This window comes from Artibeus jamaicensis, unplaced genomic scaffold (genome assembly GCF_021234435.1).
Source record: "Artibeus jamaicensis isolate MK-2021 breed Jamaican fruit bat unplaced genomic scaffold, CSHL_Jam_final scaffold_286, whole genome shotgun sequence".
NCBI lineage: Eukaryota > Metazoa > Chordata > Mammalia > Chiroptera > Phyllostomidae > Artibeus > Artibeus jamaicensis.
The window spans coordinates 15,655,189-15,727,277 of record NW_026522034.1 but is presented as its reverse complement, the minus strand read 5'-3'; the positions used below and the strand labels follow the sequence as shown (position 1 = coordinate 15,727,277).

The following is a 72,089-nucleotide window of genomic DNA, read 5'->3' as shown; positions in this document are numbered from 1 at the left end:
AAAGTATGAGAAAAATTTCCTATCAAATAAAAACATCAATAAAAAGATAGAAATAATTTAAAAGAATCAAACAGAAATTCTGGAGTTGAATGTACAAGAAAAATTTTTAAACACTGTTAGAGAATAACAGCAGCTGATTTGAGCAGGCAGCATCAGTGAATGTAAAAATAGAGACTATTGAGATTGTCCAGTTTAAGGAACTGAGAAAAAAAGAGTGAAGAAAAGTGAGCAGAGCCTCAAAAATGTGTGGGACAGTATCAAGCTACTGACATACATATAATGAAAGCTTCTAAGGAGGGAAGAGAGAGAGAAGAAATATTTAAAGAAATACTGGCTGAAACCTTCCCAAATGTAATGAACAACATTAATCATCACACCTAGGATTCGTGAACTCCAAGTAGAAGAAACTCAAAGAGATGCATGTGAAAGTATATTGTATTCAAAGTTTTGAAAGGCAAGTAGGGAATTTTTTAAAGTAGCAAGAAAAAATGACTCATTACATACAAAGCATCTTCAATAACGCTGGCAGATGACTTCTCAGAAATCATAAAGGATAGAGGGAAGTGGGATAGTGTACTCACACTGTTGAAAGAAAAGAGATTGAAAATTCGAGAATTCTACATTCTGCAAAATTATTCTTCGAAACTTAAGGAGAAACTAAGACATTCCAAGATAAAAACTGACAATTAATTGCTAAGCAGACATGCCCTGAAAAGGAGTTCTTTAGGCTTTAAAGAAAGGAAAATAGATATTTACTTGAATCCACACAAAAGAATTTAGTGGTAAATATCACTGTATAGGAAAATCAGACATGATATAAATGTAGATTTGTTTGTAACTCTTGTGTTCTACTATCCAATTTAAAATATATCTTCAGAAAGCAATGTTCTAAAGTAGTATTAATGGGTTGTCAAGGAACATGTACAAAGGACCCATGGACAAAAGCCAAAAGGGTGTAGGATTGAGGGTGGGAGGTGGGGGGTGAAGGGGGCAGGTGGAAGTGGTTTTGGGAAAATAGAGACAAGTGTACGTGAACACCAATAAAAAATTGTATTAATGGGCTTACAGATGCATAAAGATATAATTTGTATAAAGAAGTAGGAGAGATGGAGCTATATTGGACCAATTTTTACATATATTATTTAAATAACTTGATATTCATATGATTTAAATTTCTTTGCATGAAGATGTGAACTGCAGTCTCTAGGGCAAGAGCAAAGAAAATGACTCAATACATATACTAAAAGAAAGAACTAGAGTATTAAAATATAAAATATAAAAACACAGCAATTTAAATAATCAGATTAGTAAAAACTGTTTTAAAAATTAACCAAAATTAACAAACCTGAAATAATTACTATGTTGGTGTTAACTTTTCTAATCTTGAAAAAATGTTTACATATGTTTGTACACACATACATATTTTAATTTAACATGATATCGTATGCCTTTTTAGACCTCATATTTGGATGTGACATGTACGGTAGCAAAATTAAAATATGTTTTGTATGTTGTAGAATGTACTTATGTACATGTAAACTGATATTTTATATTATATATAATGTTAAATATATATCAGTGCATGATATATTCATGTATTTTAAACATATAAAATATTTTTAAATAATTAATTATGATACATAGTTAAGCAGTAAAATTTAAAATCAAATCCATAGTCCTGAATATTTCCAAACTCACATGATTTAAAGGGTTACCAGTAATATATATGATGATACTCGCCTTCTCTCTAAATAGTTGTTCTTTAATCTGAAAACAGTTTAATAAATCTTATCCACATTTCGAGGACTACTGGCCAAGATGAAGGCATTTCAGGGACTACATTTCAGGGACTACTGGCCAAGATGTGTCTACATAGGTAGACACACTGCACCTCCTCGCACAACCAAAAGAAGTTCAACAACAAATTGAAAAATGAACCAGAACTAACAGAAAATCAAACTGTATGGAAGTCCGACAATCAAGGAGTAAAGGATAAACATTCATCCAGACCTGTAGGAGGGGAACAGATGTGCAGCTGGTGGAGAGGACTCACAGCAAGGCAGTGGATGGAGGACCAGGGCAGGCAAGGTTGTGGCTGTCAGACTGGATGACCCCACATTTGTGTGCAGATAAATTGGGAGGAACAATGAGGGAGAAAGACAGACAGTGCAACCCAGGTTTCCAGCACAGGGAAATAAAGCCTCAAAGCCTCTAACTGAAAACACCTGTGGGGGTTGAGGTGGCAACAGGAGAAACACCCAGCCTCACAAGAGAGTTCATTGGAGAGACCCCCAGGGTCCTATAATGCACACAAGCCCACCCACCCTGGAATAAGCACCAGAGGGCCCAATTTAATTGTGGGAAGCCAGAGAAGTGACTAAAAACCAGTATAAAGTAGAGCAAGCACCATCGTTCTTTCTCAGACCCCTTCTCCATATACAGTGTCACCAACCAGCAATGGGGGTTGCCCTGCCCTGATGAACACCTAGTGCTCCACCCCTCACTACATAACAAGCATGTCAAGGGGAAAAAAGGCACAAGTGCAAGAACAGATGAAAGTTCCAGAAAAAATACTGCTAAGCAACAAAGAGGTAGCCAACCTATCAGATGCACAGTTCAAAACACTGGTAATTGGGATGCTCACAGAAATGATTGAATTTGTTCGAAAATCAGGTTGTTCCAGGAACTCACTGGGTACTTCAAGAGCATAAAAAAGACCAAAGCAGCAATGAAGGTTGTCACATTATGTAAAATAAAAAGGAAAATGTATAGGGAACCAACAGTGAAAGGAAGGAAACCAAAACTCAAATCAATGGTTTGGAGCAGAAGGAAGAAAGAAACATTCAACCAGAACAGAATGAAGCAACAAGAATTTAAAAATATGATGAGAGGCTTAGGAACCTCCAGGACATCTTTAAACATTCCAACATCCTAATCACAGGGGTTCCAGTAGAAGAGAAAGAAAAAGAAATTGAAAACTTATTTGAACAAATAATTAGGGAAAACTTCCCCAATCTGGCAAAGAAGATAGACTTTCAGCAAGTCCAGGAAACTCAGAGAGTCTTAAAGAAGTTGGACCCAAGGAAGAACACACCAAAGCACATCATAATTATATTACCCAAAGTTAAAGATAAGGAGAGAATCTTAAAAGCAGCAAGAGAAAAGGAGACAGTTAACCTACAAAGGAGTTCCCATTAGACTGTCAACTGATTTCTCAAAAGAAACTTTGCAGGCAAGAAGAGGCTGGAAAGAAGTATTTGAAGTCCTGAAAGTCAAGGACCTACATCCAAGATTACTCTATTCAGCAAAGCTATAATTTAGAATGGAAGGGCAGATAAAGTGCTTCCCAGGTAAGGTCAAGTTCAAGGAGTTCATCATCACCAAGTCCATATTATATGAAATGTTAAAGGGACAGATTCTAAGAAAAAAAAGATTAAAAATATCAACAATGAAATGACAACAAACTCACAGCTATTAACAACTGAACCTAAAAAAAAGCAATAGAAAAGCAAAATCAAACTAAGGAAACAACTAGAACAGGAACAGAATCACAAAAATGGAGGTTCCATGGAGGGTTATCAGCTGGGAAGTGGGAGGAGGAGAGAGCGGGGAAAGTTACAAAGAATAAGTAGCGTAAATGGTAGGTAGAAAATAGACAGGGGGAGGTTAAGAACAGTATAGGAAATGTAGAAGCCAAAGTAGTTATGTGTACGACCCATGGACATGAACTAAAGGGAGGGAATATGGGTGGGAGGGGGTGTGTGCATGTTGGAGGGGAATAAAGTGGGGAAAATGGGACAACTGTAATAACATAATTAATAAAATACATTTAAAAATAAATAAATGAATCTTTAACCATAAAGTTTTACAAATTGTACTAATAAGCAAAAATTGACACAATTTAAAACAAATTAAGCACACAGTCAAATGCTTTGATTTGTGGCCATATGCAAATTTTCTTGGAGCAGTTATTCTCTCAGCAGTCTCTTCACGGAGGGATTTGTGTGATGTTTGTTTTCACTAAGAAAGGGAAAATTGAAAAGCTATTTCAGAACTTATTTGAGCTTTGAAAACAAACAAAAAGTGGTTTTTTTTCTTGTGGCTTTGAGCTAATTGCTCTTCCCTTCAAATTCCTGGTTTTGGGGGGGGGCATCTTTTTTTTTCAAGGTAGATTTAATGGCTTATGGTGAAAAATTGTTTAATTTACTTGTTTAATTTACTTCTTTCTCATGAAATTTTTTCTTCCCTATCTTTTTTCATCTTACTCTCTGAAGTTTCATTTTATTCTTAACATGTTTAGGAATTAATAATGCATGTGACTAATTTTTTAAAATATTTTTCAAATTTAAGAGGTTGTTCCTAACAATCTGGTCCCAGAAATTATATATCCTCATTTCAATCCTGCCTCTGAGGAAAACTATTATCTCCAGAAAGCCATGATATAACCTTAGCCATTTGTTATCAATTGTTATTTATACAATAGAAAGGGGGAAAAGTGTGTTTTAGGTGAAAACACTTGGAGTTTTTTAAAAAGTTAAATTTACATAATTAATTTTAATAATGTGAAAATATAATGTAAATATGTTTATTCCCCCATTGCTGACTATAATTACAATACTTGCTCTTGAAATATTTGTATCCAAGTGACATGTATATTTTTTCCACAAAAATAATAGTTAACATTAGTTGAACATGTATGCACTAATACTATTCTAGATCCTTCACAGGTGTCCATTAAGAATCATAACAATCTATTAAGTAAATATTATTATTAATGTACTTTATTTTATTTATTTTTTAATTTTATTCATTTCTTTTTAGAGAGAAGGGAAGGGAGGGAGATGAAAGGGGAAACATTGTTGTGAGAAACATCAATCGTTTGCCTCTCGCACATGTCCTGACCAGAGTCCAAACCTGCAACCCAGGCATGTGCTGGAATTGAACTGGTGACCTTTTGCTTTGTCAATGATACCCGACCAAGTGAACCCCACTGATCAGGGCTATTAGTGCATTTTCTAGCAGAAGATACTGAGGTAGAGGGGGGTTAAATAACCTACCTTAGGATTTGACTTCAAGTAACCTCTGTAGAGCCTGGAATATTAACCTCTACTTATTGTTAACTATGAAAATGTCATGGAAGCATTTAATACAGGATCAAAAATAGCCAATATTTTTCCTAGTGAAACAAAGATAGACATATGTGGTATTATAAATAACAGTAAAGATATATACATTTACCTAGAATAATAAGATTAGCAGGTGGCAGAGTTCCTCTAATGATTAAAGCTCAAATCACCATAAAATAGTTAATTGGGATAAAATTTGAAAGTAGACATTTATCAAAATTATTATTGGGCTAGGTTACCTAAAGTACATTCCAGATATCTAAATCTGGATTTTGAAAGTTATTTCCTTGCTGATTCAACAGTGTGCAAGGAAATATAGTCTTAAACAAGCAATAATGCTTTTAAAGACTTCAAGAAAATAGTAGTATTTACTTTCATATTTTCATGAAAGAAGAAAGTCATAGTTCTTTCAGATATATAATAAAATAACATTTTGGTATGTCAGAGACCTACCTGAATAAAATATTAATTTGTAAACTTAGAATAAATTGATAATTCTCCTTAAAGTCTGATTGAATTAAAGCAACAATAAAACAAAGGATAAACATTTGGATTGTCCTAATAGTTTTGTTGAAATTTTAATGTATTTGTACATTAAGCATTTATATTACACCAGGTGCTATTGTATGTGCTCTACACATACTGCTTCATTTCATCTTTCTACCAACTGTGTGCAATGGTCATTTTCATCTGAATTTTACAGATGAAGAAACTCAGAAGTTAAGAAGTTTGGGCCACTGGTTGCCCAAAGCAAGATATGGCAGTCCGGATAAATAAAACTTCGGATCTGGCTCCTAAACTTGGGATCATAAACACTATCTTATATTGTGTCTTAGGCTTTTAAAATTAATTGTGACAAGATCTCTCTCTCTTCCTCATCACATGCACACAACACACAGCTCAGAGATTGTTAGAGATGGTGGTCCTGCAAGTTAGCTTGGATTACCTATTTAGCTACACTACTCCTAAGAAAATCACATCTATTCCTTGATGAGCATTCAAATGTTTTTATTACTAAAATTATCTTTGGTAGCTTTCTTTGTATTAATTGTTAATGAGATTTTAAAGTCATGGTTAACAATGGAGAAGTAACTATTCCTTTTCATTCTACCATTCCAAGTAGACATTCCTTGTACATTTTGGATGGAATAGCAAAGAAAAATAGTGATCTCTTGAAAACACTGGGATTGGACTTTCTTTACTGTACATTCAGGGCTTACCATTGGAACATTTCAAAACAGAAATTATACATAAAGATATACATAATAATCAGCAACTTATCTTGGAAGTGAGAGGCCAAGAACTAACACTTTTATTTCATTTTATAATTACAACTTATTTTCACACACATTAACTTCAAGAACCTTAAGTTACATAGGGAGGTATTATTTATTTTCCCTATATTTCTGAGTAAATCTGATTTTATTTTAATTCATAGGGCACTGTGATTGCTGCTAATTAACTGGTTAACTTTAGAAAATAATTGTTCCAGACCTCAATTTTTAACCTATAGAACAGGGCTGGTAATACACACTTTTCTCACTTCCAGGTTTCCTATGAAAACCAAGACAAGGCAGGAGAAAAATAACTACATACTGCAAAGAGCTTTTCTTGGTCTCAGTTTTCCCATATGTACAATAGTAGCTAATGTTAAGGTTGTAGATTATTACAAAAGTTCTTTCTGTAACAAAAATTCTATTTGTATAAATGTAAGATGTTACTAGTTTCTATGACCAGGTTCTCAACCTAGTTTAAAAAGACATTAGGTTATAATTCCTGTAGTGTTATTTTTTTTCTTTCTCTCAACATTGTAGAGAGGAAAATTGTGGGATTAAAATTTTAAGGCATTCTGTGTTTCTGACTTGGATTCATACAAGGTTAAATTTGTCATGATTTCCTCTTCTTTCTTCTTATCCTTAATGAGGATTAAGAGGCTTCCTGGATGATCAGAGTTTTAAGGAGAAGCAGAAATAACAACAGCAGCAAATTTACTTTTAACAAAAAGTACTTTCATGCCCTTCAGATAGACAACTTCTCATTTTTAAGACAAATAAGTGTTATCTAAAAATGGAATATTAGCCAATATACATTGATGTTATAGAATTTATACCACACTATAAATATATTACTAGTAAAATAATACTTTATGGTTCTAGAAATTGAAACCCCTTTAAAGACACAATTTAATTAAACCATATCCTCATTTAAGGGGCACTTATAAAAAAACTGTGTCACCATTTACTACAAATTTTTCACTCAAAAGAAAATGTGCAGAGGAAAAGAACTGACCAGTATTTGTGTAATGCAATAGCTCCCCCATCTTACAAACTAAAGAATATGAACTGGAATTCCTCTCGATATAATATTAACAACATCTGTATTTTATTTTATTAATTTTATTTTCTTTCTTTAACTCTGGGAAAAGAAAGCTTCTCATTGATATAACTGTTCCAAAAGCATTCATTATTTCTACATGACTCTGAGCACAGAAAATTCTTATAAATCACTAAAAATATTTCAGAGACAAAGATACTAAAAAGTCATCTTGTAAAGATGAATAAATACTATGGGTATCCTATGCTTTTGTGACATATTCTGGAAAAATAAAATTTTCATTGCTCTGCTTATACATTGTAAAAGTGATGTTTCCATTGCCAAAAGTTTTTTCTCTCCAAATCAGTTTGACTAATTATTTAAACAAATATTTTTTTTACAATCTTGCAAAATAGCTTTCAAAATTCCTAAATAACTTACTCCATCTCTTTAATAATGATTACACAGTAATTAAATTTAAAAAACCCTAAAAATTAATTCCTCAAAACAACTTAGGTGAAAAGAAATTCCTGAAAAATTGCCTGCAAATATATAAATTAGTATTTGTAAACTTACATTACATGTTACATATATGAATTGACACTTCTCAATTTTTAAAGTTTCATTGGACCCCATCTATGTACTATTCTATATTAATTAGTATGAAACCAACACATATTTTATGAGATCCAGCTGTAAAAAAAACAGGGCAATCACATAAAATCATAACAATGAATAGCATAAAGAAGAATGCCATAAATTTTTCATTTTATAAAGTAGGTATTCAATATACTACTAAAGATAAAGCATATTCATTTTTCAAATTATTCTATAATATTACATCAAAGACACAGTTCCATTTGGGAAAGATTACCCGCCACACATACCACCATTCAGATTTCTTGACAGCAGCCCTTGCAGGGAATGCATCGGTTAAAGCTATTGAATGTGTAATAATGGAAACATGCGAGGACACTTTAATTTTTTTATTATTATTGTAATTTTCCATTACCATTTAAATCCCTTATACTCCCTCCTCTTTGCAATCACCACACTGTTGTCCATATCTACAAGTACTTTTTCTTTTATGCTCAATCCCACTACCCCCTAAGTACTCCCCACCAAAGCTGTCATCTGCTCTCCATCTGAGTCTGTATCTAGTTTGCTTGTTAGTTCAGTTTGTTCATTAGATTCCACATATGAGTGAAATTATGTGGTATTTGTCTTTCTTATGACTGGCTTATTTCAGTTAGCATAATGTTCTCCAGGGTCATTCATGCTGTCACAAATTTTTTTTTCTTTTACACCCAAGTTGTATTCCATTGTGTAAATGTACCATAGTTGTTTTATTCCCTCAGAACTTACAAAAGTCAACACCCAAAATATAAACAATGCAATTAAAAAATGAGCAAAGGACATGAATAGACACTTCTCCAAAGAAGACATACAGGTGGCCAATAGACATATGAAAAGATGCCCAAAGCAATAATAGTCCTGTAACAGGGTGCAGCCACGGGGGTCCCCAAATAGGGATTTGTAATGGAGTGCAGAACTCAGTGTGTCTAGGAAATATTATAAAATATATGTATATAGGATGTCCCCACTCCCACAAGTCTGAGCTGGGGGATAAGACACATAGAGCAGGGACGCTGAGAGCTGTTTTGCATAGCAACAGTCTTGCAGCTAACTTCTGGCACAGTCATTTAACATATCTATAACTTTTTAAATTTTAATGTAATTTTATTTATTTTAAGTTATTTTATTCACATTCTTTTTTAATTACTTTATTGTTGTTCTATTACAGTTGTCTGCATTTTCTCCCCACCACTCCTCCCCACCCCAGCTAAACCAACCTCCCTCCCTTGCTTCCACCCTCCCCCTTGGTTTTGTACATGTGTCCTTTATAGTAGTTCCTGAAAACCCTTCTCCAAACTGTTCCTTCCTCCCTTCCCTCTGGCTATTGTCAGATTGTTCTTAATATCAATGTCTCTGGTTATATTTTGCTTATTTTTTCTTTTGTTGATTATGTTCTAGTTAAAGGTGAGATCATATTTCACAGATTTAGAACAAACATTTCAGAAATTTATATGGAACCATAAATGACCCTGAATAGCTGCAGCAATTTTGAGAAAGAACAAAGCAGGAGGGATCACAATACCTGATATCAAACTGTATTACAAGGCCAATGTAATCAAAACAGCCTGGTACTGGTATTAAAACAAGACACATAGACCAATGGAATAGAACAGAGAGCCCAGAAATAAACTCAAGTCTATTAAGTTTATTTTATGGTCAATTAATATTTGACAAAGGGAGAAGCAGCATAAAATGGAGTAAAAACAGCCTCTTCAACAAATGATGTTGGGAGATCTGGACAGCTACATGCAAAAAAAAAAAAAAGAAAGAAAGAAACTCGATCACTAACTTACACCATACAGGAAAATAAATTTAAGGTGATTAAAAGACTTAAATGTAAGTCATGACACCATAAAAGTGTTAGAGGAAAACATCAGCAGGAAAATCTCAGACATTCCACACAGCAACATCTTCATGGAAACATTCCCTAAAGCAAGGGACATAAAGAAAAAAAATAAACAAATGGGACTTTATCAAATTTAAAAGCTTCTGCATGGCTAAAGAAAAGAGCATTAAAATGAAAAGAGAACCAACTATATGGTAAAACATATTTGCCAATGATACCTTGGACAAGGGTTTGATCTCCAAAATATATAACAAACTCACATTATTCTACTACAGGAAGACAACAAAACAATTAGAAAATAGGCAAAAAACTTGAACAGACACTTCTCCAAGGTCCAAGAGACATGAAAAGATGCTCATCATCACTAGCCATCAGAGAGATGCAAATTAAAACCATAGTGAGATACCACTTCACACTGCTGTGAATGGCCATCATAAACAAATCAACAAATAAGTGTTGGGGAAGATGCAGAAAAAAGGGAACCCTAGTGCACTGTTGGTGGGAATGCAGACTGGTGCAGCCACTGTGGAAAACAGTATGGAAGTTCCTCAGAAAACTAAAAATGGAACTGCCATATCTATAACTTTTAACTGTTTTCATGGACATGTTAAATAGTTGTAGCCATGTTTTGAGCCAGGGGATGGAAGTGACTTCAACCCAGGTTGTAATTGGGAAGCAACTCCCCCAGGTGAGAGCTCCCCCTGGGGCTCTTACAGCACCAGTGTGAGAGCTTGGAGTTGATTGTCTCCATACCATGGGGTCATGCCTACGTGGACTTATATGGCAGCCCAGTAAAGCTGGAAGAATATGGGAATGCTGGCAGGTGTAACTGTTGGAGGAGTCAAAAATGGGGCTGCAGAGGAAGATTGGCACTGGGATTTAAACCCAGGTGCAGCACCTATGCTGGTTTTTTTTGGGGGGGACCACACAGCTTTGTGGAGCTCCCCTTTGCCACATGGCCTAGGAAGCAGGAGAGACCTTGCTGGGAAGGAAAAAGGTGAAAGGACTCTTGCTGGTGGGCCATAAGAGGGTGCCACAGGGTTTAGAATTAACTGGAGATCTCAGCAGTGACACAGTTGATGGTACCAGGAACCAAGGACTACCTGAGCCATGGACTTCTACTTCTTTTCCTGAGATACGGTACCCTGGACTGGGCAGAGAGAAGGAAGAACTGTGTGCATTTGTGGGTATTCTAAAGGACTTTAGTATTTTAATGAAGACATTAAGTCATTACTCTAAGTCTGTATAACACTTTTAATAAATAATTCCTTTCCTTTTCGCCAATGTCTGGCATTGAGAGACATCTTTCCCTGGCAGCAAGCAAGCAAGGTGAACCTAGTACCAGGCAGGGGGCACCCCAGGAGCAAAAAGTGAGGGTCCACTCAGTAATAGTGTATTATTTACCAACCCCCAGGTCTGTTCTGTAGTGATCAGAGAAAGCAAATTAAAACCACAATGTGATACCATCTCACACGTGTCAGAATGGCTATCATCCATAAATCAACAAACACGTGCTGGCAAAGATGTGGAGAATGGGGAATTCTTTTGCACTGTTGAGAGGAAGACTGGTGTAGACACTGTGGAGAGCAATATGGGAAGACCTCAAAAAAATGGATCTGCCTTCAGACCCAGCAATTCCACTTCTGGGGATATATACAAAGAAACCCAAAACACTAATTTGAAAGAACATAAACACCTCTATGTTCAGTGCAGTTATTTACAATTGTGAAGGCACTTTTAAACCCTGTAGCCACTTCTGTGCTTGGACCAGTTTGTTGTTCGGCTGAAGCCAACTGTGAATCTTTCTCCAAATCTGTGTTTACCAACCTCAGAGAGTAGCTTGAAATAAACCAAGGAGACTGGCAAATTTTATACATCAAAACCTTCCCTCTCCCCTCCCCAAAACCTTTCTACAAAATTGGTTTTTAAACCTTTACCCAGTACACTACAGCCAGTAGCAATACTAAACATATCAAATACCATCTGGCATCAAGATTTGTTTTTTCTGTGCACTCTGCAACATTTCTCAAACTGCTGAAATTCCTCTTACTGGTAATTTTCTGGCTCTATTATGTGAATACAGAAATCTAGAACTTCTATTTTTATGCGTATACTCAGAGTCTAATATGTTATAGAATCACATTGGGTAAATGACAACTTTTACCTAGTATGTGAATTCTAATCTGAAAATTCCATGATTTTTATCTTCTATACAATTAAACACTACTCTGTGTAATTTATTCCATAGATTCTGTGATCTTATAAAATTAGTTACTAAAGAAAAATGAGAAGCATTTATTTAATGTAATAATTTACTTAAAGCTATATCAATTTTATTTTTGAAGCAAATGTATATTTGTGAAAAATACAGTGTATGAGAACTGTCTGCATACTTTCAGCAAGTTTCTTAAAAATTAACAATTTAAGAGAAAGCACAAGTACAGACATAAAAAAAGAATCAAAGACAATAAAATTAAATCTTACTAAAATATAAGTTCATAAAAGTGCTTTCCTTGTGCTCTTTTAAATTGAAATATGTAGTGAAATAATCGATGTACTTCAGTATTTACATAAAATCGGTCTTACCACTTAAATAGAATTAATAAAAACTTTTAATACTTATATGAAGTTAATATAAAATTAGAATATCTTTTTTACAACAATTGCCCCTGTAATATTTACTATGAATCATTATTAACCTTAGAAACAACAGTGCTCACAATACAAATAACAGCGAATCACCCGGAGAGCTTGTTAGATGATACCTGCGCCCCAACCCAGAGTTTATGTTTCAGGAGATTAGGGGTCAACCTGAAAATTTGCGTTTCTAACAAGATGCTGGGCCATGGACCACATAATGAGAATTACTGCTCTAAAAGTGCAAGTCTTTTAAATGCTGACTTCATCAAGGCTAACTACCCTGAGAGGGACACTTTACCCAAATCTTTGACATACGAATTGAGCTGTTGTCTAATAAGTCAGTCCCTTTGCTTTTAGAAGTATACTGAAAGCCCTTCTGAGCTTCATATCCTGTCGCTTGGTAAACTGGCCCCCATATGCAGGGAAAGATGGAAGAGACAGGCCACTTCAGATGGGTAAGCGGCAAATTTAAAAAGAAAAGGAACTTATACACAAGGCTTGATTTGGGTGGCCTCAAGATGAATATGTCTCCCTGCCTGCCTGACAGATTTTAGAAGTTTATATAACATCCTTAACTGAAGTCAGTCATGTATTCCATTCAAATGTTTTCAACAACATATCGGTCTCTCAAGGCCATGTTTTTGAAAAACTTTCCCACTGTGGAGACGGTGAGCGGAATGTACATCTCAAGGACAGAGGTGAGAGTGAAGAGACTCTGTCCAGGTGGACACTCGTCAACCAGCAGTCAAGGCCTTTCAATAACCTCCTCCAATATACCGATTCATTAGCCTACATTTAAAAAAATTGAAAAGCTTAGATTTCTCTTAAGAACAAATTGTATATTTTCTGAAATTCAGTAACCCAAACATCCATTCTGAATTCACTATTTTTTCTATTATAAAATAATTTCCCCATTTTCCCCTGTCTGGGTGGATCATTTGGTTGGAGCATTGTCTCGTACACCAAAAGGTTTTGGGTTCAATCCCCAATCAGGACATATATCTAGGTTGTGAGTTCAACTTCTTGTCAGAGGCAACTGATCTATGTTTCTCTCTCTCTTCCTCCCTTCCTCACTCTCTGAAATTAATAAACATATCCTTGGGTGAGTATTAATACAATAATAATAATAATTTTCTCATTTTTTAAATTTTTCGTAATGTATTTGTCCTTCAAAAATCAGAATGTTCGTGTGTGTTGTTAGAAAAAAGAAAAGACTGCCCTGGCTGGTGTAGCTCAGTGGGTTGAGCACGGGCCTGGGAACCAAACAACCATGGTTTGATTCCCAGTCAGGGCACATGCCTGGGTTGCAGGCCAGGTCCCCATTTGAGGGCATATGAGAAGCAACCACACATTGATGTTTCTCTCACTCTCTTTCTCTCTCCATTCCTTCTCTCTAAAAATAAATAAAATCTTTTAGAAATAGCATCTTTTAAAAAGATTTCTTTTTTAGAAAAAGAAAAAAGAAAAAAACAGTATCTAAATTCTAGTAAAAGTTGTGATAATTGGTGGCAGAAAAACCAAGGTGTCTTTGAACTGTTTTGTCTTTTTGTTTGCTTGTTTAAAATTTTGTGTTGTCTTTGCTAATTTATTTAGTTTTAAAAATATCAGTGAAATACTAATTTGTTTACACATTTTTGCACAGCCTTTTAAAATACTACATCTCCCATAGAACCTTTGCACCTTAAAAGACAGATATGTAAATAATTTGGTGACATCAGGGGAATGATGACATGAGGGATCCCCTTGGTCTCTCCCCTTGAAGTTTCAAAAATTTAAACAGCTATGGAAATGGGAGGGAGGAGGGGAGCAAGGGGCGGGGGAGGCTGGGAAGGGAAAAATAGACAAAAAACTGTACTTGAAAATACTAATAAAATTATTTTAAAAAAAGATTTTTCAGCTAATTCAACATAGAATTCCCTGCTTAAAGCACAAACACGTTTGAGGCATCTGCATTTTGAAACATCTGAAGATGGGTAAGTGGCAGTAAACCAGGAAGGTGAGAAGGGAGAAGAGATCAAAGGAGCCACCTTCATACCCCTGCAGCCCAGAGCTCACCTTGAGACTCAACCCAGAGAGGGGAAAGGAGAGGTTGTGGATGGCATTCCCTTCAGCTAGGAGGAAAAAAGGTATTTAGCGAGCATTCCTGCAGGAGTGGACGGTACCAGGTGCAGGTGAGCCCAGTGACCTGCGCAGGGATGAAGCACAGAGTTTCAGCCACAGTTGTCTTACAATCAGCATTCCAGAGAGAGAAACAAAGCCATGGAGCCTGACCATGTTTCCTTGTCCTCCCAGAGCTCACTTCCCCTCACTCTTCCTCTTGGGTTACATAGCACATTACCTATAGATCCAAGATCTGGTACTATAAAAACACGTTTCATATATCTGTTCTCAAGATTATTGTGGCTATTTGCGGTCTTTTTTGTTCCATATAAATTTTTGATTTGTTCCAGAGCTGTAAAATATGCCATTGGTATTTTAATAGTTATTGTTTTGAATCTAAATATAGCTTTGAGTAGCAGGAACTTTTTAACGATGTCAGTTCTTCTAATCCATGAACATACTATATGCTTCCATTTATTTGTATCTTCCTCAATTTCTTCCTTCATTGTTCTACAGTTTTCTGAGTACAGGACTTTTACCTCCTTGGATAAATTTACTCCTAGACAAGGGCTTAATGGCCTGAACAGACACTTCTCCAAGGAGGACATACAGAGGGCCCAGAGACATATGAAAGGATGCTCAGCATCACTAGCCATACACAGATAAAAATTAAAACCACAATGAGATATCACCTCACACCTGTCAGAGTGGCTATCATTAGAAATCAATAAACAAGTGCTGGTGAGAACGTGGGGAAAAGGGACCCCTAGTGCACTGTTGGTGGGAATGTAGGCTGGTACAGCCACTGTAGAAAATAATATGAAATTTCCCCACAAAAATGGAACTGACTTTTGACTCAGCAATTCCACTGCTGGCATTATACCCTAAGAATCCTGAAACATCAATTCAAAAGGACTTATGCACCCTTATGTTCATAGCATCACTATTTATAATAGACAAGTACTAGCAACAGACTAAGTACCCATCAGTAGTTGTGGATCAAACTGGTATCTTTGGATGGTGGCATTGTTCACTTATAATTGGAATCTAATAAACAAAGTAAACTAATGAGCAAAAGAGAACCAGAGGCATGGGAACGTGGAACAGACTTACAGTGGACACAGGGGAGAGAGGAGGGGGATAATGGTGGAAAGAAGGGGAAAGAAGGGATTGGTCAAGGAACATGTATGAAATATCCATGGACATGGGCAAAGGTGTGGGGACTGACTTTCAGAGTGGGAGGTGGGCTGGGTGGAGGAGGACAAAGGGGTGGAACAGGGACAACTTAATAGAAAAACAATAAAAAATTTAAAACACAAAAATAAATTTTAAACTTTGGTACATTTACACAATGGAATATTATGCGGCAGAAAGAGAGAAAGACCTCCTACCTTTTACGACAGCATTGATAGAATTGGAGACTATTATGTGAAGTGAAATAAGCCAGTTGATGAAATACAAATACCATGTGATGTCACTTATGGGAAGAATCTAATGAACAAAATAAACTAAAAGTGCAAAACAACCATAGACATCAAAACAGGGAACAGACTGACAGCTCCCAGAGGAAAGGGGGCTGGGAGGAAATGGTGAAAAGAAGGGGAAGGGATGACCAAAAGACATGGACCATGGTGTGGGGATGGATTGTGGGAGCAGGCAGTGGGCTGGATGGAGGCAGGAAAAGGGGAAAAAATGGAACAGCTATTATAGAATAAACAAGAATAAAGAAAATTTAAAAAATGTAAAATTCAGAAGAAAAAATATACTTACAAAATCTACACACAGATTTGGTGTAGTATTTATTCCTGAGAAGATCTTACATCACTAACCTCGTAGAAGGAGTGTTCCCACTACTACTTTCAAGTTACTGATAGCTTTCCTTCTGCCAATAAGTCTTATGGTGGCCAGAAAGGGGAGGGCTTTCAGGGGAGGAACTGCTTATTAACTGAGAGAAGACTGAGCCCATGCACCAGAACTAACATTGCTAGTAGCCTGGATATTTCTTGAGGCCATTCATGCAAGGCACTGGCTTCCCCGAGGGGCTGGGGCCTTCCCCTGCCTCACTGGGCAACTTCACTCAAGTGACTGGTGAATAGTGGAAACCTGAGGAAAGAGCTGTTGCTGGGCTGTTCTCCTTGGTCCCACTTCTTGACTCAGACTTTCAGTTCAGCTGAAGGAGTGTGAGATTCTTCTGTGTTGTTAATTCTGTGAAATGCCCCTTGATGTCTTTGAGAACGATGACTCTTTGTGGGCACTAGGAAGTTCCAAAATGGAACAAATCAAGGCCTTGATTAGAGAACTGGCAAGTGAACATTGTAGGCTATTAATCTCCTGCTTGAAACCCTTCAGTGAGCCCCTGTGAAACTGAGGAGCAAGTCTGAGCTCCTTATTAGTATGGCACATGACCCTGATCTGACCCCACCCCTCTTCATCGTGGCTTGGAGTCCATTTTCAGTAGGATGTTCTCACTCATACATTCTGCTTCAATCCTATGGTTTTAATTGTCATCTATCAGCTGATGACTTCTACTTGTATCGCCATCCCAGATTGCTCCTCTGAACTCAAATTATATATCCGATACCTCTTAAGAATCTTTCTTCCAACCATCTTAAATGACATATAAAAGCTAAATTACTCTCACCCAAATTAGTTTTCTTTCCACATCCATATAAACAAAAAACCCCAATATGTTCTTTCTTGGCTTCAGATCCACTTAAAAAAACTCACTGTAATCTTAGAGTCTGCCTCCTGTGGTCATTTGCTGAGTAGGTACCAGGTCACATTACTCTACACCCTGAGTACACCTGGGCCAATCTGATCTCTCCTCTGGGGGCTGAAGTTGAGAAACAGATTAAATGTGGTGTTACTAGCGTGTGAGATGACCATATCTGGGCCATGTTCTGTCTCAAGCTGGAAGAAAAAAGCTGGTATGAGAGAAAGGCCAATAAAAATCCCATATACAAACAGCATAGCCCTGGCTGGTATAGCTCAGTGGATTGAGCACGGGCCTGCGAAGCAGACAATCGCGGTTCGATTCCCAGTCAGGGCACATGCCTGGGTTGCAGACCAGTTCCCTGCAGGCCAATTCCCAGCAGGGGACGCATGAAAAGAAACCATACATTGATGTTTCTCTCCCTCTCTCCTTCCCTTCCCCTCTAAAGATAAATAAATAAAATCTTTAAAAAAATTAGAGGCTGAAATAGCTGATGTATAAATTTCCTTATAGTTTTAAGTTTATGCTCTTGGAAAATGAAAACAATTATAAATATTAATAAAGAGAATATTTTGAAAAGCAATCATCAATCAGTAGCAGCATACATACGTTAACACTTAAAGGCAAATATTGTTTGTATGAACATGAATTGAAATATATTAATGACTTTCCCCCTTCTTAAGTGCAAATATCACAGCACATTTTGATTATAGTGACATACATGTAAAAGTAAAAGGGTTATATGTTGAATTGATGTGAATGCCAATTACTTGATTTTAATTTTGGGTAAATCAGGGAATATATCACAACAAAATGCCAGATTACACAGAAACATTACTTAATCATTTGGGGGTAATCTCTAACAGATTGTATCATTATCAATTTGTTAGCAGCAGTGTTAGACCTTGGTTCTTGAGTTTGGTGAATAAAAAATTCAGACCCAAGAGCTCTAACACAAGTTTATTTAGTTTTTAAAATATACCATTTATTCATTTTTAGGGAGAGGTGAAAGGAGGGAGAAAAAGAGGGAGAGAAACATCATTGTGAGAGAACATCAACTGGTTGCCTCTCACGTGTGCCCAGACCAGGGACATAACCATCAACCCAAGTGTGTCCTGACCAGGTATCAAACCAGCAACCCTTCCATTTGTGAGATGATCCCCACTCAGCTGAGTTACTTACACTGGTCACAGCTATCTAGTTTTTTAGAAAGAGAGTCAAAGAAGCAAAATATGTGAGCCAGCTGGGAAACGAGTTACAGAGGCTAAAGAGGGCCCTTGTAACCTAGGAGAATAAAAGAAAACAATACACACTTAAGGAAAGGAGGGGGAAAAGGCACAGACATGAACATGAGTGCACACTGGGCCCTCTGCCTTAAGAGATTTTCTCTGTATTCTAAAGGCATAACTTTTAAGGCAAGTCTCAGGGGGAGGATCTCAGCAGAATATTCATCAGCTTTCTAGGGGTGCCCTTTCAGAGTCATAGTCTCTACTGATTGGTTGGCACTAGGGTACAGGGTCCTCAGTCATTTTATCTGGTGCTGATGTCAGCAGTGGCATCACTTTGTCTGGTTTCACTGCTTTTCTGGGCCTGGAGCTGCAGCATACTGAGGCCTAGATGTTACCTCCAGTTTGACCAAAGCTCTGACTCTGTGCTCAATGGACATGAGGCTTTGTTCCTAAGATTATTTAATGTTGATCAGAACCTTGTCCTGAGGGCTTCATGCTTAAGGGAGTGTGGTGTACAAGGGAGGAGGCAGATGGTCAGGGTGCTGGGTGGGGCCAGTTTGCATTAGCCGTCTGTCTCAGTTGCCCCATTCCACTTGCCAAGGAATTTTCCTAGCTTCTCACTATCACACCTCAAGTTCATGCGGTTAAAACCTGAAAAAAAAACTCTCAGCTTAACAATAATCCACAACCTTCGGACCAACTTAAAAAAAGACAGTCAGAAACACAAAATAAAAGTGTCTCTTGCTTTTTTAAATCAGGACTATTAAATATAAATGGCTTCTTATTTTCATGGACAGCAGTTTGTGAAAATTCGGTATTCAGTTTCACTCATTACACATTTACTGGTTTAGAAAAAAACAAAAATACATTTTAAAAATAAATTTAATACTTTAATTGAATAGACTATTCTATGTAAATTTTATGTATATGGCTCATTTCAACTTAACAGAGGAGAAATTGAGCTGTTTTAAATCACAAAATAAACGGTTTTTATAAAGCCTGACACCTTATCTTATGCATATTCACAGTATCTTGCTGCAACACTGATGAGATACAGGAATAAGTATTAACTTTGAAAATACAAATGACTGAGTTTAAGGAAGTCTTTGCCATTCATTACATTTAAAAAATGGAGTTATCACCTTGTGTAAATGTAATCTACATAGAAACAGAAACACAGGACTCACTGACTAGATCATAGTTGAAACTGAAGGCATATTTGGATACATTGTGGGTGAGGCCCGGTCACATTCCCTTTCAAAACTTCACAACTTTGTTCAAACCAGGAATTTACTTTCTTGGGCTACTCAGTACTGTTGCCTTTCAGTTCCAGCACTTGTTTCTTAGAGCAGACCATTGCACTAAAGCAAAAACTAGCAAATGAACTCCAGTTGGAGAGATTTTTATACCTAAAAGATAAAGCAAAACACAGTAAAGTGACTATTCATGTGTTTATATATTTCAAAAAGCAGGAGAAAGTTTCAAAGTAAAGTCAAATTAGGTTCAGAAAATATCTGCCACTTGAACTGGACATTTGCTATATTACTGTAAAATTACTTTGCATATTTACAAAGATGAGTGTTTTCACATTTACAGACAATAATCTAGGTAAGGCCATTCTACATATATTGTTTTTTTCTTCTTTAATATTTCACTGTAAGTTCTCATTGGGTCATTTTCTGCACTATTTTCCAGAAGCCTCTTTCATAATTATTTGAAGAAGTACTCTTCTAATTCTCCAGTTCTGAGCAGAATCATTCATGTGTTGCTTGGTGTTGGGAAACAAGCGTACGTTTCACTTATAAAATAGTATCTCTTGCCACAGATTAATCAGGAATGATTAAATAACAAAAACAAGAAAGAGAAGCTGGTTGTATAGTGCAAAAGCAGACACAATACTTAGAAATCAATTCAGGACATCCAGGAATTCATCTCATAGTTCACTGGGATTCTCTAAATGCATAGGTGAAGTACTGCTGAATCCAAGCAAGGTCTCCCAGAAAGAGGCAGAAGAAGAAACTGCTTCCTTCTAGCTTACTGCCTCAAACAAGTGTCTGTCTTTCAAAATTAATATTTTTGTTATGAGAATTTTCACATTTAAAACAAAGCTCAGATTAAAAACATTTTGAATTCTTAGTCAACAAGTAGAAAATTAAGACCTTTAATGTGTTCTAAAAATCCATTATATATGACTAGGGATAAATGCATGTTTTATACAATTCTACTTGTCTTTTTTTAATCAGTCTTCCATTTATCCCTATCTTATTAAAAATGTGTAAAATAAATGTCTAATTGAAAGAGTAAGAAAATACTTTGTAGAGAATTGACATTTGAAGTGAAAAAAAAACAGAATTGTTTTATAGTTCTAAATAATTATTAACCTTACCACCTGTCCTCCTTTTTTGCTTCTCTCTTTTTTTTCCTCCTCTCAAGATATATCACCAAAATTAGTATGAATGAAACTGGAGAACATTACCATCTTAGTAAATGTAGTCAAGGGCCTAATCCTGAAGCATAAAGTGTATGAAAATGAATGAATGAATGAATGATAAACTCAATGCCACTGTTTGTATCCTTTTGGCTATGCTCATTAGTACACTGGAAACCCAGATAGTCTTGAAAAATTTCCACCAGGAAATGTAGCAAATCCTCAAATTTGTAAAACTATAAAAGCTAACTATAATCATGCTGACTATATTTGAAAACCATGTAGAAGGACTGCAATCTCATCTATTGTTTCACAGTGATTAACCACCTAACTTCGTTAGTTCCTAACTCCTGGTGTTAATAAAACCAACATAAAATACCTGACCTGTCTCTGAAATGAGTAAGTTCATTGCTTAACAATGTAATTTTTGGTTCATGATATCATGTTACTAAAGAGTTAAAACATGCCAAACTAACGCAAAATGAGACAACATTTTATGTTTTTGGCATACGCATTCAGAAACAATTGATCCAAAAATGGATAGTAGTTAAATTAATGTTACAGATATACAAACTCACTTTAGAGAAACTGAGAAAATACTATTGGAACATAATGCAATAAAAAGAAAAAGGGGTTAAAATAATTACATTTTCTACAAATATAAATGTTAATGAGGATATTAATAAATTGAAGGGCAAATAATTTAAAATACATATTTTATCTTTATTTTAATATTGCTCAATTTTTATTTTTAGCATATTTCTTAACTTTTATAACTAATATAGTAATTTTTCTCCTCTGATGAATTGTAGATAACTCAATAATGATCAAGAGACATTTTATATTATATATATATATATATATTCTAACTAGCCTAAGAGAGCCAGGGTTAAGCAAGATAAAATTGAAGAAAGCTGCTTGGATCATATTCTTGTAAGGGTAGCTCTCTTAAAGGGGAGGGTATTTTGAAAACTAGTACTAAACTTATACATTTTGGGGGTAACTAGTACATGAAAAAAGCACTTAAGTATATCAAGATTTTACTAGGCAATGTGTCAGCAAAATTACAGAATATTTAATGTGAAGGGAAATAAAATTATTAGAAAGCTTTATGCATCTTCCTGAGAATTTTTATCTATATTTATGAGTGATTATTCTTGATTAAAATAAATTATTTTGAGAAATTAGATTATTTTTAATGTCCTTGCAGTGAAACTAATCATTCATTACAAACTCGAAGTAGTCTAATGGCAAGGAATAGAAATGAAATGTCTGCGGAACCTCCTTGGACTGAGTGGCTTACACAGGCAAAGTCCTTAAAGCTTCTCAACCAACCCCAAATCTAAGTCCTGTGACTTCCATTTACATACAAGAGAGTTAAAGATTCAGGCTACAGTGAGATAATTTCCACAAGCAATGCAGTAAATGTTACAGCCAAGATTCAATTTCTGGTGTGTAGTATCCCAGCACTTTAAGGAATATGTTGTGTTGGACCTCGTACTTTGATATAGGACTATATTTGGATATTTCACATTCTATCTCCCAAGACAAACGTGGGGAAAACAATCTAGAAATAAAGAGCAATAGAGAAACGATTACTGGTGTCAATAGGAGGTGATCCAGAGATCTAACGGAAGAAGATTTGGGCTTTGTAGCAAAGTGTAGTTGGTGCGATAGAAGCAAGATCATATTGTAATGACCTGCTTGTTAGCTGTAATCTCCACTAGATGAGAAGCCCTATTGTGCCATTGACCGAGAGAATTTTCTTCCCAGTGCTTAGTGCTGGACACTGGCTAAAACAAGGCACTGGGTGAATTTCCATGGAATTATCAAAAATGCAAGCAAAGAAAGAAAGGTAATTGTCTAGAGAATGAAGTTTGATAATAAACCAACATGGAGAGGATTTGCGTTCATTCCAGAATCACTGTCCCTATAACTGAAAAATAAATCCAAAGGAACTTTACACCATTCTGGCTGACAGAGAACTTGGGAGTCAGTGAAAGGACCAGGGCAACTGGGTATGTAAAATATGAGTAGAAGAATGAGGAGAAATCCCCTTTCCTAAGGCCCACATTAGAGAAGAGAACTAGTGAAGAGAGTAGGAGAAAATCACCTAATGTTACACTTTAGGAATTTGTGTTAAGAAACAGATCTTCTAAAAGAAATTATCTGCTTTTATGTAGGTAAAACTTATCCAACGTGATTTGTTTCGATAAAAATGCATCTGTCACAGAAAAATAGAATTCAATTCTTAATTCTACACGTTGGTGGTTCGCCAGAGAGGTAAACCCTGTGACCTGATCCACGTGAGTGTGTCACATTACTGCCCACTTGTGGCCACAAGGCTGAAATTCAGTGGCAGATTCGGGAGAACGATAAGAATTAGGAAAAGGAATCTCTGTAAAACTAAAGACTAAAAACAAATGCTTTGTTACGTAGTTAATCGTCGTGTTTCTTAAGGAAGTTAAGTGTATAGAATTTCAACAGCTTATTTCTTCCATCTAATATAACTGGGCATGCCTACCAGTACCCATAAATCAAATCATAAGGACAGTAGTGCAGGCTTTTGTTTTTCAGATAATTATGTGATGACTGGCTCCAAAATCTCAGGATCAAGTGGAAATATTTCTGAAATGCTATACAAATATATAAATATAAAACTTTCTAAGTGTTTCCTTCAAAGTTAAAATATAGGTTTTAGGAATTGTTCAATGGAACAGTCAAAAATACAAAAATTAAAATACACAAAAAGGTACCATCGTTAACATTCAAACCTGTATGCAAATTTAAGAATGACTTTAGGTGACTTTGCTTCCTATCTTTGTATCGAACTGCCAGAAATTCTGCTTTTTAGACATTAACTTGGCTTCATATCACCGAAGTGGGTAAACTGCTAGTCACTGACACTTTTGTTCGAATTAGCATGATATGATTGTTTTCTTCTTAAGAATTTAATTAGATACATCTAACATGACTAGATGGACGTTTTGACTAAAATTGGAAAATAAATCGCAATACTGTATTACTCTTCTCTGGGTTAGATATTCCTAGATAGGATGTTGTTCTTTGGGGCTTGGGGGTTACTTAATGGAGGCACCAGACTAATTCAAGGGACTTGATACCAGGATGTAAGCAAATAAGAAAGAAAAAATGATGGGCGCATACTAAAGATAAAATTGATTTTTTACTTTCAATATTGCCTAAAAACTGCCATTTTTGTCCAGTGATGTTTATCTATGAAATAACCCCTTCTCTTTGTGCTCTCTCAAAAAGTTTTTCCTGGGACACTATCTTTAAAATTCATTACACTTATGTTTAAAAAATTAAGGTTCAAAAAACACTTTTCTTATTTAAAGAAAGGGCCACTTTCAATTAAGAATTTATGTAGTTCTTATTGCTAGTTTCAGTGTTCATAAAGTAGACCTTAAATCATGAAGTACCCCATTATCAGGATCTATAAAGATTTTTAAAATATCACAAAGAGAGAGGAAAAAAGGAAAGTAAATGTATGTTCTGCACACACGCAAGTAAAGACGTCTTCAAACAATAAAATTTTTATTTAAAAATAAAACAAAGGGAAAATATCTTCTGTATCTCAGAAGAATGCTAAGCAGGAAATAAATTTGATTTTGAGGGGGATGTCCAGAATAGATCAATAAAAATCTGTCTCCTTATGGCTGAAATATCCTGGATTTTCAAGTCTAGCTGCCAACACAAATTGTACCTGAGGACTTTACAGTCAGGTACAACCTCAGAAACATGTTTCTAAGATAAGTAGATCTCTTTTTGTGTTCCAAAATTATGTAGAACGCAACTGGGGTCGTCATTAAACAAACAAACAAACAACAACAACAACAACAACAACGATGTTTGGATTTCTATTTTAACTATGTTTGTTCCTAAATGTTATTTTTTCAATTCAGAAACTTGTATTTCCCTGTTGGTTCTTCATATCATTTTCCAGTCTTGAATTAATGGAGAACTTTATATTTGTAAAAAGAATCAAAAGTTCTTTACAATAGTAGTTAGTTGCCCAAGAAATCTTGAAATAATTCCATTGAAAATAAGTTTTCTAAAGTACACATTAAACAAAAAGTGAACTAAAGTTCCAATTTATCACACACTTCAATCCACAAAAATAAGAGAATACATGGAGTAAGCAAACAAACAACAATTTTAAAATACTGTAGATCATGCCTTTTTCATTGCCTTAGAAGAAACCTAAGTGCTAAATAATAATATAACCAGAAATTTATGTTATTGTTTGGTATTTACCATTTTAACTACAAAATATTCATATTTCCATTTGTTGTCTGAAGTCAACAAAACATTCAAAATTTTTTTCCAAATTCTGGATTATTATGGGAAAACAGCCCAACATTTATGACCATAAACAATCTGGGATAGAGAAGCTTGACATAATGTTAAAGGTGTTTTGGCATAAACATTGGATTGAGGGATAAATTAAGAAGGTCTAGGCAGATATATTGAGAAAAATAAAAACTAAATTGCTGAAAAAAATTTAGTACTTTTTAGAGGTTATGTGTAAAGAGACCCTATGTACAAGGAATTCGTTTAGACTCTTGAAAGCATACAGTTTCAGAGTCAGTTAATTGTAATAATAACTATATAGACAAACTAGAAATTGCCATTGTCTTCATAGGCTATTTTTCCCCTTTGAAGGAAATAAAAATAAAGATTACCCTTTGTTAATTTCAGGAAAGATCCTTTGGGAAAGACTATCCTAGCCTTGACATCTTCTGCTGACAAGTATGTACAACAAAGCTCTCTCCTTCCTCTCAACTGGCAAACTCTCAGGAGCTTGTACAGGAGGGAATGGACCTGGGAATGAAAGGTACATGGCTTTACCAGGGTGCTTTCTAGGGATTAGATGAAATGTGAAGTTAGACGAAAACGCTTTCAAATACTACAATTAATAATGCATGGGAAGACTAAACAACGAAGACAGCATGTTTTTATGAACTTAGTATGGCTTACAACATAAAAGAACTCTTAAAAGTCACACGTTATTACCCTGTCCAGTAAGGAGCCCTGGGTTTCATCCTTCTTAAGCAAACAACACAGGTCCAGAAAGATGGTGGAACTTTGCCCTGTTCCCAGCTCTGAACTTCTTACAACTGAACTAGTTCATTGTCCCCCTCCTCACCTCGATCCAGGCACTGGGTGGAGGAAATAAAATAAAACAAAAAAAGCAAAGTTACTTAGTGCAGCCAGGCAAAGTCTTCGGGTTTCTCATTAAACACCTCTCTATACTTTGTTCCCCAGGGGAACTGCAACCCTTTACCTCCTGGACTTCAGCGGTTCCTATCAGCCTAGCAGAGAAGGGGGAAAGTGGGACAATCCTGAAGGAAAAAGGAGTCACCCCCGCGTCCTAAAGTATTTGGAAGTGCTCTCTCGCGTCTGCCAGTCCGAGCTGGTGCAACTCCGCTGCCCTCCAGTGAAGTCCCAGAGCCGCTAAGTTTCAAGTGCAACGCAGATGGAAACTCTCTCGCTCCGGGTTCCTCCGGGAGCCCCCGGACTCAGTTCGCTGCGGGTTCTTACCGTGGACTTAATGGAAAGCACGTTTTCACTTCGGGAGACTTAAAGCCACAGGGACATCGCCAGAGGTTGCATTCTCCCCAGGACTGCAGCGGTGTCCCTTTGGTTCCTTTTTGTTAGGCATCGCCGCACAGCCCCCCTGATGAGCGAATAGGACCCCCCAGCTCTGGAACTCGGCTCCGCCAGGGCCCCGCAGACCTCCACCGAGGGCTCCGGACGCTGGGCCTCTGCCTCCTTGGAGCGAAGAGGTGCGGTGGCAACTGCAGCCCCAGAACCGCGCTTCTTCGGAACGACGCGGCCCGGAGGGTTGCGGGGATGCCTGAACCCCGCACTGGACCCGGAGCCCAGCGGGCGTAGAGGAGAAGCAGACCAGAGGAAAGAGATAGGAGAAGTAGCGCCCCTCGGCTCGGGTTTCTTCCCGAAGGAGGCGACTGTGTGTGGCTCCTGCTTACGGGTGGTTGCACGTGTAAGCACTTGGGTGAGCTGGTGGGTGTGCAGAACACACCTAAAGCCGGGAGAGCCCTACTGGTAGCAAAATGTGAGGGCGCCCGGTCCGAGGAGACCGCTAGCACGTGGCTTTACCTAGTCGGCCGGGAAGAGGCCCTCATTAGCCAGCTTCCCTCTGCAACCCCCAACTTTTCCGTCCTCTCTGGATTCAGGCTGGTGTCTGGGCGTTCGGGCCGGATGGGAGCCGAGAGGGGTGGCGCTCTCCGGGGACGAAGACCACGTGTCGGTTAGTGAGAGGGTTTCTGGCTGCAGCGGAAAGGAGCGGCGAGATTTCACTCGGGATTCCGGGAAGCACTTTTCCTGCTGAAGGGAGTGAGACTAGGATCGTGGAGAGTTGTGGCGGACGCAAAAAAAAAAAAAAAAAAAAGCTGACCCCTCCGGGTGGGGCCTTGGGCAGCTATGTCCCCACCCCCCTTCTCGTTGCTGATTCAGGCCCGTTTCCTGTCCCAGTGACCTTACAATGGTCAGGCCTGGCCTATGATGGCAATTGGGCTTGCTCTCTGCCCTTAATATACTAAAATGTGGCCAATTGCAGCATTTGCACTCTCTGAAGCTGAGCTCTGTTGATTCACAAATACAAATGTTATTTTTTAGCTTCCCCATCCAACTTATTTGTAAGCAAACCTACTAAAGGGACACTGGAAGCCAGTCGCTGGTGACTAGGATCTCAAGTCAACAGCCCTCGGTCTCAGATTTTTCCGGCGTGTTATAACTAATGGCTTTTTCCCACCGCCATCAGTGGCTGCCTGCCCCGGAGCCAATCCCTTTATACCGTAGCCATGGGACAGTGAGAGGTCAGCAAGTGCCCCCTTGGAAGTTCGCCTTCTTGCTCCAGGTTTTGCGTCTTCTCCCCTCCCCCCTGTCTGCAACGCCCCCGCACATCCCAGCCCAGGGTTGTGGCGGAGCTGCGCCGGCCCTCTACGAAATCCGGGGCAAATCGCTCTGAACCTTCCCGGGTTCGAGAGGCGAGGATGGCGCGGCTGCCCTGGCGCAGGTCTCGCCTGACTCCCAGTGTCTGGGCCGCGCTGCAGCTCCAGTCACTGTGGTGAGGGCCGGGCCCACGGCCACGCGCCCGCCACCGCCTCCATGCTGCAGCGCAGGGCTCAATTTCTCTGGACTGGGCGGTAGCTGTTACCGAAACGCCGCGGCGCAGAGCCAGGGATCCGGACCCACCCTGGCCGGGGCTGCAGCCGGAACTGAGCTGACAGCCCAGTGCCTGAGCCACGGACTCCCACCGGTGCCGCGTGCATCGGGCGCGGCGCTGTGTGCAGTGGCGGGCAGGGAGGTGCTGAGCGTGTGCAGAGCGGCCCGAATCCAGGACTCTGTGTGTGCGTGCGCGCGAGTGTGCATGCGTTGCTCGTGTCTTTCCTTCTTACCTCAAGATGTGAAGGGTTTCGCAACTGGCTGTTACCCTAGGATTCCTTACTTTTTGGCGATCTGGGTTTTGAGCACAACCTACCCACATAATCCATTTTGCTCGAACGGTTTATAGCAGGAGAAAAAAAAAGAGTAACTGGACGGGGACGGGGCAGACAAACGAAATTTTCTGGAAACACACACACACACGCACACGCGCGCACGCGAAAGGAACAATGAAAGACCAGGGAAGATTTTCATAACCTTGCTGCTGGCCTTTCCATTTACCGGAACAATTCTGGAGATCTCTTCTTCATTTCACAGTCTTCTTGGCATTTTTAAAATAAGCTGCTCTCCAGCAATCTGCTTGTGTGTGTGTGTGCGTGTACACGCACACCTATCTGGTGCGTTTGACTGTCTTTTATCCAACTGCCCAGAAGCAAATGTGTTAACTCGGCGGTGCCCCTCCGTGCATAGGTTCTGGAAGAGGGCGGAGGACGCTCAAACCCCTGTTCCCGGCTGGATTCGGAGCCGCTGCCTGGCTGTAAACCCATGCGTGTGGATCACTTTACCCACAGGCTTGGACAGCGCCAACATTAACCTGCTTTCAGGTACATTACAAGGTCAGCAGAGGGTCCTGCAGCCGTCTTGTTTCGGTGCATCCAGACCTTCCTGTCTTGGCGAGAAGGATATTTACATTTCGGTGCACATCGTTTGAGGCCAAAAGTTCAGACTTTCGAGCTTGTGCTGGTTTCTGCACAAACAAGGTGAAAAGGATTGCTTTCAAAACTGCTTAACAAAATCCCTGACTCTTCCTCAGCCTTTCCTCGGAGGCTCTTTCCTCCCCATCGAAATGTCACCAGCTCTTTGAATTACTTCAATTTGGGTCGGAGGAGAACTTGAAAGAAACGTGATCTACCGGCGATGCCAGACCACTTCGTCTGCTGCCCGTGGTCCGGTGGGCATCCCAGCCGATCGTGAGAAGGACCCGTCCCCTCCTTGTTGCCCCCTCCCCGTGTTGTGCTGGATGTGCGTGTGCAAGTGTGAATGTGAATGCGAGTGCGCGCGCGCCTTGGTGCGAGTGTGTGTGTGTGCTTGAGTGTGCGCGTGCGGCCGCCCTGTCTCTGCCCGCTCCCCGGGCGCAGAAACGCGGGTTTCATGGGGCGATCTCCACGGATTCCCCACCCAACGCGACCTGCAGGAAGCGGCGGCAGTGGCAGAAGCCGCCTCTCGGACTCCCTAGGATGCAGGTGCTGAGCTATGGCAAAGGGCAGCGAAGTGAGGAGCCAGACCCGCTTAAGACTGTGAAAGCCACCTGGAGCCACCTTGCCGGGATTGTACCTGCGGGCAGAAAGTCCTCCTACGACCGTCTTTTCCTTCAGAGGCACCAGGTAACAAGCAAACGAGTACCCGCCTCACCCAGTTTCCTTATGATCTTGTTTCTAGTGTCTTATCTGCATTGCAGGCGACTTTACTTATTAATGTGTAGAAAATCATTAAGAGCTAAGTATCCAAGGGCGTTCTGTGATGTTGCAATATAATTCTAGTAGGTGGAATATAAATCTATACCTGAGCACTTAATCTAGCAGTGAAAGCTAAGGGAATATGGATACGCTCCACCCTAACTGATGCTTTTGGAAAGTGAGGCATGTTGAACCTATCTAAAGATGCCAGAGATTAAAATCCCGTATTTCCTTCAGGTTATGGTTGTCATGGACCATTTGGTATCCAACCCTCCCCAGATTGTGGCGTGCAAGAGGGTGTTTGGTTTCCACCCATCATTTCAGGCAAGGATCGTTTTTGACCCTTCTCTACCTGTGATGCCAGGTTGTTTTCTTTTCCTTATTGTAGCTGAGCTTGCCAGATTCTTTAGTAGTTGTAAATTGCACATCTGGAGACTTCATTCCCAAATGGAGTTTTTTTTTTAACTTGCTTTGCATGGAATGGAACTCATTGTCATGGGTGTGTGTGTGTGTGTGTGTGTGTGTTGAGATATGGGTTTGACTGCTTTTATGTAGCAAAATAGATCCACTAAAGAAGTGTTTGTATATCTAGAGGACCCAGACTAAAGCCATAACCAACACCCAAGCACCCTCCCCAGCTGTGTTGTTTCAGTGGTGGAGAGGGGCTTGTGTGCAGTGTTGTGTTTTTTTTTTAATAATATGTATTTTTGAAAATTCTTGATCTATAAGGAGGAGGTGGATTTGTGACTGCCAAATTAACATATTCGGTCTCATGTTAAAATGGAGATTCCCATGGCAGGCTGAGGCAGAACAAATTTTGTGAACTTCCAAAGCCCCTCACTGTCACACCTTATTTCTCATTTCTTTTTCCAATCACCTCTATGTCCCCTACAGAAAATTTCACTCCTTTCTGGAGGGCATTAGGGTTAACAAGAGAGAGCACTTCCAAAGTGGTCTCATCAATGTTTTATTCCATAGTGAAGGTGGTCTGAATAATTCAGCTGAGGAGTGCTCGCTTGTCTCCCGCCATCCAGAGCTGCCTGATGGCTGCACCCAGGGGAGGGTTTGGCCAGGCCCAGCACAGGACGCCCTGCTCTTAGGATACTGGCTGGGACTGCTCCCAGGGTTTCTCTCTGCTGAATCTGCTTAGCGAAGTGTAAGGGCGCTGCCTGCTTTTTCTCCTCTCGCTGTGTTTCAATAGATATCAGTATGATGGCATTTGCAAACTGCAAGCTGGCCACTATCTTGCTGCTCTCCTTGGTGTGCCTGACTCCTCTGGAGTCTGGTTTTGGCTGCTACTGCAGCCCTCGCAGGCTGGTGGTGCTACAAGGCCATGTTTGCAGCGGGCTTGGGGGCTGGGCTTCTCCACTGCAGCTGCCAGGCCCTCGTTGACACTTTGTTGGGGCGGGGCTGGCGGAGCTCAGCGGGCCCCCTGGCAGACCACCGGCGCGTGGTGGCTGAGGTGGCCCCCTGGTTATTCGGGGAAGGAGGTAAAGGGAAATGCATGGAGATCAGTAATGTTCTGGGCTTGCAGCTTCCCCCGACACTTATAAATAAGTATTCAAGAACGTAAAAGGAAAGCTTGCGGCCCAAAGCTGTTGATATTCAAATATTGTAGGATTTCTCAGGATTCAAAACCTGAAACTATGTGCGCTTTTCCTAGATTTCCATCTGTCCCTTTCTTCTCTTTCCTCGTGCTCTCCTGGATTCAACCAGCTCATTTATACTTCGCCTTTACCCTCAGTTGGAATGCCAGTGAAAAGACAACCACACCACCTCCTTCACCCAGTGCCTAGTAAACATTAAAAAGATAGGGTTACTCTAAAGACAGATTTGCACTGTCTTTGAGTTGTCTAGGGACAACCCCAAAACGGATATACAGGGTAACTCAGCTTTAACAGAAAATCAGGTCCCCACTCTACCTTCTGAAGCTTCAAAAAGGAAAGGGCACTACTGCTTGCACGAAATTAAAATAGCTGGGGATTAGGAAAAAACTAGGTGATAATTTTATTTTATTTTTTTTCTCTTTTAATGAATTGACTGATATTTCTCCCATCACTCAGAAAATCCTAGACAAAAAATCTGACCTGTGCATGGTAAAAATCTGACAAGGACACATCTTTGTCCCCCAAATTTATCCGGATAATTATCACAACAAAAACTATACCATGGGTAATATTTGTTAACAAATAGGGCATACCTGTTCAGAGAGTGCCCAAGAAACAAGGAGTGCTGGTGGAGAATGTAAGTAGTTGGGAAAATAATGTTTTCCCTGTCTCCCTCCTCACCTCACTTCCTTTTCTCTTTTCTTCCTTTTTTGGCCTTTTCTCAGCAAAGATTTAGTGTTTTTGCAGTGTAAGTCTTGTCCTGGTACCCTGGTTTTCAGGGGGTTAGGTGAAATGCCCTTACCAAAAAAGATCTGCTAGAATTGAGTTTCATGTATAGAAGTTCCTTCAACAAATGGCCATTTCTGACCCTGTTCTTCTCCCCCGCATGGAGACACAGAGGTGTGCCAAACAGTTTGTTACTGAATCCACAGTGTTTGTCAAGCATTGTACTCAGAGGTGGTCTGGCTCATTAGTGGGTTAAAACTGTCAGTTATTGATAGGAAATTTCCTAGCAAAATCTTCCTCCCTCATGAGCCCTCTTATGTCACTATTAAGAGGGACAGAATAATAAAGCCAGGACATCCATAGGAACAGATGTGAGCATAGATGCAGGTGAAAAGAAGTTGTCACTTGACTCCTATCCATAGAGCATTTCTCATAGTCATTTCCCCCCTTTCTTTTTCAAGAAGGGAATGACCTTGAGCAACACTCGTCTGCAGTTTTTTGTGCTTCACAAACGTCTTTTCCTCCCTCAATCATGTGATGTATACATATATGAACACACACACCCCCCTCATTTATGAAATACGAGATTGCTGTGCTTGTGTGTTTTGTGGGGGGTTTATCAAGCTGTAGCTGGCAGATACCAGCCAGAGGTGATTTTCTTTCCTTTTTCTCTAGAGGGGATAGCAACAGCTGTGATTACTTGAGGGAAGATAGCCCCACCCTTCCTTACCCTCTCTTCTGTTAATTTTGTCTCCTCTTGTCATTAAATGTATTCTTAGTGTTGAAGCAGTACCTTGGTATGGCATTGTGGTTTTAATGACCATCATATGTTATATCTGCCCTTTATCTTTTCATTAATGACCATTAGTTCCCTTGGCTCATTTAAACCAGTGTTCTGTTTCCTCCTGCTGCTGGAAGCACTTTTGGCTTCTTAGTTTTGCTGAGTTTACTAGCTGGTGAAATTAGAATCTTGCTTTCTGCTGATACTGTTGCTGCGTTGTTATATGGTTGGGGTGAGATGTGTGCAGATACCTAACAACGTCTCTGCTTCTACATGAAACTACTTCATAATAGCTCATAACTACTCTGCTATTTCAAGATATATTTATAATAAATAAATATTTGTAATAAGTTTTCTGGGCCAGTTTTGGAGTTAGAGGAAAAGGCTAGTTGAAACTTTCTAAAGGCTTAACTGGCTAATCTATTAACTAATTTCAGTGATTTCTATTTCCTCTTTATCCAGAAATGTAACATATGGGCATTACTTTCAGAGTTTTGTGTTTAAGGCAGTCTGTTCTAACTTTTGTGTTTCATTGAAATACAAAGATATACATTTAAGCTTTTAAATAGATGTTATTGTGACCTCATAGAATATATGACTAATGGAGAATTTTGCTAAATCATTCCTTTGACACTTGTGCATAGCTTTGCCTTGTTCAGTAAATCTGGAGAGTAAGACTATGCATTATGTTTCTACAGCCCACATTCTTATTCCTGTGGCATCCTTTAATCACTGAGGGCTATTTAAAGGCTAAGGCAGGATAATTTGTCCATTACATGGTGTGTTCATGGTGAAATTAAGAAATATTATGTTTATAAGTATTGAAGCTATTCTGGTTAGAGGTGAACCATCTTTATTATATTCCATCAACATAAATTGTATGTAATTATAAAAACCTAGATTTTATGTAAGTATAAGAAATAAAAAAATATATAAGAATTTAATTTGGAGATAGGATAGTTAATGCTATATTTAAGCTTTTATATCATAGTTTTCTGAGAGACACTATTCTGATTGATAGAGTGCTATTTACTGAACTATGACATAATTTAATATTAGTAATTAAGGCAGTTAATTAACCTGAGGTAGAATATTACAATGGAGTTGCATGGTTACATAAATGCACTATCATTTTACTGATACCAAGTAAACTGCATGGACAGACTTTGTTATTCAAAATACAAACTATTTTTGTAAGATTTCTCAGAAATTGTTTTTGACTCTTAAGTTACAAACTGGGTCACACTGGGAGGAAAATGCCATTTGACTAATTTGAGTCTTTCTTGAAAAATATATTTCTAATAGAAAAAAATCCATTTAATTTGAAATCTCATGTCTTGGTTTTTTTTGTGGCACCATATATGTAGTTCATTGCTTTAAAAAAAACCTCCCAATGAAATATATTGAAATTGGTGTTATTAGAATCATGGTGAAGAACAGTTGTAGAATTGCCATTGAATAATGGATCTATTTTAGATTTTATAAGAAAAAGTCTCTAAAAGAAGTACAGTAATAAAATACAGAAAGTTATAGAATTTTTTCCCCAACTCTGGGAACAATTATCGTAGTAAAAGAATGAAAGAAACCACTAATTAGATCAATATATACACTCAATTAGAACCAGTATATTTTACCAGGGACAGAAGCCAGAACTGCATTGTTTAAATTACCACACACACATTTTTACTCTGCCTTGACTGTTTCTTTTGAGGAAATGATCAAGAGCCATAAAGGACACACTCCAGTTGCTCCCTGGATTCCATTCTCCATGTTGGCTTCTCATTTCCTGTCTTAAAGGAGGTTTTTCATGAATCTCGGCAGTGTCACTTCCAAAGTTATGGGATGTTTGCCTTACAGTGATTTCCTAGTGAAAACATGTCAACTCTGTCACCACAAAAACTAACTTCCTCTATTCTCTTTAGAAGTACAGGCTGCAGTATATTTCTCAGTAATTAATTATTTCTGTTACTTTTCCCATGGTATAAAAGAATAGGTTATGAAACGATTTATGTGCACTTGTTTTATCACTGCTAAGGCATTTGCATAGCAACATCAAAGGGCATGCAGTTCATGGCAACACTGAACACAGCACTGAGTGACATGGATGCTTTGTGCCACATGGACAGAGGTCGTCATGTCACTAAGATTTACAGATACTTTAGTTTGAAATGCCTCGTGTAGTAGAAATGTGCCTACCTAGACTTTGAAAATTTGGGTTATTTATAGGAATCATGGAGGGTACTTGCCACATATTGATTGTTCTAATGTTAGGCACTTTAACAGCATATAAGTAGACATTGGATTCTGACCTGAAGGAATTTGTTTTCTTAGTGACATGAAACATATACACAAATTCATAAGCTTGAAAGTAACTGATACATTTAATTCTCTGTTGGTATTTTGTTCTTTTTAGTAGGAGAGAAAGAAGAAATGAGGAAATCATAGTCGTGTGTTGTGGAAGATGATAGTGCAGTGGTTAGAAGCTCAAAGTTGGGGATTTCACAGACTTGTGTCTCAGGGCTGTATAACTTTGAGCAAGTCTAAGAACCTCTTTGAGACTTAGTGTTCTCACCTCTGAAATGAAGCTAATGATAAAAGATACTTAGCTGCCATCATCATCCTCCTCCTCTCAGCATCAGCTATCATGAAAGTAAAGGGGGAAACTAAAGAGTGTAGTAAGTGGATGACTTAAAGGTCTATCCTTGGAGGGTCGTAGACTCTCAGGGTTCCGGGGAATGCTAAAGCCAAATCCAAGGTCACGTTGTGCAGTAGCTTCAGACACGAAGCAGAAGGTGTAAAGCTGGAACTCTAACTGGGTTTGAGAAATTGTAGGCTCTAGAATCCCTGGTACACTGGAGAGAGCAAGACTTACCCAAGACATTATATTTTAAATTCATTTTAATCCTTGTTGGGTCTGGTGTTGTGCAACTTTGGTGTTATTCTGATATATATTCACTTCAAAATTTTCTCTAAAGCATTCCTGACAATTGATCATCTGGATAAAGTTTTAGTACCTTCAGTGATTCTAAGATCACTCCACCTAGAATAGAATATTACATTTTTGAGTAGGTATATTATACAATTTCTTTTTGGTGTTGAACGTAAAATCTGGCATCCTGTGGCCTGTAATTAATTTTAATATGGAAAGAGGGGCACAACAGTAAGTCTAATCTCTAATGACAGTATCTCAGATATTTAAACTGAGGTACTTGAGATCACCAGCCCATAATTGCTCCGCCTTTGATTAACATAACTCTGGACCCAAAGTGGCCATGATTTCAAACCCTTATTACCTTTTACACGCAATAAATTTTAGCTATGTTGTCTTCATCTATACCCTCTTCCAGATGGACTTCAGGTTTTTGCCTCACTTCTCACTGAGGTGTGGTGCCTGTCCCAACAAACTTCATGGGATGACTAGTGTAGAGGTGAGCGCGGCCATTATTTCCTTGTTTTTGCAACAGAGAAAGCAGGTACATGCTGTAACTCTCCATCCGCAGTCATGTCAATATTACCACTTAATCAATTACTATTTACCATCCGAGACTGGACAAGACCTTGGAGTCCTTAACATGTATTTGGGATGCTGCAACTCGTCAATCCAAGCTTGGTGACAAGATTAAGGATATATTCCATTCTGAGTCTAAACACTAGTAAAGATATTGTGTAAACCAAAAATAATTTTAGACTATAATACAGAACAAAAGGCATTTATTTGGTTAAAAAGGACACACAGCCCAGGAGACACAGATTCAGGTAACAACCTACATTAGGGAGGTCATCTTTTGTAGCAGAAGTTCCTGCCCAGGTTCTCAATTAGTTTCATTTTATGTAAATGAAGTTTCTCAATTTTGCAGTTCTGATTGGACACAGAAGGCTTCAGTCTGTTGGTATAAAAACAAAATGAGTGCTTTCCTGCAATGGTTGACTCAAACATTGTAAACAAGTGAGGCGTATTGCAGGAAGCTGAGAGTTCAGGCTGAGGTTCTTCCTGGTGTATGGGTGGAACCCCTGCCAGCGAATCACTGCTAGACTCTTATTATTCATAAAAGTTGGGCTTCTGGTTGACCATGGAGAGTCCATCTTAACAGATAAATTCTTCTCAGGGTTCATATCTGTGGCTACTTTCTCAGTATTCACATCATGATTTGCTCATATGATGAAATTACTTAAATCTTCTCTACTCAATACTGAAAGAAAACTAACATGAATTGTAATAATGTCGTTCCTAATAAATATGAAAGTGAAATAGAACAAGGTAAGATTAGTGGATTTTACCTCATCCTAAGGTGATGGGGTGGCTGCCTCATGGGCTCTCTGATCTAGATAATAATGACTCAGGCCTTTTCTTTGATTCCTTTAATAAACATTTATTCAGAATTTAATGCCTGCTGAGATTCTGCTCACCATTTTTCCTTTGAGGCACAAATGCCAAAAGGCTTAGATGCCACTCTGAGGAAGCTGCAGCCGAAAACAGATATTCGTTCAGAAGGGCAACCCTAGGCCTCAGTCAGAATTGATAACATTCTCATATCTTTGCCTTTTAATTTACTCTTAAGGCTGTTATGTCCTCCACTTTTGAATAAAATTGACAATAACACTCTTAGCAGCTTCTCCAGCCTCCATATGAGGTTGCCTCATTACTCCCAAGGGGAAAGATAATTTGAGTACAGAAGGAAGTGACAATAAAACTGTCTTTATAGGGTATACTTGCAGACTGAGTCTTCTAGTTATCAACATTCTTCATAATCCTGACTATTCTTCTTTCTAGGCATTACATTTAAAACGTTTTTTTAGTTTTACTTTTAATGTAAGTGCTGTGTTATTAAAATTGACACACTGATTCTAAACATAGTTATTCTTTTAATGACTTCAGGTCTTTATTGTATGTCAATGATGACAAAATGATCCCAGAGACCAGCCTGTGACGTGTTTAAGACAGTTGGTACTGAAACCAAATTTTCCCCAACTTATTTTCCCCATCTATCTTCCATGTGTGAGTTTTCTTTGATTTATTCTTGTTCTGTTTGACCTAATTTTTCTTAATGGGCCTGTTTTCCTTTTTAACTCACTGATAGGAACTTGCTAACAAAATAACAAGATAGTTAGATAGCTTGTGAAAAGTAAGAGCCTGAGGATGAATAAAGTTCTACGACCTCTTCTACTGGGGAAGGCACGTGAGTCTTCCACCACGTACTTTATGTGGAAAGCACTGAAGATGCTGATAAGCGTTAATTGAATGATATAGAATAGATGAGGATCAGCAGCAGCAGAATCTTCTTCATTTCCTGAGACTGTATCCTGTGCTGGGCAGGTGCTGATGGTTTTTACTGCCGCGAATCCATGGAATAACTGTGTAGCTCAGGCACGCTTTTCGATATTTTTAGAGGAACAAGTTGGTGCTGAGGGCAGTTAAGTTACTTGTCCATGATTATATGACTAATAGATGATAGGGCTAAAATTCAAATCCAAATTTTCTGATTCTAAAAAAGATGCTGTGACTACTATACTTAGATTTCCCCCTTTTCCTGTGCCTTCTGGCTGCTTTTTGTTGATTATTTCAAATGTGTTTTTAATCTCCTTCAAAGTGGATGGCCATCCTCTGAATATGTACCTCATTCTTAATTTCTTTCCTCTTATGGTACTTTATGAATTCCATATTTTATATTTAGAAGTTTACAAAAGACTTTATTGTTATCCGTTGGAGGATTCTATAGCTGCATGAGAAGGGAATGTTGAAGCCTGATTCTGGAATATAAGAATATACTGGCTTCTGGTTGTTTTGTTTTGTTCTTGTTTTTTTGTTTTTTGTTTTTCTAAACTAGACTGTGTGATGTAGGGTGATTTACTCTAATTACCAATTCTTCTCTGCAAAAGGGGCTTTCAAGCCATTGTAAACTGGCTGATAGGTCTTAGGTGATTAATAAATAAATGTTCCCTTGAGCACTTTTTCTAGTGCTTAAGGATCAGAGAACTCTTTGAATGGTAAGATTGGATGGAACTTGGAGAGCACACTATCATTAAAACATGTGCATTTATCTGATTGTGCTCTTCATTCCACTCCCCTCCCACTCCTTTTACCGTGGGGTTTATGCAGGCTGATGTTGCAGTCCTTACAGAGAGTTTCAGGCTTTACCCCCAATCACCTCCTCCCTCTGGGACATGGCCAGAAAAAAAGTCAAATAAAAACTCATTTGGTCACTTCTATTTCAGATTTCTCTGCTATTACCTTAATGACAGAGAGGCCTGACAGCCAAAATCTCATGGCTAATTCTAGAAATATCTTTGCCAGAACAGAGTACTTCTAGATTAATCCATGTGGTGTGTTACCAGCTGTTATTTACTTTTCTTCCCTCCACTGGAACATTCAAAATGCCCACAGATTCACTGCATGTCTTCTCATCAAGTGTAGGTATCTGTTCCCCTTCTCCTTGAGTCAGGACTGGCTTTCTGCTTGCTTTGAACAATAGGTGTGGCAAGAGTAATGTGGTGTAACATCTAAGCCGAGACCACATATCCTCTGCTCTTGCCCTCCTGGAATCATGTGAAGAAGCCCAGCTTTTGCTGCTGGAGACAGTGGCCCAGCTGACAACCTGCACCAATGGCAGGACATGCGCATGAGGCCACCTGATACCATTCAGACACAGTTGAGCTTCCAGTAATTATGGTCACATGGGTAACCCCAGATTGGACCAGCAGAAGGACCACCTTAAACTGATCACCCACAAATCATGAAGATATAAAATAGTTGTTACTTTAAGCCATTAATTTATAAGGTAGGAATAAATAAATGAGATACCTCTCTTGGATAATGGGACATAGCCACTCACTGTGCCTATTTTGGAAGACAACCCTGCCTCCATTTTAAAATATTTACATCAAATATAAGTTAAATATTTATTGTATTTAGACATGCTGCCTGTACATCCATGGATACATGGGTTTCTGAAGAAGAATGTATTATTCTTCTTCAAAATATATTATTCTTCTTCAAAAAGTATTATTCTTAAACCTTTGGGAGTATTTGCTAATTCCTCAAATGTCTCCAATTTCCTCAAAATGCTTTCTCCTAAGATATTCCCTAATATATCTGAATGTAATTTTGATTTGCCTGTTTTCTTCTCTGCCTACTTATTACTGCATTATAGAAGCTTCCCTGAAAGAGTTATTCTCTTATCCAAAGGATCATGTTATTCATCTAAAACCCAATGAAGAATTTGTGTTTGTTTTTCCAAGTTGCATTTGGACTTGGTTTAGTTCAGAGTGATATTTTGCCATTTCTTCAAGATTTCTTCAAGTAATTATGTTTCAGTGGTTCATATTTACCATTCATTTCTTCTGTATATTAAATTTAGATTGCACAATTACTTTACTCTGGGACTTCCTGCATACCTTGTTTTATTTAATAATGTCTCATTTATTTATCAAATTACAGGAATTTGGCATACTGTTAGAGGTATAGTAAGGCGTAGGATTTATTTGCAAAAAATGCATAATTACAAAATAAATGCAATCAGATTCAGTATTTTTAGTAAGGAAATATATTTTTGAGGGGTTACATGGGAATGCATATCAGAGTCACCTAAATATTATCTACCAAGATTTTTTATGGATTCGAAAGTCTCTCTGAAATATATTGAAAGTGAAATATTTTATTTACTTTTTTCTGGCTTCTCAATGTAAATTTAGAGTTTAACATAAGTAAGGTAAGGTATATCGTGCCAGCCATTTGAAGTTTCTACTAGTGAATTACAAAATAACCAAGTATATATTCCAACTGCTGCATGCTGCAGTATACATTAACATTAATTTTCTTAGCATGAAAATATCAATTTTCTCATCTGAAAAATAAAGCTAATGTTGATGTCCCAATGGCCTGGTATAAGGCATAAGTGAAATAATGCTTCTCAGCACTTCACACAGTGACTGGAAAATAATAGAATGTTTAAACAGCACGGGCAAAATGTATATCCTTATATTTTATATAGCAGAGTGTAATGATTGGTCTAAGTAGATTGTCAGCTTGAAAATCACTTTTTACTTTACTCTGTGGAGGCCCCAAGATTGAAGAAATTTTCTAAGACAATATCAGGGCAATACTTTTCTTTCCCATATTCATTGGGTATTCCTTTAATTTAGAACCTAGAATAACTAAATAGAGGTAAACTATCTGAAGTAATATTTTAAAAGAAACGTCTCAAATAATGCACGGCCTTTAGAAAATGATTAGGAAAACTGAAGATAATCATGATTTAAAAATGACCTAATCGGTAGTATCAATCCAGCTAGTTTAGAGTTTTAAAATTATACATTTGGGTGGAGCTTTCGAAGAAAATTAAAAATGCATAAGTTAGGTAAAATGCCTTGGAAAGGGCCTGTAAGTGCAACATTAGCTTTATGGCAAATTTGCTTTATATGTTACTTTATATATTCATCAAATTCTGGAGAAAATGAGTAACTTTCTTTTATTTCTGTCTGGAAAAAATGATTTCATAGTTCTTTGGACTAATTTGTGCCAAGAGGTCTCTTTTTTAATTCATGATCATCTCTTTAATAGTTCTAGTACTTCTTTGAATATTTTTTTAAATTGAAAATTAAAATATTTATCTAAGTACCTATATGAGTACATGACTGTTTTATTGGGATCAAAATAAATGGATGAATCGATTTGTATAATTAATGACCAAATTTTTTCAATGTATGTGGGGAAATCATTTCTTCAATCTTAGGTGATATCTACAGTATTACAATTGAAAATGTGGAATAAATAATTGTTTCTAAATTATCTATGCTAAAGGAAAAAACAGATTCAAAAGCAATTTTAAAGGAAAACAGGGAATTTTAGTGAAATCATGCTTGGTACACAATGTATGCTCAGGAGGTGGTGTTTGAATATGGATGTGTACATTTGTTGACAAATACAGGTTTTGGAATGGACTAGACAGCACTAAAGTCTATGTTTATAAGTAATAGAAATGTTTCATTTTCTATAGTCGCTTCCTATGTATCAGTGTTTACATTATAATTTTAACATTTGAACATTTGGGGACTCCATGGGAAAAAAATAAAAATTAGTTGTGAAATATGTATAAAAGAAGCCCTTGGAAAACAATGCAATGTTTGTAGTGTGTCATTGTGAAGATTTTGCCTATCCCATCTGCCCACCTGTTCTCTCTAAAAAAAGACAATCCATTTTGGGAACGGGAAGTATCAACTCTTTCAAACTGATTCAAAGCCCGTATTACACAATTTTCCAGGATGGGATCATAGGTTTTGTGAGATTCGGCACTTCTTGGATGGGGAAAACCCATGTGAGTGAGCTGAGTTCAAACGGAGTTACTGTTCCTTCTTGCTGAATTGGTGCTACCAATAACAATTGAAAGATATGATTTACCATTGTAAATTGATATTGTATATTGATTATAGAGCAGTCCAAGGAGCAGCTGCAATCGAATAATGTTTAAAAGAGTGAGACAAATGGAGTGATGTGGTGGTCCTAAGCTTATTTGAGTTCAGGTTGTATGACAGCATTATGTAGCATCAGGTTTTTGGTTTTAACAACTCGAGTTAAGCCTGGAAAACAGGCTTGTGTCACTTAGGACTCATTTATCTGTCGGTGCAAAACCCAACCCGAATTGGCTGAAGTACAAAGGAATTTCTTGGTTCCCACAGCCAATAGCATAAAGCAGCTCTATCTTCAGGTATAGCTTGATTCAGGGTTGAAGTAATTGAAAAATTGGGATCCAGCTTGCAGCTGTCTTTCTCTCTACTAATTGTTTTCAGATGTGGGCGGGTAGATCACCAAGGTTTCACGGGATCACACCACTAAAGCTAAGGGCAGAAGGCAAAACACAAAGACAGAGAGGGAGGAGGAAAGGAGGGGGGGGCGGACTGCTTCCTGATGGTCTGAACAAAAAGGTCTTCCACTGGTTCTTTTGAACGCTATTCTTTTGATGTTCTTTTAACATTTCTGAACATGGAACTTGGTTAGGAGGAGCCAAACAACTCTGGTTTATTTATCTCTTCCTTCATCCTGTCCTCTTTCCATTCCATCTCCTTCTTTTTCTCTTTCAGAATTATTTTCCATGAAAAGTCACTCTCAAGTTCTTTATGTAGAATTATAAAACCTATATAACTTTAGTGAAATTTTAATATTTTCCTTGATAATCAGTGTTTCCTGCTGTAGAGGAAATAATTTTCTTTCTACCTTGTCTAGTTTTTTTGGCTGAGATTCCCCACCCACCCTTGTGATAACAGAACAGAATAACAAAGAAAAAACAAACAGAAGCTTAATAATGTATATGTCTCCTGTATATATGGAAGTTATCCAGGAAAACTGAATAACTCCCCAAAATGGACCAAGACTTCACCTTACCAGGGAGGACACCAGAGTTATTTTCTGGTGGGCAGGTCCCTTGTGCTACAGGCTTCCCCTGCTAGGTGAGTGTTCTAGGAACCCATCTGTATCAGTGAACCAGCTACTGGCATTGTAAGAGACTGTGCTGGGCTTCAGTGAATTTTTTGAGACTCTTTAATGCTTTGCACATTTTTTGATGGGTGATTTACGAGTGCACCCACCCACACTGTGCTGAGTGTTCAGCAGTTTTTTTGACCAAAAAGGGCATGACCCCACTCTTCACTCTCCCTATTCACTCAATCTTTCCCCAAGCAACTTTGTTTCCCCAGATAAAAAAAAATCCTCAAAGGGAAATGTTTTGCCGATGTGAAAGAGGTGAAACAAAAATGAAAGAAGCACTAAATTTAGCACCAAAATCAACAAGTTTAAAAACTGTTTTGAGCAATAGAAAAAACAACTCAATAGATCTATTGAATTAAATGGAGAGTACTTTGAAGATGATTAAAGTTAAGCATGTAAAAATAAATACACAATTTTTTAATAAGTAAATCTTGGGTTTTTTGGTCTCCCCAGTAAACATCATCTCCAGCTAAAGACAAAAGAAGATGTTGGAGGGGAGGGTAAGGGGGGAATTATGGGAGGTAATCAAACAAAGCACCTAAATCTGGTAGTTACACAGATTTAAGTGTCTCTCCATTGTGAAGTTTCTAGACGTTTAGTTATCTTCTTCCTGGTACAAAGAGGAAAACATCCTTACAAATAGAAATTCTCTTTAAAATAATCAGCTGAAAGTAATTCTTAAGCCAAAAAGGCCTATTTTGGAATGGTAAATTCTGCATCCTTTCACTGCTTAAAGACTTCTTAAACAAATTAAAAGTGGTCCAGCCATACTCTTACCATAAAATATTTGAAATGAGTAGATCTAATATAATTTAGCTACAAAGAAAAGTGTATCTATCACTGAGAAGTTATCACCCTACCATCATTGACCTTAAACAAATAGATAACCAGATATTTGTCTAGGGAAATGGATTTGATTTATTCAAGGACAATAAAGAATTGCAATTCAGGACATTTGTTCCAATAGCTAGCCACCTGCAAGTCCGGAAAACAAAGGATAGGAAAGTTGTTTTATAAAGGAGAGGAGGAGTTCAGAGAAGTTTTTGTAAATGAAGGAAACTGGGAGTTGGAAGTTAGTGGCTTTTCACTGGTTGAGGGGTTGCCAGGCCAGGAGAAGATCCTTGTTCTTCCCGCTGGAGTAATGAAGTACAAAAACATTGTCCTGTTGGATACGGAGTGTACCATCAACTTCCTTTCTGGGGTGTGTGTTAGAACTTGAGAGGCCCTTCCAACTCCAAATTAAATGAGGCTTTTCTTTATTAATCTTCACACTGTCATAGAACAGTAAGACACTATTTATATATACAGGCACGTCTTACTTTACTGTGCTTCACTTTATGAGCTTCACTAATACCATCTTTTGTATTTCTTGCAAGTTCAAAGCAAGACCCTCTACCAAAAGAGGTTATGACTTACTGAAGGCTTTGATAATTGTTAGCATTTTTTAACAATAAAGCATTTTAAATTAAGGTGTAGACATTTTTTAACATGCTATTTCACATTTAATTGACTATAGCATAATGTAAGCATAAGTTTTATATGAATTGGGAAACCAAAAATTTCCCGTGGCTCACTTTATTGCAATATTCACTTTATTGCTGTGGTCTGTAACCAAATGCACAATATCTCTGAGGTATGCCTGTGTATGTATGTATGTGTATGTGCATACACATACATACATGTGTAAATATAAACATCTACATAGGTGTATTTATTTTTTCAAAAATAAAATCTTTATTAGAGAGTATATGTTATATTGTTTGTAATTATCACACTTAAAAAAAGAGTGAATAAATTTCAACCTAAATTGGTATGGAAAATCATTTCCTAGTCACTTGAAAATAAAATCTAGTGAGACAAACCTCACCTCTTCACAAAACCACTTCAAAATTACAATTGCACTATAGAATATCCATCACTCAGAACCATCGGAAATCAAGTTGAATGGAAGTCTGACAACTACAGAATGAAAGAAACCACATCTGTCCAGACTGGTAGGAAGCACGCAGATGCAGAAAGGGCTGCATCTGGATGTGGTGGATGATAATTCAGGAGGGAAAACTCAGGAGCCAGGAGCCCCAGCTTCACACCAGGCCCCCTAGCCCAGCATCCCAGTGCCAGGAAGATAAGTCTCCACAACTTCTGGCTGCAAAAACCAGAGGGAACTGACTCAGAGGAAGAAATTGCTGGGGCCCCAAGCAGTGCAACCGAAGGAACCCACACATGGACTCGCCTACTCAGACCCACTCCCTCTGAGCTCCAGTACTGGGGTGGCAGCTTGAAAGGCACCCGTGGTCTACAGGGAGAAACTGAAGTGCCTAGCATGAAGGTGGGCAGGGGCCATTTCCCTTTTCTAAATCCTCCCTGTGGAGAGCTGGCAAGCTGGTGCCATATTTGAGACTCTGTCCGCCTGGCTAAGATTCTTTGACCTACCTTGGAGATCCCCAGAAACTCCAACCTACCCAAGCTGCTTTTCCCTATGAATGGCTGGTATTGCTTTACAGCTTCCTAAATTCTACCAAACAAGAGACAGCTGGCCTCAGTGAATCCCAGGCCTGGCACTAGTAGCAGCCAGCCTAGATTCACAGATTGGCTTTGCCTGGGAATCTCCAAGCCCAGCACAAGTATCAAGTCATTGCAGATTGCTTTATAGCTCAGGCAGGGTGGCCCCAGGCAAAACACAGATGGTGCTGACCTTGGCCTGCACCTCCCAGGAAACCCCAGGGCCAATGCCCCCAGTGGAAAGCTACAGACCACAACACATTATGGCCACTTGGCTCCTGCACAGCCATTCCTTCAAGGAGGGTGGAGGTTGGTGATTAGTGGCCACAGCCAATCCTTGCAGCTGACTGAGCTGGGTAAATCCCTCCCACTGATTTGCCAATGGCAACCAAGACTTAAGTACAAGAGGAGGGTGTACTTAACCCACAAGAAGGGCATACTTCCAGTACCCAGCTAGGGTCATAGGGGAGGGTGTGCCATTGGACCTTACAGGACACCTACTATATTAGGTAACACTACTAAAAAATGGAGTCAAAGCAGCTTTACCTAACATATAGAAACAAATGCAGGGAGGCTGCCAGAATAAGGAGACAAAGAAACATGGCCCAAATGAAAGAACAGGTCAAAACTCCAGACAAAGAGATAAATGAAATAGAAATATGCAATCAGATGCAGTGTTCAAAACACTGGAAATAAAGATAGTCAAGGAACTTAGTGAGGACCTCAACAGGATAAAAAAAGATCCAGTCAAAAACTAAGGATACACTAATTGAAATAAAGAACAATTCACAGGGAAACAGTAGTAGAGTGGATGAAGCCAGAAGTCAAATCAATGATATGGAACATAAGGAAGCAAAAAACAACTAAACAGAACAAGAAGAAAAAAGAATCCAAAAAAATGAGGACGGTGTAAGTAGCCTCTGGGACAACTTCAAGAGGTCCAACATTCTCATCATAGGGGTGCCAGAAGGAGAAGAGAAAGGGCAAGAAATTGGAACTCTATTTGAAAAAATAATGAAAGAAAACTTCCTTAATTTGGCTAAGGACAGAGACATGCAAGTCCAGGAAGCACAGAGAATCCCAAACAAGATGGGTGCAAAGAGGCCCACTCCAAGACACATCATTATTAAAATGCCAGAGGTTAAAGACAAAGAGAGAATCTTAAAAGCAGCAAGAGAGAAGTAGTTGGTTACCTACAGGGGAGTCTCCATAAGACTGTCACCTGATTTCTGAAAAGAAACTGCAGGTTAGAAGGGATTGGCAAGAAGTATTCAAAGTTATTAAAAGTAGCCAAGATTGCTCTACCCAGCAAAAGATATGATTTAGAATTGAAGGGCAGATAAAGAGCTTCCCAGACAAGAAGAAACTAAAGGAGTTCATCATCACCAAACCATTATTATGAAATGTTAAAGGGACTTATTTAAGAAAAAAAGATCAAAGTTATGAACAATAAAATGGCAAAAAGTACAAATCTATCTACAATTGAATCTAAGAAACAAACTAAGCAAACAAGAACAGAGACAGAATCATGGATACAGAGAGCATTATGATGGTTGCCTGATGGGAGAGGGGTGTTGGGGGAATGGATGAAGAGGTGAGGGGATTAAGAAGTACAAATAGGTAGTTACAGAATAGCCATGGGGATGTAAAGTACAGTAGAAGAAAATGGAGTAGCCAAAGAACTTATGTGCATGACCCATGGACATGAACAATGGTGAGGGGATTGCCTGAGGGAGTGGGGGTGTTGGTTGGAGGGGGGCAAAAGGGGAAAAATCGGGACAACTGAAAGAGCACAATCAATAAAATATAAATTAAAAAGGGAAAGGAAATGTAGCAAATATAAAAGATAAAATGATAATAACTGAATTTAAAGATAATTTTTAAAATGTCTAAGATAGCTTTCTCTTTTTTTGTTTGTACCACAGAGATCATGCAAATGCCAGAATAATTTTTGTAGCTTTTGCACTGGGTTTTTGATAGTTTCAGTCTTCTCCAATATAACATTCTCCATTAGGATGCACCCATTTATTGAAGTCATACTCATTTTTTGATAGGAATAAGCCTGTATTTTGTTATCAACTTCTTTTCTAACTTCCTAATAGAATACAATTTTAATACTATAAGTGATAATAATGAACTCAGCTTTAACACGGATAGATCATTATTTTTAATGATTTCACGTGAAGGAAGGAAGGAAGTAATAAACCCCTGGCAGGAGGTGAGCTGGGTCAGCTTGAGAGCCTGGTCTTCAGCACAGGGTCAACTATTACAGCAGTTACAGCTCAGCCTTCCCTCCACCTAAAGGCTCATTGCTGTTCCCTCAGGAGCATCGCATTCTTAGAGTCATCAAATAAAGAAACTTCCACTGGACGAATGAAACAGCTAAAATTAATACCTGTGAGTATTTTGAAGAATTTCTGTGGGTTTGAGTTCCTGTTACATGAAACACCAGAAAAGTAATCAAATGTAACTGTTTTTTTTTTAGGGAGCTCCATAATAGTGACTGCTGTGTGCAACCTATATTCAGTGCTTAATGATCAATTTTCAGTGTCTTCATTATCAAACTGATGATGAGATTTTAAAAATAATATAGCTCCAACTCTAGCCTTCATTGATAACTGTAGGCAATATGTACTCACATTTCTATTATATTTTAATTGCACTTTGCAGCCGTCTTAAGGCATGCATGTTTAAAACATGAATATATACCTTCATTTTAGCTTACTCCAATATAGTAGAGATAGAAACTTCCTTTTGTAGACAATTTGCAGTCACAGCACTCTAAAATTTACGGACTAATTATGGTGAAATCGCAACCCTGCTTTCTTCCTTGGGAGGAAGTTGGTGGCAGCCACCGCAGAAAGTAAAGCGGTGTGGTAAGCTATTGTTCCTGATTCCTCTAGTGCAATGTAACTAGTTTAATCAGTCACATGTGCAACTCTAAGTTGCCGAATTACCAAGAAGGAAGTGGCCTCTACCCATTACATATATTTTGATGTCAAATATCTTAACCTTCACCTATCCAGAATCTGAAGTAACTTCTGTCTGTTCCTTCACTATGGGTAGCACAGAGTCCATATATTTTACTATGTAAGCATACTTTAGAATATTTAATCTCGTACACACAGTCCAAGGCATTGCACATGTGTCCATCAGTGTGGACTGAAATTTTAATGACTGGTTAGTTTTTCTGCTGTTAGTTCTTTTGTGGAAGTATGGTTGCTATTAGTTAATTAAAACCAAAATAAATTGTTCATAATTGTGAGCAAGGAAGGTATTCCATAATGTAATATCTTATTACTTGCACCCTCGTTGGATGACTCTGCAGAGAGGAAAAAGGTTGAACTGGGAGGCTATCAGCAACGGTGGAATATATTAAGGGGTACAAAAATAGCACTCTCTTCTCTGTGTTTTTCAATTTGAGTGCAGCACTCACTGTCATTGTGGGAGTCCACACAGAATCTACAAAGTTCTGTAAAGACTCACTTAATTGAGGTAACCGTAAGCTTTTTGAGGTGTAACCAGTGACAGACTAAAGTGACATTTTGATTAAGCCGCGGTTGTATTCTGAACTGTTACTTTATATTACTGCCGGGAACCTTAATTGCAGGATAGAGTCTTAACTAAAGAAACAGCTACAACAACAAAATAAAAAACAAAGGAACAACTCAACCGTGGTACCTTTTAATGCTGGTTCTCTCAGAGTTCACACACATACTCTTTTGTTGTTTTGTTTAAATCAATAAAGAATGCCCCCCTGATTTAGTTAAACTAATTCCTGATAAAATATCTTAATTACAGGTTAATCAGTTGCTAACTGACTTTTTAATGAAGTAATTCTAAGCTTATACTTTTTTCAAATTTTTTTATTCATATTTTTCTACGACATGTGTGCTTTATTAACTTCATCCTGATTAAATGTTGGGTATTTAGTGATACGTTAATGAACCAGAGAGGATTGTATAATTACAGAGTGCTTTTCTTTATATAGTATTCTGCATTGTAATACAACACGTTAAAGGTTAATAGGATCAAGAAGTGGCTTTGAAATTTATCTCTTACACAGATTAAATATGTATTACAAGAAAGTTTATTGCAGTATGATTTGTAATAGCAAAATCACTTTACAAAACACTATACAACTAAAATTCTCATTAATGGTGAGCATGTTTCTTACCAGAATACTGTGTACTCTTTATATAAATGAAATAGATCTATTTTTGTTGAAAAACTAGTCCAAAATATATGGTTGTATAAGAATGAAAATTCTGATGATGTGATTGTTATTCCCTGTGTAAAAATCTATATATTTATATATATGCAGATACACATATTTATGAATTGACATTCTTTAGAAGGATACACATAAAAAAGTAGATGGTGGTTTTCTCTTGGTGGGAAGGCCAAGTGATTTTAAATTTTATTTTTTATAACTTTGAGATATTACAGCTTGTACACATAATAATTTATACTGCTAAAAGCTTATATATAAGGGTTAAATAGCCATTATAGTTATATATCAATACAATTATAAATGAATATTTCTCAATGATGGCAGACAATCATATACTACACATAACACTAATAAATATTTACATTGGATTAGCTAAAAAGTTCATTTCCCCCCATAAACTGGCTCTAGTAGTGCTTAGTTGTCTTTGACTTCATTTGAAACAATTTTGTTAGATTGTATTTTGAAAGCTGTCATATCAGCATGCATTAAAAAAATCAAAATTTATGAATTTTTGTGCAACTATTTTAATAATAAAGATGGAATAAAATGTGCAGCATTTTTGGCATACTATGCTTTATTATTTAAAAAAGGTAAAATCACTACTGAAATGCAAAGACTTGTGCAGTGTATGAAGAAGGCGCTGTGACTGATTGAATGAGTCAAAAGTGGTTTGTTAAGTTTTGTGCTGGATATCATCGCTGGATGATGCCCCACAGTCTGGTAGACTTGTTGAAGTTAATAGCAATCCAATTGAGACATTAATGGAGAACAATCAATGTAATACCATGTGGGAGAGAGCCGACATACTCAAAATATTCAAACCAATAAATTATTGGTGAAAATGAGAAATGTCTTTTATTTTATAGAAAGAACTAAATGAACTTTTCAGCCAACCCAATAAATCAACAGACACATCAGTGATATATACAAATGCATTTACTTATTTATATTTAGAGAAAGGGGAAGGGAGGCAGGAAGAGAAGTACTGACATGGGTGAGAAACATCCATGAGTTGCCACACAGACTCACCTGAGGACTGAACTCTCAACCCAGGCACATGCCCTGACCTAGAATCAAACCAGTGATCTTTAGTTTTGCTGACTATGCCCAACCAACTGAGCCATATTGGTGAGGGCGATATTTACAAATTCACTTCCTATTAGTGAATTGAAAAAAATTAGCAACCAAGCTTATCAGAATATTGTTTTCATTGTATTAAAAAGAAAAACCTGTATGTCTGACTCCTAAGTGGGAATTTTAATAATGGTGTGAAATCCCAAAGATGCATTGCTCAGTTGTTAGGAAGTTTCTGCTCCACCTTATGTTGCAGTTTTTTTTGGAAAGTATTTCTAAAACCTAAATATTCAATTTAATCTAAAATAACAGGAAACTGATTTTCAAGATAAAGGGTATTTCAGTCTGGGCTCTGTTAAGTTCAAAACTTCATGATGCTGTAAATAGTGTAGGGGAGGGAGAAAGTTCCCCTCTTCCCCCTCATAGTTCTTCTGGCTCCTCTAATAACTCAATTGACATGAGACAGATATATAGGAGAAAATAACCAAGTTTATTACATACGTATATCCAGGGGCTCTGGAAGAGTATGGGACCTGGGGACAAATTAGGCAGTTGAACCTTATGTGCCATCTTGAGATGAGGAGGAAGAGGGGCTTGTAGCTTCTTGTTTGGGAGTTCAAAGGGCAGGAAAGCAATTCACAAGGGGCTGAAAATAGTTAATGTTTTGTAAGCAAATGTTGGATAACCTTGAAACAATGGGACACAGAACAGAACTTTGACGAGAAAGGCCTTGTTTCTTCCCATCATCTACTAGTTCCTCTTAAACTGTAGTGATCTGTGATGATACCTTTCTTTCTGGAGAGGGCCACAGTCTAAGTTCTTTTAGGGCAGTGAGGCAGAATGTAAGAAGTTTTTGCTGAGTCCTATTTCTTAGAAGTGACCAACTTAAAATAATCAAACCCCCCCCAAAGCATATTTTGCAGTGCCCCATTCTGCTGCCCCTCAACAGAAGTTTTGAGCGTTTTGTGCTTATTTACGTATCAGACACCAGTGCAGTGTTTGCTGTGTACATTGAATGACTGGGCCATTAATTGAAAAAAAATGAATTCTTTTATTTAGAAGTTTAATATAATTTGAACATAAAACTTTTAAATATACTTCAATTTATTAAACACAATAAAGCAAAACAATGATACAAGAGGCTTTGTTAAGAGACCAGTGTAAAAATTGATATTGGACAAAAAGTATCACCAAATTCCACATTAACAGAGATCAAAGATTTAACAGAGATTTAACAGAGATTTAATTTGGATTTTGTACAGAAGAATGAAGCTCAACTTTTGAAAACTAATGTCATACTTAACAAAAATATAACTGCAAATACGTATATTCCTGGAGCAAGGGAAACACTCAGATCTTCTCATTCCCCTACACATATTCAAATAATATTGATCAATAGCATAAAGGAATACTTTTTAATTCACATTTAATTTTCATCACAAAACTCTAAGGAAGTTAATTTTTTAAATTTATTTTCCACTTTTTTTTACAAGTACAGTCATCTCTATTTTCACCCCACCACGCTCCCCCTCCACCCCAGCCATCCCTACCTCCCACCCTCCAACCTAACCCTCCTATTTCCACTTTTTATTGAGATATAATTTACACACTATATGTCACCCTTTTATATTGTACAGTTTGTAGTTTTTAGTATATTTGCCACTATCTCTTTCTGAAACTTTTTCATTTCTCTGAAAAGAATCTCTAAACCTGTTACCCATTGGCAGTCACTTTCTATTCCTCCCTTCTAGGTGATTAATATTTGGGGGGCAGTGGGGAAAAAACAAGGACAAGAAAAACATATAAAACATACAAAAAAGTAGAGCTTTTTTTCCCAAGATATCATTTTTCCAAGGGCCTGTCGTCATCTTTTAGTAAGTAAAACAATATGTTTTGAAGCATTCTCACAGATGTTTTTTCTCTGGTTTCACTTTGCCAGGTCCTCTTTTGGTTCTAGCAGGGACTCGACATTTTCATTGACTTCATGAAATCCCGGTTTTTATAAATGAAATGGCAGTTCCACTTTACTGTGATATGCAATATGTTTGTAATGCATAAGTAATGGTAAAGAACTTGACAACATGATCAAAGGTATCCCTAGATTGATCTGTCTGACCATCTGTACTGGTGTTAAGTAGAGAGAGATATTTGAATGCAGTTAATTATATAAATGAATAGTTCATTAGTGACTACTATCTTGTGGTGACATTTTCTGCAGCTTTTGAAACAGTCTTATAATTTTGGAGACTTGATTAAAGACTATGAGTTTAAAAACCCCTTTGCATAGCACTTGAGATTTTATATATTCTTACCCTCTTGAAATACTTTTCCATTTATGCAAATGGCAATTGTGAATATTGTATAATAGAAATTAATTTTACTTATTGCAGATAAGAATATTAGCATTTTCTCAGTGCATATATTTAGCATTATAGTTTTAGTGTCTCTTGACCGATAAGTTATTTCAAAGTTGCCAAGTTAATGTCTGATGGTTGCACAGAAGGTCTACATAGATAGATTGTTCTGTGAAGCCTATCTGGTCTCTCAATTTTGAGTTCCTGAGTTTTGACTACAGTTTTAAGTTTCTTTTTATCCCCTTATTTCTTCTTAACAAGTTCTCGCTTCTTTTCTTACTAAGGTGACAGTGAAACCGTTTATCAGAGTGGATATAAAAAACAAAACAATTCTCCTCTCTTTCTGCATAAGCTGGTCTTCTTTTTCTGTTGTGAAGTTTTGCATCATTAATTGATTCATTCTTTCAATGAGTACTTATTGAAAACATTCTACATGTACCAAAAATAGTGGTCTACTCTAAAGGTGGAGCATTAAATGGGATATGATTATTGTCCTTGTTGCATGTGTAGAGTAGCAGAGAAGTACATACTTAAGAATTTGTGGATTCAATTTGTTGAGCGCCAATTATGTGTATGGTACTAGTATTAGCAGTAAAGCTACGGAGTCGCATTACATATCTGAGGGCTGTATGACACAGGAAGCTCAGTGCACTCTGGGAACATGTAAGGTGGGATCTCAACCATCAGGCTCACTTTTTTCCATGTTCCATGGATGAATGATAATGTGTGTTGCAATAGCTTATTATATCTGGGCTGCTTTTTTCAATCTTGCACTTTCTCATTTAGAGTCTAACTATTAAAATTCAAATGTTAAGGTAGATTCATCACCAGATGTTTTTAAAAGGTATTTACATGTTTCTGTATGCATGTGCATGTATACATACATACACATAGGTGTATATATTTGTTATATAAAGATATAGAAGGTGCTATTGTCTCCATATTTGCAGAAAATATTTTTTTGCAGTTATTCATGAGGTCTGAGGATTTTTCTACTTTTCTAAAGAAACCAGATAACATGGACTGTTGTGGCTCAAGTACTGGGTTGAAAATTTACTTGAAGAGTACTTCCTGTTAATCAAAAACATTGCTCTCTGGTTGTTTCCCATGTTACATGATCGAATAACTTATTCAACAGAGGAGCCTGAAGTTTTCCTATTCAGTAAGCTTTGTGTTTCACTTATTTGTGTGCTTACACTTCTGTGCTGCTTTTATGGCCTTGGAAAACTTCTCTGTTACTTATTTGTAAAATAATTCTATTGTTTTACTTCAACTTACTTTCTTCAACACAGTCACATATTCAAAAGTCCATGCACATTGTTTAGTGTAGACAAATACCACTTTATGTTTCTGAATGTAATTTCCTAATTGGGAAGCCGGTACAGTAGGCACCGCATCTTGCCTAAGCATTATAAGCTATTTGTAGTTCTTTAAATAAACATTTCATGTTTCAAAATATTAGATTCTGTTCTTCCTTCTGCTTAAAATATTTTCTCATCATCCTTAGATTATTTATTTAACATGATTTTCACAATCTCTGTTTAGGGAAGTCTTCTCCGATGCCCCAAATTTGAAATCATTGTCACACACCTTTGTGTGTGTACTGCTGTCGTATCATACACATCCTGGGCATGGGGTGGCTGGCGTTTCTGTGCTTCTGTGCAAAGAAGCTGCTAAGGTACAGATTCAGTCCCAAGATCTTTGGGCAGATGTTTTTCTAAGAACTTTACTGTTCTATGTTGTGGACATTTCAAGCATTCCTTCATCACAGCACTCATACTTTATTTAAGTCATTTGCTTATATTTCTCTTCGTGTATATTAGATTCCAATATCTCTGAGGGCATGATCTAATATTTAACCTATTTTAATGTTTTTAATCCAAGTGACTAGAATAGTGTTTGAAATTACTGAACTGAATTATAGAATTCTTGAAATAAAGCACATGTTTATGTAGAAAGGATGCATTGGAGACATTAAACATTGGCAACAGTGTCCTCAGAGACTTTCCTTGTGTTGGCTGTGTACAATTCTATGATACATCATCTTTGTACAGTAATATTTGAAGACCTTTTCTCAGTAAGGAAATACTGAGAAGAACTAGGAATAACCTATATACATAAATTGAATAAAATTAAAAAAGGAATTTCCTTTTAGTTAAATCAGTTTAAAGCAATGACTTTTATCAAATATATACTTAAATTTCTGAATTAGCTATTGGGTCATACAAATTTGGGAAATACTATAAATTTTTCTAAGGTCAGAATTATAATTTTAATTCTTGATTTTTTTCTGGGACTTTTGAAGGCTACTTTTGGGAAAAAACATGGCTTTAAGAATAGATTGGTTTTTTTGAATTACATTTTCCCCATTTGTTTAGTGAGTCCCTATTATTTTCAGGACACAGAAATTCTGATTCCTTGGTGTATATTATACATACCTTTAGTTTTTATTTATTTTCTGCTAGTTCAGATGCACAGTAATAAAACAGTGAGAATATTCTTGTTTTTGACGGCATTACTATTGTACATCATATACTTTTGAGATGACATTAAGTAGAAAAAGACACTTTATAGTGTGCGGCAGGGAAACCAGACACAATATGTATGGGGAACCCACAGAACGTGCCTGGATAGTCACATAAGACATCACCTGGGTTCAATCACTGGTCACGCATTTTTCTACCCAGGTTTTCTCTGGTCATCTAGTAAGTCTTTTCTATCATCTAGATATTTTATTTTCTCAGGATTTTTTTGACATGTGCATTAGCTCTTTACCATTTTGCTTCTATATCTTCTGTAGTAAAGGTCTTTCTTTTAATTTGCTGACCTTAGTTGGAAAACAGAAATTAAAATATAAGTCATTTGTGATTTATCAAGTGTTAGAGTGAATTGAATTGGCGTATTTTTTGTCATTTTTATTGTTATTCTCTTACAGTTGTCCCAATTTTTCCCCTTGCTCTCTGCCCATCCCAGGCCCTGCTCCGTCAGTCAATCCCCGCACTGTGGTCTATGGCCATGGGTCATTCATACACGTTCTTTGACTAATCCCTTCCCTTTCTTTCCACCATTATCTCCCTCCCCAGTCCCCTGTGGTCACCGTCAGCCTGTTCCATGTTTCCATACCTGTGGTTCTGTTTTGTTCATCAGATTCCTCTTATTGGTAAGATCATATGGACTTCGTCTTTCACTTCCTGGCTTATTTTACTTAGCATAATATTCTCCAGTTCCATCTGTGCTGTTGCAAAAAAGTAGGTGTTCCTTCTTTCTTTCTGCTGTTCCATTGAGTAAATCTATCATGGTTTTTCGATCCACTCATTTGCTGATGGGCATTTAGGTTGCTTCCAGCACTTGTTTATTGTAAATTGTGCTGCTATGAACATTGGGGTGCATAGGTTCTTTTGGATTGGTGTTACAGGATTCTTAGGATATAATCCCAGCAGTGGAATTGCTGGGTCAAAAGGCAGTTCCAATTTTAGTTTTTTTGAGAAAATTCCATACTGTTCTCTACTGTGGTAGCAATTTTTTTGTCAATATACCTCTTAAGGCAAGGAAAAATAAGTAATTTTTTAAATTATGTTTTATTAGTAGTATTTTAGCAGTAGCACTCTGCTTTATATTTTATGTTTTACAATTGTTTCAATTATTTCCCCCTTTGCCCTCTTATCCTCAGCCCACCCCCACTTCCATAGTCAGTTCCCCCCCAATGTCTATGTCCATGAGTCTTTCAAATAAGTTCTTTGATCCCTTCATCTTCTTTTAAACAGTTCCCCCCACTCTCATTCCTTCTTACAGCTGTTTCTTTCTCAAACCTAAGTTTGTGTTAGTAAATATTTTCAGGTTTCCTTCAAGTTCATATTCTATTCTGTTTACTTCTTTGGGTTTTAGATAAAACTTTCCTTTTTTTCTAGAATCATTCTTGCTTCTGACATCATCAACAGGTCCTCTGTGCTTTGTCCCTATGGACTGGACTGGCTCCACCCATAAAACACCTGATACCCTTAATAGATGCTATAATATGAGACTAATCTAGTCTTGTGTGGAACAAGACTCTGACTTGTTTGCTTATCTCATAGAAATGAGGTAACCCTGAGGACTTTAAACCTGTGGAATTTCTTCTTCTTTTTAAAAATTTTGTGGGATACTATTTTTTAAAGATTTTATGTATTTATTTTTAGAGAAAGGGGAAGGGAAGGAGAAAGAGAAGGAGAGAAACATGCATGTGTGGTTGCTTCTCGCAGCACACCCCCTACTGGGGACCTGGCTTGCAACCCAGGCATGTGACCCAACTGGGAATCAATTGGTGACCCTTTGGTTCAAAGTCCAGTGCTCAATCCACTGAGCAACACCAGCCAGGGCCTAACCTTTGGAATTTCTACTGTGAAGACTTTATAGATGCTAATATATATTCTTGTCATACCAGATACAATTTGTTTCTTATAATTAGCATGGTAAGGAGCTTTACAAACTAAAGGTAGTCCTGTCAAGAGCTGTCATATTCTTCTTAGAATGCAGTTGGAGTGTCTGTAGGGTGTTATAGCCCACTCTACACTGGCAGGAGGTTGCTATTTCCAGAAATTACCGAAAGTAATCTCCCACATGTTGCTTAAATATGCTTTTTTATGGATTGAATGGTGAGAGCCATTTAGTGAAGACATAATATACTTTGAACAATATTTCATATACTAATTGCTTTCTCTTGCTACATGAGAAAAAGACATTTAAAACTATCTCACCAACTTCAAGTTTGCAGTTCTTGTAGCATTGCATATCAATCATCACTACAGTTTATATTCTATGAGAGGAAGATCCTAGTTTTCAAAAGCAAATTCTAACCAGTCTAAATTTTTAGAAGTCAGTTTTAAAATTAAGATAACCCAAATTACATAGGTAGTTTTTACAACATAAAGTAAATTATATAATGTATATAAGCAAATATACATATACATTTTATGAAGCTTAGAAGTAAAGCTTCATAAAAGTATCATTTAAGTATATAAGCTTAGATACTTAAATACGTTAACATATAATAAGTATTTTTGTTAGAACTTTGAAACTTGCTTCTGAAAATACATAATCAGGAATAAAATAGATGTGGTATTCAAATGCAGACAAAGTAGTACTAATATATATTTGTATATCTCTTTGTGGCTTCATAGAAAGCTTTTTTTTATGTTACTTACTGTTTACAGAAATGTTGTAAAGTAGAAAGGCTGATAGCATTGTCTTTACAGCACAGATAAGGAATTTCATCAATAAAACATAGTTGTAAAGTGACAGAAATGGATCTAGAGCTTTCTGAGTCCTAGTATTATTTCGCCTCTCTTGAAAGAATAAAATAATATTGTTTGTCTAAAGACAGAGTACATGCACCATTCGTTCCAAAGGGGTATCCATTATGTTCCTGCTGGGACTAGGTGTGTTGCTAGGCACTGGGAATGCAGAGTAAGGCAGTCTGGGCCCTCTGAGGATGGATTTCTGGTAAATACTTTTTTATAGACCACGTTACAGCCTAATTGTTGATACCACTGACACAGGGAATAGATTTTCTCTTGTTCCTTTAGCAAACATTGTGATACAGTCTTAGTTTTTCTCCTGCAATGTTATTAATTGAGCAAAGAGAACCTCGTGAATCCAGAGCCACCTGTCTTATCCTCCAGGGCTGGGCAGATGCCTTCTGTAGAAAAGGTGTACTCCCAGGAACTGGGAACCTGGGTTTTTCCTTTGCTTCTCATACTAACTTCTTATAGACCTTTAAAAATATCATTTAACCATTCCAGTCCTGCTTTTTTAAAATTTATAAAATAACAATAAAACTTAACTCACCTACCTTACAGGGTTGATGTGAGAAAAATAGACTACTTTATAGGTAATATTGAAACTGAAAAATGTAGGAAGACTGAACAAATGCAGAGTAATAATGTCTAATTCTGGTTATTATATCAAGACATTATAAACAGATATAGTACAGTTATGATGAAAACTGCCACACTGACAATATGCAACAATTCTTTCATGGGCTACTACAGCCACAGGGAGCAGAGGTGGAAAGTAAACCTAGATAATGGGAATTCAGGGTGAAAACATGTCATTGTCACGCTGAGGACCCTGACATCCCAAGTACACTTTGTCGGTATAATCTTACAGGCTGAAGTAGCTTGGAATGCCACTTTTCCTTTGCCTGAGCTGTTAATATAAAGGCAAGCTATGCCAAATAGCTTGCTTTTATAATATGCCAAACCAAGTGGGAATAAGTTGTTGTTAGAAAGAAAGGATAAATCCAAACTTTCAAGATAGTCACAGGCGTAAAAGCACTGTATTTGTCTGCAATTACACACTAAGGGAACCAGTGCTTTTTTGATGAGCAAACTGAGGATGTATTTCCACCCTCTCATTTTTCCCGTAATGGCCTTTATTGTATCACATAATAGTCGTGCTTATATCTGTGAAGGAACAGCATGCAGGAAGGAATTAGGACACTGTGGAGACAGAGTCATGTGCAGCACTCATGAAAAATTAAATGCCCATAGCATTATCAAAAGTAGGTCATTTTATTCTTTATTAAATGTATGTATTATAGTCACTGATTAACCTGTACTTGGGTATTATAATTAGATAAGTCTGAACTTTGTGTCAAAGCTCTTGAACAGCACTTACCATGTATAACAGATAAATAGTATCACATTCAAAGATTACCAAGAAGTTTCTTCCTCCGATTTCATTGCCCTTTATCTCATATTTCACAGCTCTGTCTTGCATACATCTAGGATTCTCTATCTAAATGACCTGTTTTTATCTTTGGTTGCTTATATCAGCAAAAGATGGAAAATCTCAGATTTAAATAGAATACACAGGGCAATGCCTTAGGAACTATAGCTGAATTTCAAGGATGAGTATTTGAAGAAATGGCACCAGTAATTTTATATTTTTCAAAGGTATAGTATGACGGCACAGACAGGTTAAAGAAAAAACCCTCACACTCTCTCAAGTGACACTTGCATGAGCTATGGGCAGACATTCTCCTCCTAATATAAAAACTCAGCACAGTAACTTGAGACATATTTGATCATTCTTAGAGACAGGGTGATCTCTTTGGAGGACATTTGAAAGCATTATTCTGAAGGTCTATAAAGGACTTCGGATTAGTCATATGAAATACTAACTATACATTCAAGTATAGTTAGTATATAAAGAGAAATCTAGGGAAATAAAGTATATAAAGAACAATCTAGGGAAATAGCAATGCATTTGATTATGGATTTCAGAAAAAGAAGTAAATTTCTATTTCTCTTTCACCGTCACTAAGAAATATAATTTGTACCATTTTCGATTAGTTATTGATTGGAAAGAGTGATATTTTGGTTAAATTTAATCATGAATTTTAGCTATTTTGTGATAATATTTTTCAATATTCCAATACACTATACCATAGTAATTAAGATTAGTGCTTTCTCTTTTCACATTGAAATCAGTCCTTTTGGCATGGAATGGCTTATCTGTGCATTTTTATATGGATATTTTTAGTTTGCTTGGGAAGAAAACATGAAACTTAACATTCAATTGCTCTTTAAATTCCACAAATACACAGCCAAAGTGATAATTACCGGGTTCATAGTGTCCCCAATAAGATAGTCATATGGTTCCTGTGGTTTGATAATGGCTTTATAATTTAGATTTAAAAGATTCTGAAAGGTGTGGGATAATTGTGCTTCCCTGAAACATCAGAAATTGAAGATTTGAGACATTACTGTAGTGACATAAATCAACCAATTTCCCTTTGTTTTCATAGTGCAACATATTTCCCCTGGTTGGAAATGAGTGCATCAGCATAAAAGCCTCTTGAGCAAGAAAAATGTATATTGATCACTGTAAGTGCCTTTCTGTAATACCCTGAAGTTATTGAAATTGACCCTAAACCGTGCTTTATTTCTGACAATAGATTCTTTTCATGTGTTGCTACTTATTGATTTATAGCTTAATAGAAATGCAAAAATAATTTTCATTGAGAAAAACACATGTAAGACTTCGTCTTATTATTTGAATTTGTTTGTAGCACTAGGCAAACATCAAAAGCTTTCTGTTCAGAATGAGTTCACAGGTTACCCACCAAAGCTCTTACAGCACTTTGTCCTCCAACAATGCGTTGAAATAGATCTGTGTGCTGAATCATCAGCATTACCCCACACACTCAGCTAGTGAACACGTAGAGAAAATGGATTCTAGAGAGGAAGGCTATTTGTGTTACAACCTGAATTGTAGTTTTTCTCAGACTTACCGTGTCATTTCTTTGCATTTCACACTTTCCATTTGGAAAACAGCGATAACGTTAGTCTTCACCTAGCTCAATGGATGTTACAAAAATAGATGAGGCAGCATATGTAAATAGTTCACAGAGCTTTGAAAGACAGTTGCTATGCAGGTTGAGGTAAGGTGTAGGTCAAAGCTACCGGCTAAGTAAGTCAGGTGCTTCTTCATTGATAGTTAGTTTCTACCATTCTATGGTAGCAGCTGGCTATCCGCCAAAGACATGGGGTATCACATAGAACTGGCATATATTACAGGAATTTAGCTCTTTCTCCCATTTCTGCATTCTTAACAATTTGGATTAAGTAATGACTGTCACTATGGATTGATAGATAATTTGCTTAATAATTCATAATCCCCCACCAACATGCTACTTATAAACTGTCTTTTCTTTTTCCCCCCTTTAATATCTTAAACTCTGGAGTAAAAGGCTGAGGGAGATGTTCTGTTGTCTTATATGGAATTGTACATAATATGATGCAGGTGTTTTGAATACTAGATAAATGTTATAGAAACATAATTAGCTGGATTAAACCACCAGTCATTTAAATGCAAATGATTTATTATACCTGTGTGCTGTTACCGAACTGTCGCAATTCATACCAGATATTTTAGCAAAATTAAGAGAGATGAATTAAGAGCCTTACATAATCAGTATGAGGAGGCCATCTAAATTTAGTACTACATCTAAATGTACATCTTAATGCATTTATAATTCAGGACCAAAATCTAGTGTTTAGAGAAGTCATAAGTACTTTTGACTCCCCAGGTGTTCTGTTAGTAAGCTAATGTAGGATTATTTGGGTATGGATTTTGTAATTCCTTCATAAAATTAAGCAAGAGAAAAATATATCTATATGGATTTTTAATTCTGAATTTTGTTATATTTTTCAGAACAATTTTGAGTAAATGAAGGTGACCAAGAAGAAACTAAACAGTTAAAACCAGTGAAATATTTAATATGTATTAGTACAATTAAAGATAGATAGAAAGATGATAGATCGATGGATAGACAGACAGATAGATGCAATATCCTATAAGAATACTGAAGTAGAAAAAATATTTTATTTTATGCCGAGTGAAATAAGCCAGGTGTCGAAAGACAAATACCATATGATCTCACCTTTAACAGGAAGCTAAATGACAAAACAAACAAGCAAGCAAAATAAAAATAAAGACACTGAAATAGGGAACAGGCAGACAGTGTCCAGAGGGGAGAGGGGAGGGAATTTAAGGGGAAAAGGGGAGGGATTTAGAGGAACAAGTATAAAGGACACATGGACAATAACTAAGGGGGGTGGAAATGGGAGGGAGGTGGGGAGCACAGGGCAGGGTGGGCTGGGATGGGAGTAATAGACAGAAAACTGTACTTGAAAAATAATTAAATTAAAAATTTATTTTGGAATATATTTCCTTTCAGGAATATTTTTGAAACTAAAATATATCTTCCCAGCTCACTCTACTGCTTCCCTCACCCCAAAACTGTATATGTTAGTTTCTAAATGTTCTAGTGTATTTGAAAGTCAGTCTCTTTGCATCATTGGATTAGTTCAGGGTCCTGGTTCTTGCTTCAGTAGTTGCCCTCTATTCACTGATAAAGGTGAATTCAATAATATTACTTTATGTTTTTTCTATAACCGTCTTCCCTGGATGCAATCTTGGCCTCCCCTCTGGGACACACACACACACACACACACACACCTCACACATGTTTTCCTGCTTAAGGTAATTTATTGTTATTTCCATATGTTCTTTGATTTTTGGATTCGAATGCTCTGGTGTTCTCATCTTTCCACACACAGGAAAACATACTCCCTCCCAGTGCCTGTGGTCAGATTTTCCTCTACCTGCAACTCTTCCCCTCCTAATCTGTCAGCCTCAAACTGGATTCTTCCATGAATACACCAAAACTAATCTTTTCCTCCTTGATACCCTATAGCAAAACGCATTTAGCAAAATGCTCTGTGTAGCATGTGGTGATATACAAATAAATTACTAATGTAGAAAATTAAAGTGAGAAATAATTAGAATACTTGTCCTGTTTAAAGTCACCATTGAAAACAAAAGTAGTATTTTGTTTCTGATGCTATTCCGCTGGCTGCTTTATTTTTGCAAACCTCGGAGAGTTTTAGAATTAACAGATCGGAAAAGTCCTATAACATGATTGCAACCAGTTAGATATTTCAGGTACTTCATATGTGAATTTCAGATTTATAGCACACCTAAAATCATTTGTATTTTAGCTTGCATGTAGGCAGATTCCAAGTGTTGAACCCTTTAAAAATAACATATTATCTTATAGTATAAAGAAATGATGAAAATCATTTATGCTGCTTTATGTTTAAATTCATCAGGTAACAAGGCATATTGTTCCTTCATCTTCTTTTTAATGTTTCTACAGGATAAAAATTTATCAAATATAGATTGTATTTTGTAATAGATAGCTTTGCATATAAATGCATAGTATATAAAATACATATCTTACTACACACAAAATGCCATCATTATTCGTCATGAACCATATACATACTATATAGAAGGATGGAATAAGCAGATCGTGTGTGTGTATTGGTTGAGGTTAAAGTCAAGGCCACCTTTCAAACCCTGTGATGATAGAGAGAAGAAAAACTTTCCCAAGCAAAACATATATGGGTATTTGCACTGGCATGTGTATTAAGTCCTTCCCCTAGTTCCTCAAACTTTCAGACACACTGTTGTTTGGTAGCTTAGTTCCCAAACATTGAGAACCAGCACAGATGGATGTTGGAATCCTGGGAGAATTTTGGCTGAAAGTACAGGTTTATCTTCCACAAAGAACATAAGATCAGAGAATCTGAAAATGAAAAGGGAGGGAATTTGGGGGATCACCTCTGCCATGCCAGATGAAAGCATAAGTTCTTTTTCATTATGGTCTTCTAAAAGCAGCTGTCTAGCTCCTGTAGGATAACCACAGTGAGATGACGAGCGTAATGGTCAAGAGCTTTGGCTGTTGTTCGGTCCCACTGGGTTCTACCTTTGCCAACTCAGAGAGCTTAAACTTTTCCTGCTTTAGTTTCCTTGACTGTAAAATGAGATGATTAATAATAATATTTACCTTACAGGGTGGTCGCAGGGACTAAAAGAGATGATGCCATAAACTGTAGCATAATGCCTAGGAAAAAAACTCTCAATGAATTTTAGCAGTTATTTTTATAAAATTACTTTGTTAAAGAGCTTGTTAAAAGTTTTTTTTAATATGTTAAGTCCCAAACAACAATCTTGCTACTGCTATGTGTTAAAATTATTTATGCCTTCCTGCAGGTAGTCAAAAGGACTTTTTAAAGTCAGAACCATTTAAGCACTTAAATACAGGTAACTTATTTCTCAGTTATTTTCTTTTTGAAGCTGAAATCCTGAGTTATTTCATCTCCCCATATGCTATGATTCATCATTCTGGCTCTTCTCCTTGGGGTATTGAGCATGTATGTTAATGTTTCTCTCAAAACTGAGTAAAATACTCTTGGTGGGATAGAGAGGCAGAGTCAAGCAGAATTATCACCTCCCCTTTCTTATGTCCTCTGCTCTGCTGCTGCTGATTCTGTTTTTCTTATTATTTCAAGGCAGTTTACAGTTTGCTTTGAACAGGCTAAGTTTTCTTGTTACATTGAGACAATTATTATATCTTGGGTGGCATCAATGGAATCAAGTTTGCGGTCAACTCAAAATCTGAAACAATGCTATCCCCTGTCCTTTTGATTGGTTGCTTTTTGCTATGTTCCCTTTATCAGGTACATTTGTCTTGTCTTTGTTTTACATGATATTTTTAAGACTTAGTGAAGAAATGTCTATCTATTCCTATAAAAATAAGTTTGACTCCTGACACCATCCTGTCTGTTGCTGGACCAGAGCAAGCACTGCCTCGGTGTCTTTATGAAGATATTCAAAGTGGAAGGAGAAATGGTGCTCCCGAGACAAGACAGAAGTCTCAGCAGACACAGACTCTGTCTTTACATCCTATTTATTAGGATCACATCTCCTTGTAACTAACCCTCCCTGGTGCTTTCTTTGGCCATGAGAAAACACTATAGTAAAGTCTGCTGACTAATTATGTTCTCATGACCTTGCAGCATCATTTTATTTTGGGGCTATTTTTATTTATTCATTTATGCAAAAACAATATCAGCAATATGTAATATGTGTTTTTCTTTTATTAGAGTATCCTTAATTTTCTTAGAAAATTTAGTAAATATTTATTTTGCAAGACAGTGCTCACTGTTACTAGGGGGACCTCTTTCCTTGCAAAGCACCTTTGATACTAGCCATGGGCTCAAGGCCATTTTTGAAGCCATCTCCCAGTGGGCAAGGACAATTGAGAGGCTTCCTGACAGCCTTAAAGTCTAGATTGATCTGGAGCTGGTTCAATACCGGGTCTAGGTTATCCCCATCATCAGCATGTGTGGACTGAGGGGAGTACTCGGAGAACAGTAAAGAGTCTGTTGGCTTCCTGGGAATCTGTGAGGAAGGTGAAGAAATAACTAGATGGGTCAATTTGATGAAAGCTTTTTTGAAGAGTAAATGTTCATCCTATGCTTTTATTGGCATACACTCAATGTGCACCTCAATATTAGCTCAAAGATTATTTCAGGAATTGGCTACATCCGTCTTGGAGTCCTGTCTCATCAAGTTCTTCTGGGGTTTATAACCAGTATCCCTTCTCATGTTACCATTATATTTTATGCATTTGAATAACACACAGAGGTTTGCATTCTGCATATTCTAAAATGCTTTCTGTTATCACCAATCACGATGTCTTAGAAACAGAAGATGTCACATGCCAACCCCTGGCCTAGGTACTTAGACTGTGGCTCATATAATAGGCCCCTGACCCCCACTTATCTGGGTAAGCAAATTGGTCAAGCGTCAGGCAAAGGAATTCAAACATTTTTGTATAAAGTTTTATGTTATGGAAGAATATAGTCCAGAAGTAACATGACCAGCAGTTTCTGAGATGTAGCAATACAGAGGAGGTGAGACACTGGTACATCAGGAGACTCCTGCAGTAGGCGTGAGCAGGGGAGGGAAAGGCCACGTGGAAGCACAGTCCACAAGCCCTGGCAAGTGAAGTAGACAGAGAACAGGAGGGAGAGCTTGGTCGAAGGTGGTACTGAGTGTTTCTGTTTGATTAAATAATGGAAGAATTGTGATTTTAATAAGAGTAAGGAGTCTGGAGGATGTGGCATGTCAGGAAGAGGGTGAGTCTGTCCTATAGGTTTGGACATGTTGATTTTGAGTTTCAAGTAGAGGAAAAGCAAAGATTGAAAATTTAAAACAAAAGTAATAGAGAAGCCAAAGTTGGACCAAAAGATGTGGGCTTATTTAAATAAATTTTTGGAGTGATTGGATGGATGAGATTATCAATTGGGGACAAACTGAGAGGAGTAGACAGAGATGATAGGAAGAGTGATGACAAATTTTAAGTGACAGGAGGAGCAATAACTGGACTCAGGTAGTTCAAGAAGAGTAAAAATTATATAGGCAAATAGAAGTGAATACAATAACAACTAATAAGAATAATTAAGAATAATTGTGCAGTTTGATAATCTGAGATTACAATCTATATAAACCCATATTGTCCTTTACATCTGTATCTTTCTATATATTTTCACATAATTTCATCTTTTTAAAAATATGAGTATACTTTTGAAGGTAATATACAAGCTACATTGGCATCATACTAAGAGGGGAATCAGCAAATCCCTAATTTTTACAATTGAACAGTACAATCATCATTTTTATCATCATTATTATTTAACAAGGTTATGCGATGGATATTACCACTATGGTTTAATATTGTACTTGAAATATTCAGGAAAAAGTAGATGTTATAAATGAAAACTTATGTTTATTATTATTTGCAGAGTATTTTCTCAATCCAGGAATTCCCTAAATCAGTAAGTACATCAGATGCCTCAGAAATACTGAGAGTTTATTAATAGCATCAAAATATAAATATGTACAACGAAGTAGCTTACTTCTAAAAATCAGCAATTGGAAATAAAATACTTGTGCTGTCACCAAGTAGTAGAAGCATAATATATCCAAGGATAAGTAGAATAAGACATACAAGAACATTATAAATAAAACTATAAGACACTGCCTTTTGGCCCTCTGAGCAACACCATTGGTCAGCAAGAACAAGCCCATTATGAAGGGTAGAAAAAGGCAGTCAAGGAAAAAGTGGTTGACCTGCTTTTCTAAGGAAGATTGGTTTGATGTGAAAGTACCAGCTATGTTCAGTGTAAGAAGTATTAGAACACACTAGTGATGAGAACTCAGGGAACCAAAACTGCATCTGATGGTCTCAAGGTTGTATTATTGAAGTGAGCCTAGTGGATCTGCACAGTGATGAAGTTCCATTTAGAAAATTCAAGCTAATTACTGAGGTTGTTCAGGGCAGAAACTGCTGACTAATTTTCCATGGGATGGATCTTACCCGTGACATAATGTGCTCCGTCAAAAACTGACAAAGCATGATTAAAGCTCATATTAATGTCAAGACTACCACTGGTTATTTACTTCATCTATTCTGTGTTGGTTTTCCTTTAAAACACACACACACACACACACACACACACACACACACACACACACACACACACAAGCAGATTCTTAAGACCTTTCCACTCAGCATCAACAGGTCTGCTAAATCTGGAAAATAATGATGGAAATCGTGACCAAAAAGGTGCAGACAAATGACTTGAAAGAAGTAGTCCATGAATTGATTCCAGATGGCATTGAAAAAGACGTAGAAAAGGCTTATTAATCTGTTTATCTGCTCCATGAAGTCTCTGTTAGAAAAGTCGAAATGCAGGAGAAGCCCAGGTTTGAATTGGGAAAACTCACGGAGCTTCCCAGTGGCGGTAGCAGTTCTGGAAAAGCTCCTGGGGATGAGACAGGTGTCCCAGGTGAATGAGCTGATGGATGTGAGACCGAGTCCAAGAGTCTGTTTAACTTTCAGACTTTCAATGGTGACAAAAACCTATTGTGATGTTAAATAAATAAAATATATCAAAGAAAAAGTAAAAAAAATAGAACTATAAGACTTTATGAAGGAAATTTAATGAGGTAAATAAATGTCATTAACAAGTCTCTTGGTTGCTGTGTCTCAATATTGTAAAAATGTTATTTCTTTGCAAATATTTTACACATTTATTAGAATCCACCTATCCCCCCCTCCCTAGAAAATGACAGCTTTTTTTGAGGGGAACAAGTAATTCCCGATTTCATTTGAAGACTAAACCTTTACATTGAAAGAAAAAATCAGGATATTGTGGTAAATAATAATAATAATAGTAATAATAATAAACTTATCTTGTCAAATTCTACATGTAATGTAAATGTTGGTAAAATGACCAAAAAGGGATTTAATGGGAATAAATGTTACTAGCAAAATAAGTCGAAGTAAATACAGCAATTTACTTTTGGGGCTAGAATTTTTATAATGTTGACAAAAAATAGATTAGTGAATAAAACTGAGATAATTTAAAATTTGTAAAATATGCTTAAGGTACTTATAATTACTATATATCAAAATCAACCCTCACATATTAAATATTTTGCTATTAAAATAATAAATTTTACTTTTATAGTGCTCAAGGGCAAGAATAATTTGGAAATAACTTGGAAAAGACTTCATTATGTAAACTTTTTTTGGTGAATAGAAACAAATTTAATAAGTAAATGGCATACTGGTGAAAGACCTGAAGTGCAGATGAGTGACACTGGTTTACCATCCCCAGGACCAGTGATAATTAGGTGTTTAAAATAGGTGAAATGGTCAAAGTCAATGAAAGTGATGATATGGCTACATACATTGCTAGTTAAAGGTACACCCCATGGTACAAGTCTGTGAGTATATGGGAATTGAGCTTTTGTTGGAGATTAAACTGATAAGACCTTTCAAACAGCAACTTATTAGTACGTATATAATTTGAAGATAGTCAAATTTTTTTCTTTTAGTCCAGAAAATCATACTGAGAAATATTTCTTAAGGAAATAATTAAAATATGGATTTATATGTGTGAATATATGGATTTACTAAAGAGTGCTTATACAAAACCAGGAAAACATTTTAAATTATGTGGTAAGCTAACTTATAATACATTGCTATACAAACACACACAAATGAGCACATTAGAAGGTGGTACCTCCATCAAATACTAAAATCAAGATGTTCATAATATGCTCTCAAGTGAATATTATAGGCTACATATATAACTTCATTAAAGTGAGAGAAAAGGAGAGAGATATAATTTTAATATTTAAGGGTTGGAAGGATATATACCAAAATTTTAAAAAATATATAGGACCTATATTTTTCATTTTTTATTATAGTTTTTACATAAAATAAGCATATATTAACTTCTGGTTGGAAGAAGACTAGGCTATATATAAACATTGTCTCATTTATTTAGACACGAAGGCAGCAAATGCATTCTGTGCTCAGCTCATGGAAAGAGAGCCAATTGTGCAAATTATTTGCTATCACAGCACTTTCATGAATCCTCAACAACCACAACCAATTTGAGCTCCCTTAGTGGAAACTTTTAATGAGTGTTCAAGTTATGCTACGATAATGCAAAGTCACTCAGCTGACTCGAGATAGTAATTCCCTAACTCGGGGGTGTCTGCGGCAAAGTCTAAATCTCAAGAGGAGAGCACTCGAGTTCTGCTTCTGATATGTTCCCTGAGAAAATCTAGGACATGAGCTAAAAAGGCACTTTGAATGAGAATTAGCCAACTGTAATACAAAAAAATAATTGGAAGAACAGGATTAAATTTTGACATTTATACGCACACAAAGAACCTGAAATGGAAAAAAGAAAAGATGCATTAGCCTTCCACATCTTCTGGCAGGCAATTCAGCTTGTAATTCTTTCATTTCTCCATGAACATATGTATCTGAGCAACCTGGGAAATGATGCTAGGATATACCATCCTTTGACAATAAAACTAGATATCCAAGTACTAAGGTATGTGAAGCATAACATTTTTGTTGTAATGTAGTTAATTTTAAAAAAGTAGGCATTGGCTGGCATAGCTCAGTGGATTGAGCAAGGGCCTGCGAACCAGAGGGTCGTGGTTCCATTCCCAGTCAGGGCACATGCCTGGGTTGCAGGCCAGTTCCAGCAGGGGACGCACGAGAGACAGCCATACATTGATATTTCTCTCCCTCTCTCCTTCCCTTCCCCTCTAAAGATGAATGAATAAAATCTTAAAAAAAAAAAAGTAACCAAGCCACAAATACTACTAAGCAAAGCATACAATATTAGCCAGTTGCTACTCTCAGCTGCCAGTTAGTTTGCTAGAGCTGCTATAATGAAGTACCACAGACTTGGTGACCCAAACAACAGAACTGTGTCTTCTCACTATTCTGTATTTTAGAAATCAGGGTTGCTTTCTCCTGAGGCCTTTCTCCTTGGCATGTAGATAGATGTCTACAGCTCTCCACATCTTCACATGTGTGTTCATGTCCTAATCCCTTGTTTAATGACCTATCTCCATATACAGTCACATTCTGAGGTACCAAAGCTTAGTACTTTCAACATACAAGTTTGGGGAAAATACAACTAAATAACTTAGTTGTATTTAGCAAGTCAATAATTAAAATATGTTTAGGGATTTTATATGTCACCAGGAGAGGATAAACTAGGAAACTATGGCAGGAAATGATGGGCTGGTATCCACTAGCACCAGGGAAGGCCTCTGCTCAGGTGACATTTGAGTTATATTACCTTACTGATAAGAAGTGCCCTCTAAGTAAAGGAACCATAGGAGCAAAGTCCCTTTGAGTAAAATGATCTTCATGGGTTTAAAGGGCAGAAGTCGGTGATTCTGACTAAAATAAAGAGACCAAAGTGGGGGAGAGGATTGTGGTCAGAGAGAAAGGCCTTCTGGGGATTGAAGTAAAAAGTTTAGATTTTAAGTATAATTGCATTCCTTGGAAGATTTGAGTCTGGAGAGGAACTTGCCCTCAGAAACACCTAAGAAAAATCATTCTTGCTCAGAAGAGAGGCAGGAAGGGGAGGATGGAGACCAATAGAATTGCTGCTGTAGGCAAGAGGGGACGCTGGACTTG

At 37.2% G+C, this 72,089-nt stretch overlaps 1 pseudogene; it reads left to right on the top strand.

Moving 5' to 3' along the window:
- Positions 1-31,249: 31,249 nt before the first annotated feature.
- On the top strand, positions 31,250-68,924 carry LOC119046204 (40S ribosomal protein S3a-like; annotated as a pseudogene).
- Positions 68,925-72,089: the final 3,165 nt, after the last annotated feature.